Source organism: Aulonocara stuartgranti (assembly GCF_965226115.1).
Source record: "Aulonocara stuartgranti genome assembly, chromosome: 20".
Lineage (NCBI taxonomy): Eukaryota > Metazoa > Chordata > Actinopteri > Cichliformes > Cichlidae > Aulonocara > Aulonocara stuartgranti.
The window spans coordinates 28,708,607-28,766,183 of record NC_138956.1 but is presented as its reverse complement, the minus strand read 5'-3'; the positions used below and the strand labels follow the sequence as shown (position 1 = coordinate 28,766,183).

Sequence of the window (57,577 nt, the reverse complement as noted above, 5' to 3'; positions counted from 1 at the left end):
TACTATTTGGTGGCTCCATAATGTGTTTACAATCTGGTCGTTACAATCCTCAGAATCACCTCAGATCCAGTTCACATTAACCATTAACTTGTTGATCTTTGGTCACGTGATATTCTGAAGGCTGATGCGGGCCTGGACACGAGCTTCATTTGCACTCAACACAGGCCTCGGGTCTTCAGTGTCAGACGTAACATCACAAGGTGTAGTGCTTGTCTTTTGGTTTTTGTTTCACGCAGGGCTTAGGTAGCATTTCTTTGGAATACCTTCTTTTGTTTTGTTTTTTTTTTGTTTGTTTGTTTGTTTTTTCTTTACCTTTGCTCACCCTTGATTTTATGCTTTCAGTTTTGGTGGGGACACCCTTGCTTACCATTGTGTTGCCCTCCTTTGCCCCTAGACAAGGACATGTCATGGGGGAAAGAAATCATACTGATGACATCAAAGTCTCACAAACTCTCAAAAAACTGTACGTATCAAATATGATACACTCAGTGTTAAGGAGTTAAGCATTTTACATTGAGTCAAGCTAGTGATTTCTCATAGATGGTAATCTGAAAGCGCTGTCTGAGCCTGCACCTGGGTCTGGTCCTGTTTTCTTGAACCAGACATGGTCCGAGCCTCTCTGTCAGAGTTTGTATTACTAGAACCCTTTTCCAGACAAGTGAAAAAAAAAACAACACTTTTGTCCTACAGGATTAATAATAATGTTTAGTAATGTTTTGCCCACCAGGGTAGTGAGTTAGTCATGACTGCAGCCACGAGATGGCAGTAATGTAAAGAATGGAAACAGTCGAGGAGCTTTATGACAGCACTGACTGAGAAGAAAGGAGAGAGAACACTTTACTTTAAATGTTTGAATTTATCTCTATTATTAGATTTGATGAGACAAGCACTGCTTTCACTGTTCATCCTAACAGAATGCCACTGGATAAAGGTATGTTTCTATTAGTTTTCATACAGTCACGGACATTGACATTAAGCATTACCCTTCATTTCAGACAGTGGATGTTGTATATAAACCACAGGAATCTTTATGATGGGTAATCTGGTTAATATCCATGAGAACATACCCGGTCTTCCTGTTTGAATTACATTCCTAAATACTCGTGTTACATTACATTTCTCCGACTCCTTTTTCCTGTAATGAAACCAGATGCATCAGGTTCAGTTCAGTTTTAACTACGGGAAGATGCTGGTCACACACTGATGGGATACATTCAGCTTTGCCAGGTCTCATTTGTTTATGATTACCATTGTCTTATTATGAAACTGAATGTGTGTTTCCTACACTTGGCTTGGATAACAGCCTCACATTTTGCACACTATCATTTTTTTCTGCTCAACACAGTACAGCAGGAGGATTTTCAACAAAGGATCATTTCCCTACAAACCAGTGTGATATGGACACTGTGAGATATGTTGACATGTACATGCACCGCGAGGGAAAAAGGTGCACGAAAGTGGCAGGCAGATGAAGACAAAACACGGCACAATAATACTTTTACGTTTTGCAATCTACAAAGGTTTGCACTTTGAGAATCAACTTGTGAGAACTGTGACCAATGTTCATGTTTGTGGGGAAAAAAGTGTATAAAGTCCGTGGCGAGGGGCTAGTTATTCTGAGAACCCCTGCTGCAATAAATGAGGGACCACTGTCTACTCTATGATTATTATATTCAACCTGTTAACATTTACAGTTTTTTTCAGTCGCTAACAAGCGTTTGTCCAAACAGTTGTCACATTTGCAAAACTCTAAACACAATTAGCACAGCATCGGTCTGTTGTGGCCATACCATTCACACATTTCATGTCGTGTTCACCCAATATGCAGTCAGTGAACACATTTCCACAATGCTTACATTTTCTTAACAGACAAGCTATACCTCCCAACAAAATTATGGACTGTTTTTGTAGTATCTACGAATGTTAACACACAACATCCCACAATAGCAAAAACAATATTCCAAACCTTAGATACAGTATAAAAACCTCTGCTTCTGCAATGATATCAGTACAAAAACAATATCAATATCAAAAATATATCTCAGCTGATAATAAACAAACAACTGAATAATTGACACACAGCTGATTTATGTTGGGTAAATTGGGCCAACCACAGCTTCTTCCATTCTGGCTTAGACTCAGTGGGGTTTATAAGGCAAGACCTTGAGGAGTGATGTTTTTGGAAACAAAAAAAAGACAAACACTGTAATGTCTGGTCGAGGAAGAGTAAGAGCAAGGGGCCCAGGGAGAAGAGAAGGCCCAAGGAGAGGGCAAGGTAGAGGTGTAAGAATGCGTGGTGGTGGCATTCCAAGGGCTGCAAGAACAGTAGTCAGTGATGAAATTCGTGCCACTATCATTGACGATGTAATCAACCATGGTCTTTCACTAAGAGAGGCTGGTGAAAGAGTGCAGCCCAATTTGAGGCGGTCAATGGTTGCCTCCATTATACGCATTGTAACAGGGCGGCCCTTAGCGGCTGGAAACACAGTGAGATGGACCAAGGCAAGTGTAGTGGAACAAAGTATTTATTTGCTATACAGCTCTCCTTACAACAATTAATTTGTCGAGCTTCTTCACAGCACAAAAATCCACCTCTAATGACAACTGGCAGCCTTAAATATGTTCAGCTGTCACAGACTTAACCATTATTCCACTCTCAGGTCAATTCTTAAATCCCAACCTTCCACCACAGTACACAATATATCAATAAGAATAAATAAATACATAAATACATTTTCACATTTACATATTAATAAATATTTCACACTTAATGTTACACCAAACCCAATATTATAAAAACCCAGAAACCCAAGCACAACAAGATTCACCACACTCTCTTTACCAATGGTCTCTCCCGGAACCTTTAAATGGTGTCTGGACCCCCAGGGAAACATTTGCCCAAACACCTTGAAGAGGACACAGGCAAGAAAGGTGAGTAATCATTAACTTACAAACACTTATTTGCACCACTTTTATCCCTAGATTTCACACACACATTTGCCTTAGTTTTCCTTATTGGTAAACCTTAATCACAATCTCAATCACCATTCTTCTCTCCTGACAGACAACCACCACATTCCTTGATGAGGAACAGCTGTGCAGGATCTGAAACGAGGCCACCAACTGATTTTAAAATTCCCAATAAATAGTCAATAAATATTTAAACTTCTTGTGTGCAAATCCATGCTTAAAGTGCAATGCTAAATAAAGTGCTTGATAAGGTGCTTTTAATAAAGTGAAAGGTGTGCTCTAAAGTGCTATACATATAATATAAATAAATGCAGTAAGGGAGTCCTCTTCCTTACACGCATCTTTCAACAAACCAACAGGTAAGTATTGCATTTTACATGGATTGTTTCTATTCTCACTTGACATGTCAATATGGTCATACAGTAATGCATATGTTGAATTTTTTGTCTTTCTAAAGAATGCAACGTCTTCCACCCTCTGGGGGAAGAGGAAAGCTCCTCAGTAATGATCAGGACCTTGCCATTGTAGAAATGGTTACTGCAAATAATGCAATAAAACTGCGTGAAATTCAAACTAGAATTGTGGCGGACCATGAGATATTTGACAATATCGATAGAATCAGCCTCACAACCATTACGCGGACATTGTCCAAACACAGAGTGCGGATGAAGCAGCTCTACACTGTTCCCTTTGAGAGGAACAGTGAGAGGGTCAAGGAGCTACGACGACAATATGTCCAGGTATAGTGTATATTCAATCCAATGTCCAGTTCTATAAGCTTTGCACTTTGCAAGTAGGTAACCTACACAATACTAGGTTACAGTACAGTATGGTATACAGTAATAACATGACTTACATAAACTTTGTTTCAGAGAGTTATGGAATTGGAGGCCAACCAGGCCCCTCATGAATTCATATACATCGATGAGGCAGGATTCAATCTGGCCAAAAGGCGTCGACGTGGACGAAATGTAATTGGAAAAAGGGCCACAGTTGATGTGCCAGGACAGAGAGGGGCAAACATTACCATGTGTGCAGCAATTGCAAATGCAGGATTACTCCTTCACAGATGTCAGGTTGGACCCTATAATACAGAGCGCTTGCTTGCCTTTCTCAATGATCTCCACCAGCGCCTGGTTCCAGAGCAGGGTCAGGAGGGTGAAAACATGAGGACCTTTGTAATTACCTGGGACAATGTGGCTTTCCATCACTCGCAAGCAATAACAACATGGTTTGAAGTCCACCCAAGACTGGTAAGTCTCTTCCTTCCACCCTATTCACCTTTCCTCAACCCCATAGAGGAGTTCTTTTCTGCATGGAGGTGGAAGGTTTATGACCATCAGCCACATAACCAGATGTCCCTCCTTGAAGCCATGGATGCTGGCTCCAGGGACATCACAGTTGACGATTGCCAAGGGTGGATCCGACATACCAGGCGGTTTTATCCCAGGTGCATCGACTTGGATAACATCAGATGTGATGTTGATGAAAACATGTGGCCTAACCCTGAAGATCGCAGAGATTAGATGCAAATTTTTTGCCTTTTTTTAGCCCCCCTCCCCCCCTTTTTATCTTGGCTTTTTGCTGTTGTTTTTTTGTTCAGAATGCGCTTGTGTGTTTCATGGATATTTTGTTCACTGTAAGCAATACTGTAAAACTTTCTCTGTCCTATCATACCGTGTTTCTACTGTACCTCCTGTAGTAAACAGTGAAGAAACAAAAACTTGTTTGCTTTTTACTGGAATGCTTTTGAATGTGAACATTACTGTACATGTGGACATACAGTTACCAACCAAGACATTTCTGGTGTCAAAATGGTGGATTGCATGTTTCGCATGCAAATACCTGTAAAACTGAAACATAAAAGTCTATGCAGTTTTTGTAATGTCAATAATAGCCAGTATTTTGAAACCTGGTGTACTTTGATTGACTGCATGTACCTTGTGAAGTGAAAACAAGTGTTATTCTTTGACAGACTAATTTCATTTTGAGTCAGATTTATAGTGTTTTTGTACAGGTAGTGTGTGCAGAGAAAGATGTGTTCTAATTTGAAATGAAGAGTTAGTATATATTTAACAAAATGTATTTTTGAGAAGAAAATTATCAATTTGGCCAATTGTGTTTTGTAGGTGTGAGTCTGTGTTAAGAGTTTAGAAAAAGTATCTGAAGTATGGGTAGGCGCTTGTTAGCGATTGAAAAAAACTGTAATACAGTCTTGATAGAACCAACTGATTCTGCAGCAGAGCATCCCCTGTTGCTTCTCCTGGCTCCCCAGTCCCTGAGCTCCTGCTGCGCACCCACAGGTATGTACAGCAAGCACTGATAGCTTTTTACTCGGTGATCACCTTTACTAAATATCTACAACCAATCTGATTATATCCTGTTTTTTGTTTTTTTTTCGATGTTGAAATTAAAATCTAGTAGCAGTCTTCTCATTTCTTTGTGTTTTGTGCTGTTTTACAGGCCCACAGAGGAGGACAGCTCCAACACAGATGAGGGACGGGTCCCAGGACGGTCCATCGGTGGTGGAGCTGGCCATCCTGGTGTCCCTGAAGAGGCCACATCAGTCTCCAATGGAGCATTTCCTCCTCAGCCTTGTTCCTGCTCTGGAGAGCAGCTGGTCCTTTTTATTCCTGTCTCTCTGTAAATACTTATATTTCATATATTTATGTTTAATGTTTGTCTGTGTGAGAATTTTAATATTTTTTCAAATAAATTTTTATAATGACTAATGTCTCAGTTCTACTACACAGCAAATGTTGGCACATGACTTGACACATGTAGAATTTATTTCATATTATACTAATGACAAAACATACTAATACAGTGGGATGCAAAAGTTTGGGCAACATTGTTAATAGACATTATTTTCCTGTATAAATTGTTGTTACAATAAAAAATGTCAGTTAAATATCATACAGGAGACACACACAGTGATATTTGAGAAGTGAAAAGAAGTTTACTGGATTTACAAAAAGTGTGCAATAATTGTTTAAACAAAATGAAGCAGGTGCATCAATTTGGGCACCACAAAAAAGAAATGGAATAAATATTTAGTGTATATCAATGTGTGTGTCTCCTATATGATGCATGGGGTGCCTTTGTCTGGACGTGCTTCCCATCCAGAGCTCCACAGCAGAGAGGGAAGTTCCAGCGCTCCTGAAATCCCTCTGCGATGGACCGGCAGTCTCCAGGTGAAGGCACAGCCATGAAGTTGTCCACTAGACAGTCCCAGATGGCCGTCGCTACCTGGGGGGTGATCTGGCACACCGTGGACACACCGACTCTGTAACTGAACGCGATGGTCCTGCCAGCTTCGGTTAAAAGGCGGGGCCCACCAGTAACTGGTGGGTGGCACCTTTTCTTGGTCTCAGGTTCCCCGCATGCAGCTCTCCACTGTCTTGTCTAATAACACCAAGACCTACTCTATTCAAGCTCTTTTAGACTCCGAGGCTGAACAAAATTTGATTGGCAGCGGTCTGGTACGTCTCCTTGGTATTAAAACACGGCTTCTAAAGGTCCCTGTTTCAGTTGTTGCCCTCAATGGTCAGCCCTTGCCCTCGGTCACCCATGAAATGGAACCGGTCTCATTAATTCTCTCGGGCAATCATCGCGAATTTCTCCGGTTTCTTGTTTTCGCATCCCCTGATTTCTCAAAGTCTTGGGTTATCCTTGGTTCAAGCGCCACAATCCCCATATCAACTGGGCCACCCGTCGTATAGAGAGTTGGAGTAGCCGCTGTTTGTCACACTGTCACACTGTCTGCAGTCTGCTTTACCTCCTTCTCACACTCTTTCACAGTGAAGCTTCTGTATGCCAGCATTATTTTGGTAAAAAACCATCTTTAAAGGTGAGGAGTACTGGGGTAGACCCTCTACCATTCGCTCTCTTACCCATACAAACTTCAAAGGATTGGCAGAAGAGAACCTGCCACCTTCTTTTACGTTAACAAACACTTTAAATCCCTCCTCCTTGTTTTGAGGTAGATTCTCACTATCTGGAGAAGCATCTCCACACTCTTTCCTTTTACCTCTGCTCCACCCTCCCAAATTCCACTCACCAGCTGCAGGCATGAGGCTGGCTCTGATAGTACACAATGATGGCAGTGGTGGCTTCTTGTTTGCAGTTTCTTAATACTTCCTGAACGATAACCGAGGCCAAGAGGTAGGCCATGAGTTTGTGGTTTACCAGGCCTGTACAGGCCTTTGGCTGAAACCTGCCCGCCTCCTCTTGTCCTCCTGTACAGTTTATCAAATCTAATAACCATTATCCAAATCAAGTCCAATTTTTTATAGTTAATCAAACTGAAGAAACTTCACGCCACACACTCCCAACACCGTCAGCATCTCTCCTCCCACCAGTTTCAATCAACAAAGTTTAAGGTAAACTGTGGGCGTAAATACAGTTGGAATTCAGGGAGATGGGAAACACCAAGGTAACAAGACAGATCTGAAAGAGATCAAAGATGATGAGACAGAGGAAGCTAAATGTCATGTACACATGACACATGACAATATCCAACAGAGACAGTCTTAACCATGGAAACAGAGGGGAGAAAAGAAAACTTAAATTAAAGGAATACTATTGATAAAAATAATAAAACTACTGAAAACTGAGAAAACCAGAGAAGGATATCATCAAAAGAGACAAAAACTAAAACTGATGAGAGCAAAGATGTTCGATGTTCTATTACAGAAAGGATCAAAAGGCCTGTGATGATCTAAAATGGGAGTGCTGGGCTGCACTGTACAGAACGCTACCTACATAAACAAGAAGATCATTGTTTAGCGTATCCAGGAGAGTGTTACATTACAAACATTCAGAACCATTTTGTCTCCGACTTCTGTTTTATCTGTTGTTTAATCATCTCTGACACAATGTGTTTTTACATGTCACACAGCAAACAAAACAGATACTGGTTACAGCACCACCTTTGTGTTTTGCTGGACTGAAACCAGAAGACGGAGAGTAAATCGAAACCAGTTCATTTTACTGCTTTTCTGTGGCTGATTTTATTTTCTTCTCTTGTCAGTAGTGTATGCAGGCAGCAGCTTCAGTAGCTGAAAAATATAGCCCTGAGCAAAGTGCCAAAAACTGCACTTCAAACAGAGTCAGTGATTTCAGGTACATAAAAGGAAGACAAAGTGTGTGAAAGCAACAGCAGGTCAACATGAACTGTGGGATTTGTTTCAATGCAGTTTAAAAGATAGCAGGAAAAACAGCAGGTCCTGTGAGAAGCTATATTGTTAATCTGATATCGTGAGGTATACAGATAGATTAATTAAACATAACAATCAAATTACACAGATCTGTGTGATCAAACAGTCAGGGTGAAGTATGTGCACTGAGTCCAACTCCAGCGAACAAAAGCCTTCTGGATCCATCTTGGAATGATTAGCAAATAGTACATCTCAGAATCATCAGATCTGAAATAGAATAGAACAGGATGAGCTAATACGTATTGGTCACACATCAATTAGGGAGAAACAGAAGGACAAACGGAACAACATCGTCATTCCTTATCTCAGGTTTATCAGAGAATCTCAGGAAACTCTTCTCCAAGCAACGACATCTCAGTGTACTTCAGACACATGCTGGTTCATCCTAAACACAAAGTAAACAACACAGCGTAGCTGTGCAGTGTAGTGAAGAGTGCAAGACTCGGCTGTCAAGCTGCATTTAAAGATCAAAGGTCACTCTTTGAGGACGCCAATGTTCACATGTTGGACAGAAAAGACAGAATGTTTGAAAAAGAAGTGAAAGAAGCCATCTTAACCCAAAACCTTGGCTGATAGTCAGTGTGTGATAGGTGAGTGCAATTAAGGGCAAACTCCAAAGCCAATCAAAGGTGAGAAAAGGAAACAAGGTGAATCTGGTGAGGTGAGGGAGTGTGAGGAAGAAAGGGTACGAAAAAACAAGAATCTTTGCAACAGCTGTTGCACCTGTTTACACCTATGCTCATGTGATTAGGCACATGATCAATACTGGGTCGACAACCCTCTGGAGGAACACTCCCAATAGGACATAAAATCAGGGACTCTTCACCAGTTGTTGTTAGAACTGAAGAAGCTTCTTGGATGAAAAGTTTTCAAGACATTTAAAGAAGTCCAGACACTTTTCTTTTCAAGCTCCTTAGACATGTATACAGATGATTGAAGGAATAAATCCAGCAGATTGTGAGGAAAAAGATTGTTGCATAGTCAGGGGAAAGTGCCAGATTGAGCCACCAGGGGTCTCCATCTTATATTCACCTTCTGAAATTGGCTTAGCTCTCTAAGGTTATCAAAACTTTAACACTTTGCTTGGAGGATCAGTTGAATTTTTGAAATTAAAGGCTCTTCATAGAGCATCATAGCTTACAGCTTCATGTTGTTAAGTTATTAAGTGTCAAACAAAGTGAACAAATACCTAGCTTCTTTACATTCAACACTTCCTGCTATAAAGAAGCATGAAAAGACAAGCTGACAAAATGTGCAGCAGCAAGCTCTGATCAACATCTGAATCAGAATCTAATGATAGTTTGTGAGTTGCTGGTACACTTTTATGTCATTTTCTTTGTAAAAAGCATAGACTTTAAGTGTGTGTGTGTTTTGTCTTATATGTTTCATAGGGTTATGATTGGTGTTTTTCCCAATCATTGTGTATTGTGCGTGGGGCAAAATCCTTTATTCAGGCTACTAAATCATAGTTTCCTTCAGCGTGAAAAACTTTCTTACACAGTGACCATCTTTATAGCTTCTCTGGTACCCCAAACCCATAATGGATAGGGCAGCCTGAGACAAAGTCAAAGAAATGTACTGAGCTGTAGTTTCCCCCTACTACTGTAAAAGAAACATGTTTGAGATTTGAGGCTAATATTTAGGGGCTTTTTTTAAAGGTAGTTATCCCATGACTCTGCGGTGGTGCAGGGGTTAGCACTACTGTCTCACGCCAAGAAGTTCCTGAGTCTGACTCAACCATGTGGCGGGGGCCTTTCTGTGAGGAGGTTCTCACCATGTTTGAGGAGACGCTAATCTGGGATAAACAGCCAGCTAGGGTCAACAGGCACAGCCTATTCAGCTGGGGAGTCTTAAAAGATGTGGACATTTGAGTGTGATGGGCTGTGAACCTATGGTGAACAAAACAACTTGAAAGAGATTATTATTTTTCTAATCAGATGATTTTTTTTAAAATTAAACACTAACATGAGTATTTTCATCATGTGTCATTGAACCTCATAAGGCCTGAACTCTTTCATGGCATGCATATTTAATTTCTCTTTGCTATTTGGGCTGATTGGGACCTGATGAATATAAAAACAAAGAATTATCTTTTTACCTAATGTAGTTTCTGAAAAGTGGATATTAGGCCCTTGTAGAGCAAAATTTAGTATTGTGGTCTAGACCAGCGGTCCCCAACCCCCGGGCCTCGGACCGGTCCATGAGTCATTTGGTACTGGGCCGCGAGAGTTGAGACTCAGGTGTGAAATGCATGGTTTTCAGGGTTTTTAGCGTTTTTTTCGTTAACTCAGTTTTCCTGGGTCTTTTCACGTGTGTTATGAATAAATCTTCTTTTTTTCGGTACCGGTACTAGTTTTATTTTGTTGTATTTATCCGCGACACCGAAAAAAAAGAAGATTTATTCATAACACACGTGAAAAGACCCAGGAAAACTGAGTTAACAATAAAAACGATAACAAAATAACGTTGAAAACCGATAAAAATCCTGAAAACCATACATTTCACACCTGAGCCTCAACTCTCGCGGCCCGGTACCAAATGACTCACCGGTCCCCAACCCCCGGTCTGAGGCCCGGGGGTTGGGGACCGCTGTGCTATGTGATCGCTAGCTCTAGCATAACATAAACATAGTGAAGCTGGAGGATGAACGCTAACTTTTTTCTACTCGATAAAAGTTAACGTGAGGGTTCCCGATGGTTAGGGACAAATGCAATCGCATGGCAGGATGCTGTAAATGGACCAAACTTCAGTCAGCAGAACAACTGAGATAATCCATCCACAATACGAGGTTAGTCATTAATATACTACAACAACATGGGAATAGAGCAGTTGCCAGAGAATTCAACATTATTGAATCAATGAGGAATGAGTTGAGTAAAGTTTTACTTATCTGACTGTTTTGTTTTGCTTAATGTGCTTCATAATCTGGAGGGCCTTATGGTCCAAAAAATACGGTAATACAGGATTAATCACCAAATATTAAAAATCTGCTTTGTTATCACTGGCAATCAATATATTATGTAGGCTAAGCTGGGGGATGTTTTGTGAATTTTTTGAAGTTAATATTCTTACTAGACTGTGTACAACTAATAGAAACAAAAATTATAAGCTAACACAAATAATAAAGGTTTAGCTTATTAAACTTTTGAGGGGGTTTTCTGTTAATTAATAACTTACTTAAAAGCCTAATAACTGTTTTGTATCTGCTCTAGAATATTTGGATGGTAGGGTCAGAATTTTGTCGTAAAAAAACATGAAGGCATTGACCCATCCTGGCTTGTGTCAAAGGGTTTAGTTTGTATAATATGTGCATTGAAGGACATATCCTGGTCAAAAATGACTCCAAGGTTCATCACAGTGTTACTGGAGGCCAAGATAATGCCATCCAGAGTAAGAATCTGGTTAGATTCCATATCTGTAAGATATTTAGGGCCGAGTACAATAACCTCTGTTTGAGCTGAATCAAGAAGCAGAAAGTTAGCGGCCATCCAGGTCTTTATGTCTTTAAGACATTCCTGCAGTGTAACTAATTGATGTGTGTTATCTAGCTTCATGGTTGTATATACTATGGGAAGCATGTGTAATGTGAACAGAATTGGTCCTAGCACTGAAGCCTGTGGAACTCCATAATTAACCTCAGCATGTGAAGAGGACTCTCCATTTACATGTACATCATGTCACAAAACTCATAACATTTCAAGCTGGTCTCTAGAACATAACAGTGAGCTCACTGTACTCAGATCTCCATCTCAATCATGGACTAGTAAATATCACACAGACGTCACATAAAGTGGGACCTTATATTCCTTACCACTGAGAAAAAGCTTACTAAACTCTAGATCATTAGAGGATAAAACACTTTAGACTGAAACCAGTTGTTTTAAAAATCTTTCTACAAACAATGTGCTTGATATATTATCCACCATGTAAAACTTTAGAACAGCTCTACTCTCTGGCAGCACTCATCATGTTTGGTACAGGCTGAGCAATGACATTGTTTGCTGTAAAGTGTAGCAGCACAAAGTCTTTAAACCATCAGAGATGTGTAACATATAAACGCACACAGCACATACCCAGGCACACCCACCCATCTCATAGTTGCAACAACTCGTCATTTACATAACTTCCTGTATCATACCAACAGATCTGCTCCAAAGAAAATGCAAATTATGCATCATAATACATTTGCTACCCATCACCTTATTGGCACGCTATCATCTATTGTGGTTAGTTTAAAAGACAAAACGTCCAGTGTCAAAGTCAGAATGAAGAGAGAAACAGTTCCATCTTTCACAGGGTGAAGAGCTTTTATAAAGCCACAGTGCCAATAATGCAACACAGAACACAAGACTTTAAAATGCCTGATGAACAGGATGTGGTGGCAGATGTGATAAGTGTGTGACAAATTTAGAGAGGAAAGGGTAAGCTTTGCATTATTTAATAGTATTAAATATTGCATCAGACACACACTGTTTGGAGAAAGTAGCACATTTAAAATAAGCTACATGTAGTTTTTAACTCCATAAACAGATGTGTGTTTGCTGAGTGACAGAAAAGAACATGCTCTATCATTAGTCAACAGAAACACTTGGCCAAAGAAACAAGAGAATGTAGGGTTTAAGACACTATTATGTATTTACTCTGTATACAGTGGCTTGCAAAAGTATTCGGCCCCCTTGAACTTTTCCACATTTTGTCACATTACAGCCACAAACATGAATCAATTTTATTGGAATTCCTCGTGAAAGACCAACACAAAGTGGTGCACATGTGAGAAGTGGAACAAAAATCATACATGATTCCAAACATTTTTTACAAATAAATAATTGCAAAGTGGGGTGTGCGTAATTATTCAGCCCCCAGAGTCAATACTTTGTAGAACCACCTTTTGCTGCAATTCCAGCTGCCAGTCTTTTAGGGTATGTCTCTAGATTCCAAGAGGTTTTCTTCCAAGATTGCCCTGTATTTGGCTCCATCCATCTTCCCATCCACTCTGACCAGCTTCCCTGTCCCTGCTGAAGAGAAGCATGATGCTGCCACCACCATATTTGACAGTGGGGATGGTGTGTTCAGAGTGATGTGCAGTGTTAGTTTTCTGCCACACATAGCGTTTTGCATTTTGGCCAAAAAGTTCCATTTTGGTCTCATCTGACCAGAGCACCTTCTTCCACATGTTTGCTGTGTCCCCCACATGATTTGTGGCAAACTGCAAACTCTTCCACTCTTCCATAAAGGCCAACTTTGTGCAGTGCACGACTAATAGTTGTCCTATGGACAGATTCCCCCACCTGAGCTATAGATCTCTGCAGCTCGTCCAGAGTCACCATGGGCCTCTTGGCTGCATTTCTGATCAGCGCTCTCCTTGTTCGGCCTGTGAGTTTAGGTGGACGGCCTTGTCTTGGTAAGTTTACAGTTGTGCCATACTCCTTCCATTTCTGAATGATCGCTTGAACAGTGCTCCGTGGGATGTTCAAGGCTTGGGAAATCTTTTTGTAGCCTAAGCCTGCTTTAAATTTCTCAATAACTTTATCCCTGACCTGTCTGGTGTGTTCTTTGGACTTTATGGTGTTGTTGCTCCCAATATCCTCTTAGACAACCTCTGAGGCCGTCACAGAGCAGCTGTATTTGTACTGACATTAGATTACACACAGGTGCACTCTATTTAGTCATTAGCACTCATCAGGCAATGTCTATGGGCAACTGACTGCACTCAGACCAAAGGGGGCTGAATAATTACGCACACCCCACTTTGCAGTTATTTATTTGCAAAAAATGTTTGGAATCATGTATCTTTTTCGTTCCACTTCTCACATGTGCACCACTTTGTGTTGGTCTTTCACGTGGAATTCTGTTTCAAGGCTGTTCAAGGGGGCTGAATACTTTTGCAAGCCACTGTATATTTTATGGTCTGGACAATACTGATTGGTCAGTTCATGAACTTATTGGATGTTGCTACTCCCTAAAGTAACGTCCCAAATAATGAGATAGTGATAAAATTATAATACTAAAAACTAAATCTGCTGATTCACTGTTTTGTGCGGGATATATATCACCAGTATTTACAGTATTAGTGAAGAAATCCTGATGTAATGGAGATGTTCTGAGTAACTTAACTATGTGCTTGACTAAGTGTCTACATCCAGAATCCATACAGAATGAAGGTGACATGCAAAAACCATCTGTCATCCAGCTGCCATTCAGGCTGGTTCCAAAGCAACTCAGCTTTAAAAAAAAAAAAAAAAAAAAAAAAAAATATATATATATATATATATATATATATATATATATATACACACACACACACATATAACTCATTGCTCTGGATACTGGGGTTGATAAAAAATGCCTTGCTGTGATAGGTTCATGCTTCAGTTGCAGTGAATCAAATTCTGTGGTAGCTATCTGTGTATGGAGGAACCAGCTGTCCTTCATCTGTGTTTAATTTTCACCAGTTTTAAGGTATTTTTGCAAGACATGTTTGTGTTTGGAACATACCAAAAATATGAATCTAGCTAAAATAATTATATTAAAAACAAAATGAAATAAATGCTTAATTTGCACCCTTCTCTTTCATAGTGACATCTCAGCTGCCACAGAGTGAGAGGCAGACACAGACAATCATTTAAGCTCACATTAACGTTAGAACCATCACTTACCCTGCCATATTTTTGGACTCTGGGACTAAACTGGAGAGCACCACAAGGAGGCCATGAGAACATGTACCGCCTGGCCAGGATGTGCTAACCACGAATACCATATGAAGCACACCACAATAATCATTAATACTTGAAAGCATCACATCATCAGTAAAAAGTCCCTCTCTGTTAATCGTCTTAATGATCTGACTGAAGTGTGTTTGCAACTTCCACATTTTTCAGACTGCAACACAATCCAATAAATGATTAGAAGGAAATATAAGCTGACCCTATTCTTTTTTTATTTATCATGAATGTAAGAGAGAATTTCATGTATATTAGAAATGTATATATAGAAATTACATTCTTTTAGTTATAGTGTCACGCTAACCCCAGCGTGTGCAAACTAGTTTTTTGGGTTTTTAAAAAAAATATATATCATAATATATGTGTTACGGATTTGTACGAGGTCTCACTCAGTAGATAAAATACATTTTTGCCAAAGTTTTTTCAATTATTAATGGCTTAACAGCAGCACAAGTCACTTTATGGAGAACTTGTAATTTTGTATTCATGCACCAAAAAAGCCCTCAGCAAACATGTTTACCTGATAGAAGTCACTTTCAGCTGCAGCCATTGCATCCTGTGCTTATGTCACCGCCATTGGATTCTCGAGCCATGGTTCTCTGGACTGACGAATCCAGTGTGGGTTTGGTGGCTGCCAGGAGAACAGAACGTGTCTGACTGCACTGTGCCAACTGTCAAGTTTGGTAGAGGGGGACTTATGGTGTGGCGATGTTTTTCAGTATTGGCAGTGAATTTGGAGTGAAAGGAAATCCCGCCACAACGGTTGCTCGCCACCACAACCTCGTTTCACAGTCACTTGTACTTACACCTGCCGTTAAGGAAGGAAGCCTCTGTTGTCACCATTTAGATGCCACATAAGCAATGATATGGGAGGAGAGGAAGTTAAAACACAAACCAAGACTTTGTTACATTTTTTTTTTACAAACTCAAGTTTTCAAACTGTTCCAACGTCTCCCTCTGTATATCTGTATGTATCTACATTTCTGTACTGGAACATCATAAAATGCTGGGAAAAACTGACACGATCATACGCCCGTGTCTTCAACCCGGCCGCGGTGCAATGTGCCAGGTTACAAAAATCTAGAACTGCATGACCAACCACAAAGACACATGATCCATCCATCAATTTTCTTCTGCTTAGCCGGGGCGGGGTCGTGGGGGCAGCAGCCCAAGCAGAGAAGCCCAGACCTCTCTCTCCCCTGCCACCTCCTCCAGCTTGTCTGGAGAAACACCAAGGCATTCCCAGCCGAGAGATATAATCTCTCCAGCGTGTCCTGGGTCTGCCCCGGGGCCTCCTCCCGGTGGGACATGCCCGGAACACCTCACCCAGGAGGCATCCTTGTCAGATGCCCGAACCATCTCAACTGGCTCCGTTCGATGTGAAGGAGAACGGCTCTACTCTGAGCCCCTCCCGGATGGCCGAACTCCTCACCCTATCTCTAAGGGAGAGGCCAGCCACCCTTCAGAGGAAACCCATTTCTGCTGCTCGTATCCCCGATCTTGTTCTTTCGGTCACTACCCACAACTTGTGACCATAGGTGAGGGTCATGATCAGCGTCTGACACAGCGAGCAAAATGGTCGGTGCTTACCAGCATACCAAGATCAATGGTAAATGGACCTTATATAGCTCTTCTCTACTGTACCTGAGCAAGCAAGGCACCTTTCACTACTAGCCATTCATACCATGCCATATTTATACTCCAATGGATGCATCAGAGAGCAACCTGAGGTTAGTATCATGCCCTAAGATATTTGGCATACAAACTGAAGAGGCCAGGGATCGAACCACCATGGACAGTTTAGTGGGAATAATTTGGGGTTGGCCCCTTCCTGCACCAGCATAACTACGCACCAGTCCACAAAGCTGTCCAAAACAACATGAATGAGTGAGATTAGTGTGGAAGAACTGACGGAGCTGCACAGCCTCAATCCCGTAGAACACGATGGGGACGAGACTGCGAGCCAGGCCCTCTCATCCAACATCAGTGTCTGATGACACAAATGCGCTTCTGGCATAATGGCCAGAAATTCTCCTGAACATTGTGGAAAGCCTTTCCAGAACAGTTGGAGTTGTTATATCTGCAAAGCTTGGAACAAAATCTTATTAAACCCTGCAGATTAAGAACAGGATATCGTTCAAATTCATACGCATGTGAAGGCAGATGAGCAAATGCTTTTGTCACCATAGTGCATTTTGAGAAATTCATTTTAGAATATTTTGCTAATATCAAAAAATCTCAAATTGCAGTTGATCTTTACATCAACAGAAAAAGAGGGACAGAAAATGCACTTTTTGCAGGACTCATCATCAGCACCAGCCAGAGTGCTTACAGGTTCACAGAAATGTGACCATGTTACCTCAGCACTGAGTTCTCTTCTTTTGCCTCCAATGCCTTAAGAAATGCCTTTCAAATCTTTGTATAAATTCACAAAGCTCTGTGGTTTGAACCCTGTACATTTTGTCCCACCTAGTCCTAGAACTAGATCCAAGTTTGTTTGAAGCTGCCTTAAGTTACCTCGATTTGAACATAATGACATGTGCTGTACAAGTAAAATTCCTGTTGCACTTTTCGGCTCATTCAGAGAAGTCAAAGCACTTTTTACAACAAACAACATTCACCAGGCCCGTAAAGCTCGCCCACAGATTGTGCAGTATTAGATTACAACCCTGGCAGGTCTATACACGCTCTTAAAATAAATGTTCCAAGAAATACAACGCTTAACCAGTTATACAGTTAAAGAACAGGTTTGACTGCACGGCACACAACAGCATTGTGCTGCTTGCGTCACTGTACCGTGGTTTAACACTGAAAGAGGAAATCCCAGTCTGAGAGTGAAGTCCGTCAACCACACGTTTCAACAGCTGCACTTCCTCATGCATGTGCACTTGCTGTTTCATTACTGTTTGACACATATGCTGTCAAGAGGAGCATTTTCTTGTTTACCGGGGAAGAAATAAAATCAACCGTATGTCAGAGACCTAATATTAGCAGTGGATAAATCAGGAAAAATGGACGAGATATCCCAGCAAACGCAGGTGGTGAGTTTGTTACTTCCATTACGTCTTTGTGTCTAAAGTTCAAGGACTGCAACACTTGTGTGGCTGTTTTTGATTAACCTGACATTTTCAGGCTAATTTTGCACAAGATTAAATGTAGTCTGTTTCCGGCTGGGGGAAAAGACGGGTGATATATAAGGTTTAAATAAATAAATCAAATCTTGACCTTGACAATCATGAATTACATCACAATAACACACCAGTCGCCTGCAAGGTTTTTGACTGAGTGTCTGCGACTTTTGAAGCCACAAAATATTTATATTTAACTTCAGCTATCAGCTTTTACACTACAACTTTTTACTTGCTTTTTACTATAAAGCTGCTTGGTACAGCAATAATGTTATAGGTTTGACTTTTACCCTGCTTACACTGTCCTTTCACTGACTAAAAACCACCTTTGATGACTTTGTATTGTAACAACCTGCAGTATCACGACAGGTGCAGCCTGGAGAACTTATTAACCCTTATTTCTGCCACTTCCTGTATAATGTTTATGTATTAAATGGTGGTTAGTGTCTGAAAAAACGGAGCTGTTATACATTAAAGTACATGTACGCAGTGCATATATTTTACTACCTTGTTGTGGTAGAGATTTTCAACAGCCATACTTTATTAAAAAGGTTCAGGTCCAAGGGAAGAGGCAGGGCACACCTTGGACAGGTCACCAACCTGTTGCAGGGCCAACACAGACTGACAATCATTCACACCTATTTAATATCACTAGTTAACCTACTATTAACAAACTAAGTGCATGTCTTTGGACTGTGAGAGGAAGCCATTATACCCAGAGAGAACCCACACAGGCATATAGTGGATTTGTGCCCAGGACCTTCCTGCTGTGAGGCAAACAGGGCCACCATGCTGCACCAAGTTACATAGTTATAATTCAAAGTTTACCACCCGGGCGTGTTCTAATCTCTTATGAAATATTTCTATAAAATACTGTGGACATAAGCAGATCTTCACTAATGATTGACTAATACTTATCAGCCTGGCTACGGTGGCTGTATAAAATCTGTGAAAAAATTTTGTTACTTTTGCATTTATTTATTTATTTATTAACTAATCTTAGTTTTATCAGATTCTGCTGATGCAAATGAACAGATCTGACCAATTAAATCACAGCTTTTGGCAACAAGTGTGCTCTTAACTCCAGATATTAAGCATTAATACCCCAGACAGCCAGATCAGCTGGAGCTCAAACTGCCACACCGACATCCTGAAATATGTACAACAGTCGTCATACAGCTTCAGTTCCTGAGTCAAACCCTGAGATTCTCCCTGCTGCCGCCTTCTCGTGGGGACTGAATGGAGTCTTACATGTTTACAACCAACTCATTACGCCTTGATGTCAACTTCATTCTTTTTCAGTTTGTTTCTTGAGGACAAATTTAACCCCCTTCAGTGTACGTATTTTGTAGCAGAGATGAAAGTCATTTGTGATTATTACATATAATTTATGGTCGGATTTCTTTGCATATACTATATAAAATTAGTGACGTGCTCATTACTTGTTATTAAGAAATGATCAGACAAAAACAGAGTTTTTCAGGAATACTGTTCAGTTTCTGTCAGAATCCTGCTCCTCACATACACGGTCTTCACTAATCAGACCCATGTTATCGTAATAATCTTATAGCACCGCATCATCCCTGAGAACCCGTGGCTCTCAGACGGCGAGCTTGTTGTGGCTCCTAGTGTACGTAACAGGAGAAAGGGAGGCAGAGCCTTCGGTCCCTTATTCTATGGGGCCAGCTTCCGGTTTGGACTGGGGAGACAGACACCCTCTCTCCCTTTACGACTAGACTTACAACTGTCCTTTTTGAAAAAGTATATAGTTAGGGCTGGATCAGGTGTGTTTATTCAAAGCTTCTATGTGTTCTTTAAAGACATATGTTTAGTGGCATAATAAGGGTGTTAGCAGAGTTTGTTGTTACGGTGTTTTGTATACATACACTGGGAGGCCAAACAGTCTCAAAAGTTTCTGTATTTACAAAATAAAATGTACTTAGATGTGTTAAAACAATGAAATGATCCAATAATGTGGTCGAACACTGTCCTGGTATAATTACTCAGGCCTAAAATCACTGAAAGGTCCTCTTTAGTGGGGCTTATTATGTCATTCATGTTGTTTATTTCATAGTGATTGTAATAATATGATACAGCGCCTATGAAACTAAAATAAAAAAAATAGTAAAAATACTTTTATTAAACTAGTATCTACTGTTCATTACCGTTTATTGTATCAACTGTATAATGGTTTTTATGTATAGTCTGACATAAACATAATGGAATTATCATTTTTTAAATATCCATAAAATGTAATAGTAAACAATATACTGTTAATTATAGATGCACATACTGATGGATTTGAATATTGAGCTTAAGAGCTTAAGATAGAGCTGTAATAGAGCTTAATAAAACACTAGCTACACTTATAGTACCATAGTACTGCTGTAATACAACAACAACACAGTTCACTTTGCTATATTTCTCCTTAAAAACATCCATCCATCCATCCATTCGCTTCCGCTTATCCTTTTCAGGGTCGCGGGGGGCGCTGGAGCCTATCCCAGCTGTCATAGGGCGAAAGGCGGGGTACACCCTGGACAGGTCGCCAGTCTGTCGCAGGGCTACCCTTGTCCTTAAAAACATCTAAAAGAAAAAAAAATCGAAAAAAAAAGCACTTCCTGTGCTGCTACTTTTAATTCCGTTAGCCTAATTATTACCACTGGTGCTGTACAGGTGGCTGGAAAAACAACGAGCCCACTCTGATCTTAATTTCATGAGAGGGATGAGTTGGTTCAACAGTTTAATAAACGTTAGTTGACACCTTTGTTAAATTTGTGTAATATGACGGGTCACAACGATTTGGTGCCAAGCTGGCGTAAAGACACTGTGTTATGTTAGCATGCTATTGCTATTTAGCTTGAGTGTGTTACAGTTGGTTACAGATGCAACATGTACCGTGGTACCTGCTGCACACTGTGAGTGGTCTTCGTCCTCCCTCAAAATAATTGTTGGTGTTTTTGCAAGAACTTTATAGTGTTCAAGTGTCCGTGGTGCTTATATCACTGCTTAGTCTGGTCCCTTTCTCATTCTTCACCTGGTACAAACTATAAAGTTTTCCTCCTCTGAATTTTCTCTTGTTGCTGTTATTGAACAAAAGTCTTCAGCTTCTCTTTCAAAAGGTTGGAAATTCCACAGTGTATCCTTGTAGAATAACGTGCAATGTGTGTCTGTGCTGATTTGAAAGATAACTGCTGATAAAAACAGTGTTGAGTGCCCGCCCTGCACAAATGTAAAATTGGTTGCAGGAAGCTTTGTAATTTAACCCTTTGCCTTCTTACTAACATTTTTTATAGTACAAAAACTAAGTAATTAAAGTAAATAAAGTAATATAAACTAATACTGATTATATTTTGAATGAAGTAAGCCTGTAATTTCACAGGCATTTCTTTTTCACAGTCATCAAGTTTGTGGATATCTTAAGAATAATATAAATTATACATTTCTATTTTTTTCTGTCATTTTTTTTAGCAATTTTGGTCAAATAAAATACACTATCTGTGAAATTACCGCACAATACCTTGCAGATGTTATATATTCATAAAAAAACATTTAATCATTTTTAAAGCAGAGATTGTGTCTGTTTCCCAAATGCAAACTAGGAACCGATTCCCCAGAAGAGCTAAACGCTGAAGGCTCTGCCTCTGAGAGCCACAAGCTCTCACAGGGTGATACAGTACGGTGAGGTCATTAAGATAAGATGGGGCCTGATTATTTAAGACCTTGTATGTGAGGAGCAGGATTTTGAATTCTGGATTTAACAGGAAGCCAATGAAGGGAAGCCAATACAGGAGAAATATGCTCTCTTTCTAGTCCCTGTCAGCACTCTGGCTGCAGCATTTTGGATTAACTGAAGGCTTTTCAGGGAGATTTTAGGACTTCCTGATAATAATGAATTACAGTAGTCCAGCCTGGACGTAATGAATGCATGAACTAGTTTTTCAGCGTCACTCTGAGACAGGATGTTTCTAATTTTAGAGATATTTGCTTGATGTGTGCATTGACACGTTGGGCTGATAGTTGAAAGCCTGCCATATTGGACACACATGTGCACCTTCACTCTCACAGTAAAGTGTTCTGTCAGGATAATATGGTACCATGAGAACTAGATATGAAAGGAGTCGATCATTCGAGACTGTAAGGCTTTTAAATTGAACTTTAAACATAAAAAGCCAAAGAGAAACAGATGTGAAACTAACACTGGAGAAAGAGAGATATAGACATTTATGCTGGAGCTTGTGTACATATCAAACAAAATAGATTGTAAAGATAAAGGTAATTGTTAGCTTTACAGATGTTAGCAGGACTTGTTCTAGACTTTGAACAGACCTTTACTGCCTCCTACATAAAGTTATAAAATAAAGAGGAGACCATGTTTGGATTAATTGCACATATTTATACTGAAGAGGATCAGTGAGTCAGCTAAATGTGACAATTTGATTCAGAAGCTGTTTTTAAAAAGCAAAATTCCAACTTGTATTTCCACCTTTATGCATTAGCTCTAATTATTCATAATAAATAAGCACTGATTGCCTTTGTGTATCATCCCCAGTCTGAACAGCCTTCCTGGACATTCTGCTGCAGAGCTTAATAAGGGATCATTTCGACTACTGGCAAAAGAAGAAAAACACCTGTGTTTTACTGCTGCAACCTAATTTTTCAAATATTTTCCACCATGCTCCACTGATCCTACTGCGATGCATTCCTTTCTACACATGTGGTTTATATTGCCAGGGAGTTTTCCCATAGGGCCTAATCATGTCCTGTCATTTTGCTCTGTTATAAATAGTGGCTGTCTTTCCATGCAGCACCAATAATGTTCATGCAGTATGTGCAGCTCAGCTGAGTATGTTCAGTCGACAGTCAGAAAAACTCATCAACAACTGGGATTCAGTAGTGACAGTTTACTATTCACACGCGCACGCGCGCGCACACACGCACACACACGCACACACACACACGCACGCACACACACACACACGCACACACGCACAAGTGTTAAACATAAATACCACTTAAGGTGCTATTTTTGGAAACTTGCTACATAGAAGGACAAAACATGGCGGTCAGTCTACATCGAATACTGTACAAAGTTTATATTTTCACCTTAGTACCTGAAGAATTCCAAGTAATGTTCCAAATGGCAGCCAAAAATGGACAATCCATTCATCATCTTCTTCTTCAATAATTTTTTAAAACCTGGGGTGGGTTACTGTGTACTGCAGCCAGATGGCTATAATTCAGTCCAATTAGTTTTATTTATATAGCGCCAAATCACAACAACAGTTGCCTCAAGGCTCTTTATATTGTAAGGGAGACCCTACAATAATACATATGCAGAAAAACACAACAATAATATGACCCCCTATGAGCAAGCACTTTAGCGACAGTGGGAAGGAAAAACTCCCTTTTAACAGGAAGAAACCTCCAGCAGAACCAGGCTCAGGGAGGGGCGGGGCCATGTACTGCGACCAGTTGGGGTGAGAGAAGGAAGACAGGATAAAGACATGCTGTGGAAGAGAGACAGAGGTTAATAACAGATATGATTCAATGCAGAGAGGTCTGTTAATACATAGTGAGTGAGAAAGGTGACTGGAAAGGAAAAACTCAATGCATCATGGGAATCCCCCGGCAGCCTACGTCTATTGCAGCATAACTAAGGGAGGATTCAGGGTCACCTGGTCCAGCCCTAACTATATGCTTTAGCAAAAAGGGAAGTTTTAAGCCTAATCTTAAAAGTAGAGATAGTGTCTGTCTCCCGAATCCAAACTGGAAGCTGGTTCCACAGAAGAGGGGCCTGAAAACTGAAGGCTCTCCCTCCCATTCTACTTTTAAATACTCTAGGAACAACAAGTAGGCCTGCAGTGCAAGAGCGAAGTGCTCTAATAGGGTGATATGGTACTACAAGGTCATTAAGATAAGATGGGGCCTGATTATTTAAGACCTTGTATGTGAGGAGCAGGATTTTGAATTCTGGATTTAACAGGGAGCCAATGAATGGAAGCCAAAACAGGAGAAATCTGCTCTCTCTTTCTAGTCCCTGTCAGGACTCTTGCTGCAGCATTTTGGATTAACTGAAGGATGAATCTTAATATCCTATAAGCAAGCTTGTCTCTCAAAATGTATATCCCAATGAAGATACCCAGGATCTGTAGTAGGACTGGGCATCGTCACTGATTTCTAGAATCGATTCAAATCGAATCGATCGATTAGATTCGAGTGACGATCACAAGGTCCTGAATCGATTCGATCCACAATTCAATTCGGAGAAATTTTGCCTCAGACAGTCAGAAATATTATAATTCTGATCACGTATCAGTACATTTCCATATTATTATTATATCTATAAAAAGAAAGCTGACACTTGCGAGACTTTATCAAAAGTGAGCATCACAGCAGATGCCTTTGTGTCAAAGTAACTGAAGATAACAGACAGAAAAACATGAAGGAGATTTTCCTGGCCCGGTTTTTTATAGCAGGTAACCTTAAACATATTCTGCAATTTTACATAATTTTAAAAAGTTTACATTTCTTCAGTACTGAACAGCAGAAATTAGTCTCTCTTGTCCAAGGTCATTTAAGTTATATAAAAAAAAAAAAAAGACAGCGGCCGACAGCGCAGCGAATAATGCAGAAAACAGAGATTTGAGATGGGAAACTGTTCTTGAAGTACAGAGAGAGAGAGCTGTGCAGGAAGTGTGATTTTATCGTGGTGGAAGCAAAACAGCAAAAGTTAGAGGAAATTCATGACGATGTTTATGTGAAGCGAATTGTGATCCATAGTTTGGATCTTCTTTTGCTGCTGGTTCAGTCAATATTGTTTGGAGAGAGATAAAAACCTGCAGTTTCAGAAAGGGCGCAAACACAAAGCATGGAACCGCCGAAACATCAGAATCAGTGAGCTGTCGGCTTTCAGCCCCGACCGTGCCCGTGCTGTCGGGTGAGAAAGGCGACATCTCACTGATTCTGATGTTTCGTGGGGTCCGTGCTTTTACATCTTTGTGCAGAATCCGTGTAACTGCTCTCATTTACTGTTTTAGCTGTTTGGTGGTTGTTGAAATTTCGTGAGGTTTAACCTGAGATTCTGGCGTTTCGGGCAAAATACATTTATATTTAAAAATCAATTCAGGATTTTAATGAATCGATATCACGTTATCCAAGCTAGAATCGATTTTAATAGATAAATCGATAACCAAAACCCACCCCTAATCTGTAGTTTAAAACAGTTATCTACACACAGAAACAAACCAAACACATACACCCAGAGTTTCAGTGCTTGCAAAATAAAAAGTAAAAAGCAATGCAGAATGGCTGATTGCAGGTTGCAGCTTTCTCTAGAGCAAACCTGGGTTCGATCAAACCCTAGGGGTTTGGTGAGTTGGTCTCAGGGGTTCGGCAGAGCCTCTGCCATGACATGCACGGCTTATTTTGCGCACCAGTAAAAAAACATATCTGAATTTGAAAAAAAATCATATTTTATTTTTCACTAAAGAGGGGTTCAGTGACTGCGCATATGAAACTGGTGGGGTTCGGTACCTCTAACAAGGTTAAGAACCACTGCTCTAGAGTGAGGCAATTTATTTATAAATATATCTAAATATCTTTGTTTTCAATAATAATAGTGTTTGAAATATAAGAGTTGGAAGTTTTTAAATTTTTTACGCCCCTTAAAAGTCTTGTTTGAGTGTCGAGATTTGCTTCAGGTTAAATAAAGTCTTGGTAAGGAATGAGTTTGGCACTGAGCTGTTAGACTTATACTTAACAATGGCAGCAAATATCTCACAAAGATTGCCAAACACAGATAGCTGTGTGCATGTGTGTCATCCTCTCCCTCTACAGTAGTCATTGTAACTAAAACATGAGAAATACATTCATTAGTTAGATGACCCCAAAGTGACATGTTGTGCACTTACGTATACACAGATGTCTGCAGAGGACTTGCAGGAAGACAAAAGTGCCACAAACCTCATTCCTCAAGAGCGTACTGAAGATGTTTCAGCAACACACCACAAACTTATTACATGTTGACTTCTGTTACTGCACTATTACAGGTCATCACTGACAGCTCCTGCATTAATGTGAATGTACTGAACATTTACAAAGATGTCGTTTCTTCTTAGTTGTCATTTGATTTTTTTTTATAGAAGTTGGAGCAGCAACTGTCTACAAACACAAGGAGGAGCTTTGGTTTCTCGTCTCTCCGAGTCAAAAGTAGGACAGTGATGATACAAATTCATAGATGTGTTCATGTAATCAAGAATGTTCTGTTCAGCTTAGTAATAACTTTTTCATTGAGTCGGTTTGTATTGTGCCTCCAGAAAGGATCAACAGTGAAGACGGTGGATTTACACGGCGAAGGGGCCTCAGGTCTTTTTCATCGACGCGAGAGTCATCAAGAAAAGGTCAGAAACCTGTTGTGCTAGTCTGACTACCATCATGCAGCATTATGCAAACACAGGCACAGATATTCTCATAAATAAGGCCTTATATTTACAGTGTCACAGCACTAAAAGAAAACAGTGTTTTCTGAGCCCTTTCAAGTTGACAATTAAATCAATCCATGTTTGATAATGTACCAATTAACTGTAATAAATCAGTAATATCACTAATCTGTTGCCATCTGTTGTTGTGTACATCGGAGTTAGTGTTACTGATAGGCCCCAGCCTGAGGGGCCCACAGTGAACAAACAGTGTCTCTCAGCCAACATACTTACATCACTAAACTGGTCAAAGTGTACAATTTAGAAGTGTATAAACAAACAAAGATGAAGATTGTTCATTTAAACAATCACCAGCATTCTAGCAAGAGCAGTGTAACTCACAAATAAAGGTTTACACAGGTTTACCTTCTGGCAGTGGCAGTTCAGTCACACGAGGGGAGGCTAAGGAAGAATCTATCACACCTGCCCATCATACCTGTGTTAGTAAATCAGAGTTAAATAAACCAAGTGGCATACCACCTGCATATAAGAACAGTCACATTTCTCTAAATAAGGAAACACCTTTGCCTGGAGGTGAAGCAGTGACAATGCTGTAAAAGAGAAGCATGCGCCCTTAAGGCAAAAACAAAGAAAGAAACGTGACTGTAAAAACTTCAATAAGAGTGTTTTAGGTCCAACTACATAAAAGTGACATTTCCCCTCAGACATTCACTCATGAAGGGAAAACCAGAATCAATGCTGATGTTAAAAAAGATTAGATGAAAAAGAAAAAACAGTCAGCCCGAGACGAGAAACCAAGTCCAAATCAAACTGCAGCATCCATAGGATAGTGCCAAGACATTACATTGTAAAGAATGAAACTGAGTCAGGGTTGATTGATTGATTTTATGTTTTATAATAAATAATAATCTCCAAACTCATTTCCAATCCCAGAATCTGTTCCAGATGACGATGGGGACTCACAGCTCTCAGGTGGTGAGAAACACATGATGAAGACAGGTATGTGTTTAACATGAATGCTAATGTGGACTGGTACTAATATAACACCTTTCTACTCAAACATGCAAAGCTCCTTCTACTACAAGTTCTAGCTAATGTTCACACTGTGATGGACTCACTGGGGCAGCTCTGTGTTCAGTATTGTTCCCATGGATATTTCAACACCTGTGCATCTTCATGTGCCCAGAACTGGCTAATCACCATCAGCGGTTTATCACACTCCACAATAACCTCCTTCACTTACTACCAGAGATGGGTTACTGTAATCCAATTACTTTTTCAAGTAACAAGTAAAGTAATGGATTACTATTGCAAAATGGTAATTAGATTACCGTTACTTTCCCGTAGGAACGCTGCGTTACTAAAATCGTGATTTTTTTTTTTTGCGAGAATGTCTCACGACAGTGACGTAAGCAAGTGCGACGTTCGTGACAACAGCTGTGTGCAGATCAACAATGGATCATGTATTTAGTGCGGGAGAGAGTATGAGCGTGCAGCGTTTAAAGCGTGGAAGTACTGACCTTACTTTGAGTTTGATTCCATAAAAAGTGACAAAACATTAGTGTCCGTTGTGCGTGGGAAGAAAACTTCTTTTTACAGCGAAAAAAACCCCTGAACTTCCGAGCAAGCACCGAGTAGCTATGACGTAATGGGGAAACTCAGAGAAACTCGTGGATTCTTCCACTGACCACTGCGGCACACCTGCACCAGGGTAAACCTCCGCCTACCCTACTCCTGCTTTGCAGGTGCAAATAGAGCAAAAGGACCACTGAGTCTTTGACTTTATTTATTTTCTGCTGTGTTTTACTTGCATCTATTTGAAAGAGTGAGTGTAAACACACAAAAAAAGATATGTTTTATGTGCTGGAATGTGCAGAAAATCGGTTTAAATATTAAACAAATTTCTTCCAGTCAGAGAATGTTGCATATAATTAAATTTTTGCTTGATGCATAAAGTTAAAAGATTAAAACTAATAAAACAAGTTTTAAAAAGGGACTTTTCCATTTGATTACATTTTGTATGATGGATTATGTAGAAAAAGTAGAATTGGGCTGAAAGATCTATCACTTTATCACCTATTCAGGTTGTAAATCGTGTTTTTAAAAAGTAACTAAGTAATTAATTACTTTTGAAAATAAGTAATCAGTAAAGTAACGGGATTACTTTGAGGAAGTAATCAGTAATTAGTTAATGATTACTTTTTTCAAGTAACTTGACCAACACTGCTTACTACCAGCTGACTTAAAGAGTCGTCTGCAGATGCAGTGTGTGACAATTTTTTTTATTTACACTTTAAACTACTTCTACAATACAAAATTTTATTCACACACAGTAAATAGGGAATTTTAGATGAAATGTCATTGCTCACACTGAAGCAAGGTAAACATGCAGGTGTGAAGAAACACCAAAATCTTTACCAAGAAAGCCAAAGGTGGGGAAAGAAGGGACATAGCAACAACCCAAATACTTCCAGTTCATGTGTGAAATATGGAGGAGTCAAGTAGTCATGTGACTAGATGAGATCATGTAGTCACATGATTCCCCCATGCTTAGTTGACTGAGCATGCATGACTGCTTCTGGTACTTGTCATTCTTGTTGATGAAATTTAGCTAGGTATGACTGAGCTCAAACATACTGCTCACCGACAAAGGTGAGCAGTATTCCTAAATAGCCAATTTATTTGGGAATTTTGATCTAAGAGGTTCCCCATTAATATGCAGAGTCAGTAATGTAAACTCATGGCACTCAAACACTGTCTTTAAACAGCCTGGACTATATAAAGTATATAAAAATGGCCTTGCTTGTTACTTTTGGTTGTAATTCTTGTGGATAAAGACAATCCTCAAAAGTACTGCAGCTGTGTTGTCAGCATTTCTCTCCAGATGTGTTCAGACACAGTTAGACAAATAACACAAATACTGGTGGTTTGAATCTAAGAAAAAGCTTTCGGATACAGAATGAAAATGAAAGTCATTTTTAAAAAGAAGTGAAAACAATGTGAAAGGTCTTGTTTCATGAATCATCATAAAACAAGGTTGACCTATTTTCAACAAATCCACTCCCTCTAAGGAGGACGCTGTCAGGAAATGGCTGTGTGGTGAGCATACATGCAGAACTCAGGAAACCAGGTGTAAATGATAGAAATGTAGTTTTAATGCTGATTATTCACAAAGTTACAAAAAGTCCAAGACAAATGCAGGTCAACACCAGGGAACCGCAGGGTGGGAAAATAAACAACCTCGAGGACGGACATCACAAAGAAGAGGAGACAACACGGGGGGGAGGGGAAACCTGGCAGCACTGCTGAAACTAATGGAGAAAGTCAAATGACCAAAACTGAAACCAAAACACAAAATGAAAAACAGGTAACAGACGTATACAAAACCAAGGCAGAAAAAGAGTTCAGGTGATGGCTAGATAATCCATGACAAGAGTTGAGCAGCTCGACGGGTCGGCCAGGAGCCCAACGGAGGAGGTGTTCTGGGAGCCGCACAGGTGGCCAACTGGTGTAGATGAAAAAGACCTCCAGTGGTTTGGTTGGAGGCTGGCATCGGCAAAGGGGATAGGACCCCTTAGAAAACCATAAATGGAAGAAAGGCCAAGGAGGGCTACTTTTGTGGAAGTGACAGGACTCCTTAGGTGCCCGGGCTGGTGATGACAGAATAAAAGACAAACCCTCTGGCTAACAGGCTGGTGGTGACTGAGAAGACAGAGGTCTTCAGGAGGCCATACAGATGGAGTCCCTAAGGAGGGAGGCGGCTGGCAATTGCTGACTGGCAGACGAATGTTAAGCTTTTGGAAATCCTTCCATAGCTGTGACTTTAACACTAGTGAAAATTTGTGGACAATGCTTAAAAGCTAATTGGAACCAGACAGAGTGTCAGATTAGATTAAAATAAATACAAAGCTCGTGTTGCGACACTGTAAAATGTAGATCTAAACCAAATAAAGAATAGAATAATCCTTTAATTGTTCCACAAGGGGAAATTTGGTTGTATCAGCAGCAAACCCCCCCCCCCCAAAAAAAAACAAAAACAAAAACCCCACACACATATACAAACAGAACAGGACACAGAACAGAAACACAATTTTTACATATTTACATCGTGGACAATAGTTACCAAAGCAGAGTACTGTACAGTTATTAAAATTAGAGTGCAGATAAGTGGCAAACCCAGGTTGTAGTGTGCAAACAGAGCAGAGCAGGTTACTGAAAGATGTTTAAATAGCAAAGAATATTTAGAATAATTAGAAAAGTGAAGATTGTGTATTGTACCTGTGCATTAAAAATTATGAAGCCGTGCTGCTGTGAGAGATACAGTGTGCAGTTTAGCATTATCTTGCTGAAATCTGCCAGCCCTTCCTTCAAACAGACAAACTGAATGGGAGGATACGTTGCTCTGAAACATGTATATATCTTTCAGTGGACAATTCTACAGTCACTGATGCACTGATGCATACCCACACCAGAGATGCAGGTTTTTTAAGTGAGCGCTGAGAACGAGCCGGGTGGTCTCTCTCCTCTTTAATACAAACAGTAAAATTTCGCCTGTAGTCAGAAGAGTTTTCTACTTCAGCCCAGAGGAGACGCCGCATTCACACCGGGCTTCTTCTTTGCATGACAGGGCATTTGTAGATAAGTAAACCATCGTAAACCAGATCAAACTAATACGTGAAAGTTTACTGAATATCAATTTATTTAAACTTTTAAAATCACGTATTTTTGAATATGACAGGTAATCAGTGTTGGAAAGGTTACTTTTAAAATGTATTCCATTACTTTTAAACATATAACACTGTCAAAAGTGTTAATTTAACACTCAACAGTGTTGTATTTAACACTCAGAGGTGTGGACCCATATAGACACTCTCTAGTGTTAATTTAACACTGGAGATTTTGCTGTGAAACGGGACAGACATGACTGGGGGATAGGACAGGGAGAAAGAAAACCAAAGGGGAGAAGAGACGGTGAGAAAGGGGGGGAAGAGAGAGAAGAAAAAACAAACAAAAAAAACAAAAAAAACAAACAAAACACCTGGATCACCTGTATGGAGAAAAAAAACAGAAGAGAAAGCAAACAACAAAGAGCAACATAATAAAAAAAACAGCACCATCACAATAAACTAGCTAGCAGTAGATAACAGTAGATACTAAATAATAAACGATATTGTGCAGCACGCAAGATAGACAGCGCACGATGTGCTTTGAGGCAGCAGCCAAGAAAGCTGTAGTCCGCGTCTGTGAACACCCGTGTGTACACCTGTGTGGATCAGCATGCTTGTATTCCAAAGGTTTCTCCATGTAACGATCTGCTAGGGAGTGTGGGGAGCCATAGCCCTGTCCACCAGGGTATGAAGCAGGTATGGAGGAGATCCAGGCCCCAGATATCCAGAGGCCCCAGAGTACAAGGACCCGAGGAGGACCACCAAAGGGGGGGGAACCATGCCACCCTCCTGGGAATAGCTGAGTAGAGCCCCAAAGGAGAGGTCACCCCGCAGCTACAGAGGCCAGAGGGGGTTGCAGTGGCGTGCCCGCGGGCTCTGCCGGCAGCCAGCTGTGCCAGAGAGGACCGAGCTTCAGGCCCAGAGGCCAGAGGCCTGACGGCATCCCACCCCCCGGAAGGAGCCCAGCTGGGCCACAGGCGCCCGGCCCCACCAATCGGCCACCAGGAGTGAGCCGATACATACATGAGCGCCCAGCCCCAGACGACAAGGACCACCAACACACCAACGTCTGAGGGCATCAGCCACCGGCAGGGAGTGTGGTGAGGGGAGATAGGCCTCCGTACTTTAGAGGGCCTGAGATGTACCCAGAGAGGTTGAGTCTAAGACCCAACCTGACATATAGACACAGACGAACAGGCACACGCGGACACAGACGTGCATTCTCACCCCATATGCACAACCAAATACTCGGCACTCACCCAACGTGTAGACAGACACAAATAGACACTGCACAGACAGTCGCACTCCCCAAACATACTCTATATCCCAGGTCCAGGTACCCCCGCCCTCAGAGGGGCAAGCCGCACCTAGACCCAGGAGATGTAACCCTTCTCTCTGGGGTGGAGGCAAGCGAACCACCTCCTTATCTGCAGTAGCAGGGAGGCCCCACATCCCAGACCCCAGTCTGACGGCCAGCACCTCCTCCCAGCCCCCCAGCCCTGACGGCTAACAGAACCGGGGTGAGTGAAGACCTCAAACCTCCCTACGCCCGCTCATATGTAGTGTTGATGTGTGCTGTTCTAAAGTGCATTTAAAACTCAGGAGAGCATGGTTCCTGCTTCCTCTCAGAGAGCAGCACAGCTCTTCCCGAAAACCCTTAGTGTCTAAATGCATTTAAAATTGAGGGTAGGGCACCAGCGCCAGAGGTGGGTTGGAGTACACCGACCATCCTCTGGATGCTGTAAAACGTGTCCCTATATGTACAGTATGTGTTACGTGAGAGTGAGTAATGTGGATGTCTAGGTTGCAGAATAAAATTAAAATACAGTTACTCATATTTTGTATTTTAAATACGTAACGGCGGTACATGTATTCCGTTACTCCCCAACACTGCAGGTAATTGAGTAAAACATGTCCTAAAGTTTCTCATTTGTTGATGTACATTATATCCAGCTTTAACTCGTCCCAGGAGCCTGTAACATAATTTATCCTTATGCCTACAGTAATATTAAATATAACGAAGCGTACTAATGTTTATATTTTACGGTTGCATTGTTATTACACGGACTATACACAATCCTTCAGACAAATACGATAGTTCATACACGACATATTGGCATGAAGCTCAATGATTACAGTCAGAAGATAACATTCCCTGTGATTAAAACATTTATATTTTGTGTTTCACAACATCCCAGTTTTCCCACTTGTGTCAAGCCAGCCTTGACTTTGAAAAGGCTTTTATTTTGGAAAGCAAAATCAGAATGACTTGAAATTGACATGGTAACATTGTGAGGTTGTATCCTGTTGATTTAAAGTGAAATTATTCTGTGGAAACAGAAAATTTCCTTTTTAGAGCATTCTGAAATCACTGAAAGTTAGGTAAGTTATGGGCATTTTCAACAGGCCATTATTTTGGAAGGCAAAATCAGAATGACTTGAAATTGACATAGTACCATGGTGTGGTTGTACACTTTTGATCTAAAATGGATTCATCCTGTGGAAAGAGCAATTTTCAGTTTTAGAGCGTTCTGAATTCTTTAAAAGAGTAGGTCGTATTTAATTGTACCTGACCTGATCACTAATTCCCGTAGGCGCCCTCACTAACAAACAGTATTTCTCAGAGGTGTCATCCAGTCTCATCATGTCTCTGACAGAAAACCAATTAAGGAGGCCTGACTGTGCTTTGTGAGTTTGAGTTGGAGTTGAGTTGGCACGCTGCTGTTTCAAGTCACCGCCTGCTTGCTGCATACAGCTGGAAGAGCTAACCGCTTCCGTCGAAAAATAACTAAATGAAGCAATGTTTGAGGGCTCTAGTGCTGCGTTCATGAATATCGGGTTTGTTGCGACAACATGACTCCAACATCCGCTCATTAACTTTCTTCTACTTATTTTATGGTATTTTTGTTGGCTTTTTATTCTTGGCTCGGTAGTTTCTAGAAGCAAATCAGGTCCTCAAGAGTGGGACGATAAAACCGCGAAGAACCGAACGAAACACGCAACACTTCGTTTGTCCCACATAACGCGAACGCAGCACCTACAGCGGTAACCTACTTCAGCGTACATAGTAGTTGAGCGCGAGGTTAAAATGCTATGTGTGTAGCATGCAGCGGGATGACGATGGTAAAATACTGCCGTGCTGTTACTGAGTGTGCTGATAGGAACCCCCGACAGTAGAGCGGCAGCAATGAGTGAGACTGTGAAGAAGAGACGGAAAGGAGTCCGACTGACGAACCCTAAAAACAGATGGAGTGAGTACTGGATATTAGAGAAGTCTTACCGCTGGATAACCCGAGTCCACCTAAGTTATTATCATGATGTTACTGAGCGGTGTAGTTTCTCGACAAACACGGTACCTGCCGAAACTTGCTGAAGTAACTTATCTCGAACAGGTTGCGCCCATGTGTGTATCGGTGTTTTTCCACTTCATTGTAGGGAAACCTCTGCTGTTCATTTACAGCTGACATAAAGTGCAGCGTGGAGGTTACGACCTAAATACTTGACCTCTGTGATGTGTTTACAGTCCGTGACATGAAACTTGTTGAGCTTGTCGTGATGCTGTGTTCATGGTATGAGCCTAAAATGTTGTTTGGGGCTGTGTCAGGTGCACATATGATCATTTAGCTTGTGGTCAGCTTGAACTGTGATGGTCTGTAAGCTTGCCCTCACATCTGTTTTAGTTCATCTACTGTGCGCATGTTGTGGATGTTGCTGTAGATTGCCTTGTAGCCTCAGGAGGTGAAATGACAGCCAGTTTGAAAGGCTGCTTTTAGCTGCATTAGCTGCTGGAAGAACACCTTTTCAGCGCAGGCTTAGGTGGAAAACACATGGTGCTTATGAAGGGAAACAGTCTATATCATGGATAAAACTTTCCATTGGGTAAACAGATAAATTGGCAGATTTGTGATATAAAGGCTGCAGGAATGAACAAGAACATGGAAACAGGATATCAGGCAGCTTTAGTTAGTCTTGCTTTAATCACCTCCTTTGACTTGACAGCATCTTGTTATAACATGTTTAAGACCCTGTGGGCCCGAGGGAGGGCTGTTTTTTTTTTTTTTTTTTTTTTTTTTTTTTACACCCACATCACATCAGAGCTGAAAAGAAGTAGCTCAAAAACGCAGCAGTGTGTAGGGTCAAGAAAGAGTCAAACTGACACTAAAACACAACCTGAGACGTGTTTTTGTTCCGCAGGCTCATTCAGCACAGTTCTGCAAGTTACTGAGTAGGAAGGCACTGCCACTGGTGTTTACACAGGACAACAGATTGCAAATGCCAAAGTTGTGTACTGCAGACTCAGTAAACATTGTCAGGGACTTGGCCAGACTGAAGTGAAACCTGGACTGTGTCCTGCAGCTGCTTATTTAATCTGCTCTGGCTGCAATTTGTCTGTGTGTGGAGTGTGGTCGCTCAACATGTACATGCAGCAAAGAGTGGAGTGACAACCACAAACGAGTTAGCTCAAAATGATTTAGAAGAGCTGTGGTGTTCAAAGTGAACTTTGGTTTAACAGAGTTCAGCTCAGACGGATCGATTGAATCTAACCTAGAAACTGTCTTTGGTTTGTTTTTGTTTGTTTCTGTTTTTCCACCAACCACACAGTCAGCGTATACTTTAGCCTCCTGATATGATGTGATATGTTTTCAAAATGATTATTTAATTGCATTATGTGTATATCTATCGATCTATCGCTTCCACAGTTCATGGTGACTTGTGCAATTGGCTTAAAGTTGGCATGTAGTAATAATAATAATAATAATAATAATAATAATAATATGCGTGTGTGAGAGACTGGGAATTATAATGGATGTATTAATTTTAACTTTACTTTTACTTTTTTGCTTAAGATAGAAACTAGTTACTTCCTGAAGTCTTGAGTTCAGCTGGCAACTTGACTCTTGAAGCACCTGCTCCCTGCTGAGAGCCCCCCTCTTTATGTGACTTAGTGTTTTTGACTGACAGAAATGGTTCAGGGCTTGAACACTCTGATTGGCTGGGGGTTTCAGTTGGTAGTTTACACGATCGCCTTGTGCATGTGAGTTTTTTCCAGATACTATTCTAATTGTTGGCTGTGGATGTGAGGTAGATAAACTTGGATAACTTTAAGTTTCCGGGACAAAACTCAGTTTCACTGTATGGTCAAACAGTGGTTTGAAGTACTGTGAGTGGTTAGTGTGATTAGAAAAGAGCCAAATTCACCCTGTTTATCTGAGCTCAGGGACCCTTCAGTGAACACCATCTATTTAGAGGAAGTGATACTTTCATGGTTTCATAGGTGAGCCAGTAGACAGTCTGTCTACTTTTCTATTTTTTGACAAGCTGGCAGGTTCACATCTCGATCACTCGTCGTCGTATGGCTGCTGTGCTGGTCTCCCAAGGCAAGTGACCCTGCTGCAGCCAGGGCTTCTCTTTTTGGCCTTTGTCTTTAGTCTGCCAGTTGTGCATGGAAACAGGGTTGTATCTAGCCTGCTATGTTTGGGTTAGCAGCTTAAAAACACTAGATGGGAGCTTAGGAGCGACAAAGACTGGTGTTTAGAGCCGCTGACTACAAACCCACTGGGAACTAATTTAAGTCTTTGTTCGGATGCTGATGTCTCTGACTTACTTTAACTGTCTTCCATGCAATGATTATTTGTGTTTTAGACACAAAGATTTACTTATTTTATGGTAACTGCTTACTTGGTGATGGATCTATTTAATATAGAAAGAAAACCCCACAGAAATAACACTGGTATAGTTGACTTTCACTTTTATTTGGCTGTGGATGTGAGATAGATAAGCTTCCAAAGTTTGTAGGACAAAATGTTGTTTAACTATATATTTAAATGTATTTTGTTGTCCGAAGCACTTCTTTCCCTGCCTTTGATTGCCTCTTTAATACTTTTTGATTTTGAAACAAACTGATAAACTTGAGCTTTGTCTTTGTTTGTCTTGGTGATAGAAACCAGCCTATCACCAAGTTCTTAAGTGATGTACAGTTTAAATGGTATTTAACACATTGTTGTTGATGCTGTCTATTTACCAAAAAGGCTTGCTCTCCAGTGTTTTTGATTCTGAGATGATGTGAAGCACAAGTTGGGGGAAATTCCTTCCTCAGAGTGTAAAACAAACAGATGATTCAGCAGACTGTCAGCGCTGCAGTATAAACACGGGATTAATAAAGAGGACCTATGTAGCAAAAGCTTTGTTGCTAGGTAACAGAAACATGTTAGGGGCTGTTGTCTCAGTACATCGTAGCTGCTAATCATAAAGCTACGCTTGTTATTTACACAGGGCGACTTAAGGCGTGGGGTCTAAAGGGCTCAATTCCAGCTCATTGGTTTCTAACGTCTCACTGTTGTAGTGCACTGCATTCTTATACTTTAATTAATACAATCCAAATACCTGTAGCTGTCATTTTTTTGTGTACGTGCACAGAACATAGACAGAAGCTGACTCGGACATCTTCATTCACGTATTCTGTTGTGTTGTTTAGGTGAACAACCCATGAGTAACATCATCACGGATGTTTCTGAGAAGCATGGTAAGTGCAGATCATCTTTCCTTTGGGTACTCGAGTAATGGTTTCATAACTGAAAGTCAGTCTTAAAGAATGCTCAACTAAAACAACTGCCTTGTGAGTTTTATAGTCTACTCATAGGACATGTTAGTCACAGTTTCACATTTATTTCAGGCATAATGGTGTTAATGGACTTAACCTGAACAGAAATCTGATAAGCTAGAGTTCTGGAAAAGAGGACAGAGATTTATGAGGCTTTAAACGAGCAGAGGAGGTATGGGGAAGTGAGCACCGACGTATGTTTTCAGTACTGAGCAGCTGCTGGTTTCTCCAGGTGCCATTCCATCAGGCGAAGATGACGGACGACAAGGGCCCTTCAAGAGGATTAGTGCCATCTGGTCCTCCTTCCGCAAAGGCAAAAGGGACAGTGAGTATTATCCTGTTGAAAACTGATTTTTGAAGGTGCCGCTGGACATTTGGACACGTCGTGATTAGATGTCAACACAGTTTCCAAATGTGTGACTGTAGTCGTGGTTGACCTCACGTGCACCGCTGAGCTGATGTGAGCAGTGTTCTGTTGCAGATGCTAGGTCTTTTTTGGCCAGCGTTAAATCTCGTTTCCTCTCGCGCATTTGTTGTGACAACACAGGAAGTACTGGTTAAATAACCCAGTGCATCAAGGGCAGAGATTTTAATATTGTGCAGTACAGTCTCCACCAGACATCAGGGCAGTGAAATGTTTCTATATTTATTATAATATTTAAGTATAATTGAATAATTAATAATAGAATGATTATAATTTTAAAGCCATTATTAATTGTACATACAAGGCTATTGTTTAAAAATGAGACATTTAAAGGTTTTCAGCATCAGAGCAGCTGTTTTATGTTTGAGCCTGAACACTGTCATTACAGCCAGGTGGTTCAACCTCTGGCTCCCTCAGTCTGCAGCCAGAGACTGAATCCAGTTTTGAAGGTTGTTTCCTGATGTGTTCAGTATGTGTAAATCTTAGATAGAAAGCACTTAAGTGTTGTATGAATGGGTGAATGTAGCGTGTTGTTTAAAGTGCTTGGAGTGCTGAAGCAGAGTAGAAAAGCACTACATAAGAACCAAAGAACCAGTCCATTTAGCATTTCCCTTTTTTGAACAGCAGTGGAGACACTACTCACAAATGCATGCAGAGGTGCCCTGCTGGCGCCATTCCCGCTGTCGGCACTGGGTCGCCACATTATGCTGACAGATCGGTCTCCAAATGAGTCGTCACACCCCCACGATCAGGCAGCAGGTCCCTCTTTTCCACGCTGGCCTTCTGGGGCCTCTCTCCCCCCAGTGCTCACCTAGCTTCCTTTTAATAGGTCTTTTAAACAGCTGATAGGCCACATCTGGACACACCCATGCCTCAGCAGGTGATCACTATCAGCTAATTGTCCCATACCCAGCAGGTCCACAGTGGAACATCATAAAATCATGCAAATAAAAACTACACTCAGAAGTAAACACTAAAATCAGGTCCAATATAAAAGATAGATACAAATTTCCACTGTGTGACATACCCCAGCTGGGATAAGCTCCGGTGCCCCCCGTGAACCTGAAAAGGATAAGCTGAAGCGAATGGATGGATGGACTAAAAGTAGTTGCAAAGTGAGGATGTGAATAAAATGTTATAGAAAGGAGCTTCTATTTTTTCCAATGTAAGTTTGAGAAGATGGAAACAGTGACAATGATTAAAAATGAATTAAATTAAATTTGATTTATATGGCGCCAGATCACAACAACAGACGCCTCGAAGTGCTTAAGTCCAGTTCAGCTACCAGCCAGTAGAATACAATACATTTATTGTCATTGCATGTGTTGCATACAACAGAATCACAATGTCTAAAAAATCTATACTGATGGAGAGAGTTGTTTTTGGTGTCACAGGGTGATGGGCAGAGTTCAGTTTAGTGATGGCTGTTGGATAAAAACTGTTCCTCATGAACCTGGCAGTTCGTGGATTTGCTAAGCTATACTGTTTGTCAGAGGGGAGCTGGGTGAAAAGATTGTGACAGTGTGATGTCCTTCACAATGCTCCATCTCTGCTACTTCAAAGCAATGATGATTTAGGGAGAAGTTGTTATGGGAGCACCCCTCAGACTGTGCACCTCACCTTATTCCTATTTGAGATGAGTACCACCAGTGGGGTGTGGGGCACAAGTCTTGCCATCTGTGGACTGTCACTGAGAAAATCCAGTATCCACTGATATAACTGACTGCTGAAGACAAGGTCAAGCATTTTACTTATCAACTACTTCTGGTAGATAGAAAAGTCACTTTAGACTTTTAGACCAGACTGACCAACTGTGCACAACCTAGATTAACTACAAGAAAGCTTATGACTCTGTGTCACAAACATAAATCCTGGAATGACTAGAACTATACATGATCTAAGAGCTTTCATCAGACTGGGATGGGGCGAACAACACTACAGGCCAACTTCAATAGCACAACTCTGCATGAAGTGCAGGATTTAGTAAGGAGGAGCTGCTCTGTCCCCACTGCTTTTCTGTACAGGCCTGAACCCCTCAGTCAGGTCAGTCCAGACACTTTTTTTTCCAAGCTCTTTAGACTGTAGTTCTAGACATTCCAGGTACCATGTGTGAGGCATCAAGTCATAGGTTGAATAGGGTCGTCAGTCTACTCTTATAGTCTCAAGGAACTGCTCTGTCTAACAGTAGCTGGTGTTTCGCATTTCTCTCTCTTATATCTCTCATTAGTGTGTTTGTGTGTATCATATATGGTCTTTAATGTTGTAACTTCTCCAATTTCTAACTGGTGTGTTGTATTCATACAAATAAGAACTATTGGGAAATGCATGATCAAGCACACTAAATGTGTTTGTGTTTTCTTTTTTATCTTCACATAGGAGTCAAAGAGCCTGAGCTTACAGAGCCACCTGGTCTGGAGGCAGCAGAGAACACAACCAGGCAGCACCGCTATGCCAGTGGTCAGTACTTCTTTGAGTATCTGGTGGTGGTCAGCCTCAAGAAGGCCAAGGACAGCAATACCTACGAACCTCAGATTACCTACCAGTTTCCCAAGGTCAGTATGATCGTGAAGGCCAAATATGCTTGTACACCACTATGTCTGGTTGGTTAGCCACCACCATTTTGTCCGTCTGTATCTGGAAGTCCCACAGGATCTTAGCTCAGTCATTCTCCACCACCCTTGGGGGCGTCTCCCATTTTGACATCGGGACTTCCAGGTTATACTCGACACAGATGTTCCTGTACACTATGCCGGCCACTTGGTTATGGCGTTCCATGTATGCCTTGCCTGCTAGCATCTTGCAACCTGCTGTTATGTGCTGGATTGTCTCTGGGGCATCTTTACACAGCCTGCACCTGGGGTCTTGCCTGGTGTGATAGACCCCAGCCTCTATGGATCTTGTGCTCAGAGCTTGTTCCTGTGCTGCCATGATTAGTGCCTCTGTGCTGTCTTTCAGTCCAGCTTTGTCCAGCCACTGGTAGGATTTCTGAATATCAGCCACTTCCTCTATCTGCCGCTGGTGCATACCGTGCAGGGGCCTGTCCTTCCACGATGGTTCCTCCTCTTCCTCCTCTTTCTTGGGTTTCTGCTGCCTGAGGTATTCACTGAGCATGCGGTCAGTTGGGGCCATCTTACTGATGTACTTGTGGATGTTTGTTGTCTCATCCTGGACTGTGGTGCTGACACTCACAGTCCCCGGCCTCCGAATGACATTCTAATGTCATTGCTGTGTATATTTTGAAGATACTCAGAAAGGATTTGAGAGAAGGGACAGCACTGCCTCTAACATCATGCGGCAAAACTAACTGCACTCCATGAACATCTGACAGCCCAAATGAGCATGAACCCACTGTCTAACTGAAAGCCCGGACAGTCCTGATCCCCACAGAGGGGTCCCGTCTTTTCCAACTACCGGCTAAAATCTGTCTCAGCACAACATGGAAGCTAACATCAGCCATTATAGCAGATAAGATGAACAGGTATATGGAATGGCAATACATGAGAAGGACCCAGAAAAGAATTGGCACCAACACCAGAGGGGCAAAACTATCCACTGGTAGATAGAGCAGTCATTCAAAATATATTTGTCTCTCACTGGAGTTATTTTGGATTTGGTTAAGGAGAGCACCAAAGCAGGGTTCTGACAGTGGATCCATGGATTTCATTCTGATACCTAATAGTAGTCAGGGGTGGCGCTGCCTAGCCTCTGGCGGTCTGTGTGTCCCTCCATGAATATGCGTGCCAGACCATCACTTGGTCATTTTACTGGCAGCATAATATTCTCTCTGACATGCTAACAGTGCTGACACTGACCCTGGCTAAATGCAAAACTAGTGAAAAAAAACTATGTCTGTTCTGGGAATTGTTGCATTAATTTAATGAACACCAAAGCAGCTGAAACGACCTGCTCTGCTACTTAACTGTCCAAATCTATATCAGAGAGGTTCAGTTAACGTAATGATATACTCTGATTAAAAAGTATTCCTTTAATTTTGTTTTGTACAATTGTACAGTTATAATCAGTTGTACATATGATGTATGTATCTATTTGGAAACAGTGATTTAAACTTTTATATTTACTTGCAGAGAGATGGAATGGCGAGATCTCAGAAGGAGGAGGAGGAGAAGACTTTAAAGGCAATCACACTTTTTTGTTTCCCAGAAGGCATCAACTGGGCTCCTTTGACAGAGTACCACAGGTAATGCATGTCAATCAGGTGGTCTTTAACCTTTGAGCAGTATTCAGGGTTCTGTTCTGTGTAAACCAGCCTACAGCCCCTGTTTTCAGTTGTTGTTGTCCATTTTCAGTGAGACCTTCTCCTTTGTTCTGACTGAGATCGATGGCAGCAGAAGAAATGGATACTGCAGGAGATTATTGGTCAGTGTTCAGAAGCTGTCCTTTGCAGAGTGTCCTCATTTGGAAACTGCTGTTTGATATTTGTTTCACTCTCTGATCCACAGCCAGGAGGGAGAGGAGCGCGACCACCTGAGGCTTACTGCATCATTAGTACACTGGCTTGTTTTGGGCTCTTCTCCAAGGTGAGTTCAGCACAACAGCTCTGGAAGAAAAATTGGCTGAATTTTAGGAAACTTGTTGCAGAGGTTGTGCGTAGTCAGATTACTTTGGTAGCAGTTAATAGTACTTGGTTTAGTTGGCACCAAGCCCTGTAAGCAGGTTAAACACACCCAGGGCATCATCCTAACATCCGCAGTCAGAATACACGGTCACACAATGCTGGTTATCATTATGGATTTCCCTGTGTATTCACATGAAAGGGGTAGTGTTGGGGTTGGGGTTTAGGGCCTTGAGGTGGCTGTTGTTGTGATTTGGTGCGATTATAAATTAAATTGGTCAAATTCAGTTCAATTCAATCACAGTTATGTGTACTTATGTGGCTACAACTGTAGCTGCCTCCACCAGTGTGTGAATGTGAGAGTGAATGAATAGTGGAATTGTAAAGCACTTTGAGTGCCTTGAAAAGTGCTATATAAATCCAATCCATTATTATTATTATTATTATTATTATTATTACTTTCAGTAAAGCAACTGCTTATATGAAGCAAGATAAAACTATACTGTTGGAAATACATGAGGAAGTTAAACCCATAGTCTGAAAGCAACATGCTTTGGTTAAAAAGGCCGGTGCTGTTTTAATAAATGTTAGCTATTTGAAGCCAAGAAAGAAAGCTGACTAATCAATATCACAACTCTGTATTTATACATATGTGTGAATCTGAAATTTTTCATTGAAACTGATTTTAAACAGTCGTTTTAGTTTGTATTCTTTGAGCTGCAGCTGCAGTAGAAATAAAAATCTAAAAGCAGCTTATTCAACATGCAAATGTGATATTAGGTCATCCACAAACAGATGTTTTATAATCACAGAACATCAGATGAGCTGATGTTCTGTGTTTTATTGCTTTATTGTCCTTTTATTATAGAACAATAGTTTGTACCCAGCTGGAAAAAAATCAATAAAGTTGTGCTTAAGAATTTATATTTTTTTACAGATCACCTGGGAAACAACAAAATATTAAGAGACTATAAAGACTTTAGACTCTCTTACTATCCTACTATATACTATATATTATACTACAGTACTGTCTTATAGGATTGCTGATACTAGTTTCCAGAGAAATTACTGGTCAGTAGTCAGTGATTTCATACCTGTTGACCTCTAATCTGGAACATAATCTGCTCCGCAATAGGTTATGGTTGCAGCATGAGTTACCATGGCGATATACCCGGTAGTGAGGAAGAAGAGAAACGTGTTCGGTACAGAAAAACCCAGAATGAACCCTGAATTTGAAGATGAAATCCTGCTTCGTAATTATGGCATTCCTATAAAAGACAAAGGTTGGGATGAGATGGGATTTCATGTGTACCAGTATCAACACAGCGAGGATACAAGGTAGCAAGTTACAGTATCTTGGGAAGGTGTTGCTGATAAATCATCTAAACTGGAAAGTTAGCTTTGTTTTTACATTTCATTCTCCATCAACGACAGAAGATGCCAACAGTGTTAATGGGAAGTAGATGACAGACCTCGCCGACCGTACATACAATACACAAACTTCACATTGGGGAGACAGGTCAGGATAGGGCGCAAAAGGAAAAAACAACAAAATATGTAACACAAAAGGGCAGATCAGGAGAGAAAAAGAATGTCTGCTCATACTGATCCCCAAAGGAGTCGGCATGAGGAGAAGACAAAAACTCTAGCACATGAAAAACAGAAATATCACCGCACCATAAAAACACAAGACAAGCAACATGGGGGAGTATGCCAGTGTGCACAGCTGCATCTGGGACGCTGCAATCTCGCGATCGTGCCTCCGGCTGAGCCACTGTCCACATCGGATGGGGGGAGGGTAGCTGCATGAAAGATGATGGATATGTTGTTTTAGAACGAACAGACAGTTGTTCTTAGTGTCCATCACTGGTCTCCAGGTGTATCTCCCGTTTAAGAGCTGTGAGCTCCTCCCAGATCTTTTCCATCGTGTATCCTGCAGGGAATGTCCCTCCAGGACACTCAGGCTCTCCCGAACCCAGGCTTCTCGTCGAGAATAGAGTGTCAATTGCATTCAGGGACCAGTTGATCAAATCCATAGTTCTTCTTCTTTAGTTTTTAGAGAACAAGAGCGAGAATGAGAGGCTCTCTCGGGGTTAGAGTCAGACGAGACCAGACAAGGACATAGAGGCAGCAGCAGGGAAAATAAGGGAAGGAGGGGGTGAAAGACGCGTCCACCTCCTCCGAGAGCCAAAGCAGAAGTATGTCATATGTTCAAGTGTGAAGGTAGAAACTAAATGATTAACTAATTGTGTTACTGACTGTGAGGATTTGAGACAGCTTGTCCATAAAACGGAACAAATTGAAATTAGATATTTAAGTCAATAACAACACAAGTAAAATAAAATAATCTTGCTTTAGCATATGTCGTACTTTGAGTTTGTGACTATTCTCTCCCATGTGTGCAGATATTCGACGAGGTGGAGAAGCGCCGGCAGATCTCCATGGCCATGATCTATCCATTCATGCAGAAACTTAGAGAAGCTCAATTCCCAGCACCAGGGAACACAGTGGAGATTAAGAGCTTCATTCCTGAGTCGGGCACTGAGGTCAGAGTGAGCGCCTCTTTGATGTCTATTAAGAAAAGACTCTCATTTATCTCATCTTCTAACTCCATTAGTCCCTGGGTTACTGCTCCATGTCGAGCAGTAACCCAGGGACTATAAGAGATCCCTCAGGCTGGCATGTTTCTGAGGACTTGTCTGAACATGTTTTGCATTACCCAGCCTCTGTCTCAGAGCAGAAACCTGACACCCGTCATAGACCATGTTTCAACAGCTCACAGTCATCTCAGGTATTCACTGATGGTGGTCATTTTTTGTGACCAGACCTCAGGGTGGGGGACAACATGGTTCTCTGGCTTTGTAAAGACATTTTTATGGGCAGTTTTTTAAAGTGGAAGAAGAATAAATATAAAGAAACGGTGATATAGAAAGAGCTGAAAAGCAGAGCCCTGTCAGTTGAGTGATGACATGCTGGCACCACTGTTGACATATTTGTGACAGTGGTGACTTTCCACCAGATCATCAGTCTGACCCGGCCGCTGGATTCCTGGCTGGAACACGTCAACTTTGCCACGCTCTTTAGCTGCCTGACGGACCAGCAAGTGCTGCTGGTGTTTGCAGCGGCTGTCTTGGAGAGACGGATCATTTTCATCGCAGATGAACTTGGGTAGATCACATCGTCTATACACTCAGACACATACTTTAATCATACCAAGGTATACTTTTATGTCATTTACTGCACAGCGTAGCCCCGGTCGTACCACTCTATAAACAGGGGAAGTCAGTGTAAGGCCTGCAGCTGCAAAAACGACTGGATTAGAAAGATTTGTGGGTAATTTACCAACAGTGTAATAGTAGTAACAGTTCAGGATGTGCAGAAGAAGATCCTGGGCCATGTTATGTGAGACTAAAGTCAAAGGAATGAATTTTATAGTTTCTCCAAAATCTGAAACGACCGTAGTCCGAACATTTAGATATTAACCACAGACACAAAGATCTCTCTGGGTGATAGATTCTTGTTGACAAATGTTATGTTTGTGTTCACTACCGAATGCTCTTTGTAGATTTTATAATTAACTGATCTGTGCTCAGTTTGATTACACAACACGAAACACTGCCAACTGCTCAGTTTAGTGTCTCTGGTATCTATGCACCTCTGATGCACCACTTTACATCCCACTCTTACATTAGATTCTAGCATTGCTGTGTGAAAACACTGGGACTGGACAGAGCCAATCACAGCTTTAACCCATCCCTGACATCTTAGTTCTTGTTGCATCGGATACAAAATTTCAAATAATAATACATGTTTATTGTTTGAAAAGAAAACTCGTATAAATACATGAAGCAGTGTGTTTTTGTATCTACACCTTTCAGTCAGTATTACTGCTTAACATATTAAAACATTGAGTGAGGCGCAGCTACGTGTACTTAAGCTATAAAAGAAGAAGAGAAAAATTGTTTTTTTAATCACAAACATGTGTTACCATCGCGATACCACCTCTGATGTCGACTCTGTCTGTCTGCAGCACATTGTCTCAGGTCATTCATGCAGTAGCAGCCCTGCTCTACCCTTTCACCTGGCAGCATACCTTCATCTCCATTGTTCCAGAAATCCTCATCGATGTAGTGATGGCACCTACCCCCTATCTACTGGGAGTCCAGAAGCACCTGCTGGACCAAGTCACTGACCAGACTGATGTGAGTTAACATGGAGACCATAAAAACAACCAAAAAGATGGTGTTAATATTACGGTGTTAATATTGGCACTCTGTCCTTACTCTGGTCCTTTTTTGTGTATAACACAGCTGCTGGTGGTTGATTTGTCTGAGGATAAAAAGGACCCATTCATTGTTTCAGTAAGAGTTGTCAAATGATGAAAAACCTAAAATGTTAAAGTCCTTAGGTCAGGATTTGTAGCTAACAAAAGGGCTTCTGTCACAATTGCAGATTGGTGATGAAGGCACTATCCTGCCTCCAAAGCTCCAGGCTGAAATATTAGTGGCTCTAAGTACAAGACAAAATGCATCAGGTGGGTGAACAGCAGCACATGAACACATGTAGCACAGTGTTTCTTCAGTCATTCTTAAATGCTTTCTGTCCTCTCCTTCAGTGGGGGAGGAGCTAAACCGAGTGGTTTCTGAAGCCTTCCTGCAATTCTTCGTGAAAACAGTTGGCCATTATGCCTCATATGTAAAATACGCACGAGCTGGAGAAGGTGGGGTGTTTGATAAGAGAAGCTTCTACAAGGCAATCGAGCCCAAGGTCACTCGACACTTTGTCAAGAAGTTCATTCAGACGCAGATGTTTGACTTGTTTATCCAGGAGGTGGAGCAGCAGCAGCCTGGACCACAGCAAGGTTAGTACTCAACTACAGCTCGTAAATAAAGGAAGTAATCCCAATCCCAGGGACTCACACTCTACACTTTTCACTGTGCATGTTTTGTTAAATATATGAGCTGTGATTGTATAATTTCAGTCTACAGTCTTTAATGCCCACTTATTCGTGCAGTTCTTTCAGTGTGTGAGACATGAACGACGTGCTCTCAGTATTTCTTTCGGGATACCCGGGAGACGACCTAAAACAGTGCCTGCATGACTTCAGGGTGCACCAGGGTGCACTCAGCCTTTGACCAAGTGACAATATCTGTCACTTGGTCAAAGGCTGAGCGTAGCAGCACAAGACTTCTCTAGTGGAACATTTAATCCCTTAGGCTTACTTCTTTTTTTCCAGATTATCACATTTGTGGTGCCCTTGTGGCTTCCTCCACTGCACACTGCTCTCTCACCAGTGTGTGAATGTGTGCGTGAATGGGTGGATGACTGGATATGTAAAGCGCTTTGGGGTCCTTAGGGACTAGTAAAGCGCTATATAAATACAGGCCATTTACCAGGCCATTTACTATAAAAGGGTAGAGAGTCATTAGTCCCATCGTAATCACCTGTCCCTCTGTCATCCCGGCACCGCCCGATGAGCTCACTGCAGCGGGTCAGAGACCACACCCCTGCCACAGCTACCTTTGACCCCACTGACTACATGGGCCTGGCTACCACAGGATATTCCAGGGTGCTAAGCCGGGTCAAGTCACTAATCCTGGCCTCCAGAGCTGCAAATAGGCTTCAACTTTTTGTTATTAGTAAATGAGGCCGAGGAGTAGCTAAACATCTGACACAATGAGCATAAAAGTGAGGGAGGGACACGTCTGCAAACACACAGTGTGTGTTTGCTGATGTTTGTTGAGCTTTTTGTGAAACTTTGCTTTGAAATTTAAAAAACCCCTGACTCTTTTCATGCTTGTTTCTCTTCAGTAGCACTAGCTTGATGCTGAACTACCACAAATGTAACATGGACACCTGAACTGTTCTGCCCAGTTTAACCCTGGAGTATAAATGATACAGTGATAACAAGGAAGTGATACAATACCCAAGTGAGAGCACCGCCACCAGAATCCAGTCAACAATTCAAGAACAAATGACAGGAGGAGAGGGAAAGGCCTGTGTGCTTCACTGAACCAGTCATTTGATTGGAATAGAGTAAGAGCCACATGAGGTTGGGTGCAACACCCACAACCATGTACACCAGTGTGTTAGAAGTCTGAGCAAAATAAAGGACGAAATGATGACATGATAGAGCGTCTCATTGGTAGATCCCACACTTGATGGTGACTTGCGCTATGGGCTTGAAGTTGGCCTCTAGTGTTGTACGCCACATCCCCACTGAGTTCCTGACATGTAGATATATAATCTGTGTGTGTGTGTACAGGATTGCTCTCTGATCATTAGGCTCCGTCACTCTCCTTCTGGTTAAGCATATAATTCATTTAAAGTTTGTAGCTCTTTATTTGAAATGGTGGAAAGTTAAAGTCTGTCTGATGCCCAAATATTCCAATCCAATCCAACTTTATTTATATAGCACTTTTAAAAACAACAAAGTTGACCAAAGTGCTTTCCAATAATAAAACAGAGAAATATTGTGCTATGAATACAAAGTCAAGTCTTTATTTAAGATTAGTCAAGCAAGTCCTCACATTTGTGACTTATGTTAAGTCATGCACTTGACTTCTTTGGTAATTGTGCTGCAGTAAAAGTCCAACCTGATTTGCATTTCCTTTGTCCTGCAGGAATATTTCACAAAAAGATCCTTGAATATCAAGAGAAGAAGAAAAAGGAGAAGACAAAGAAACACTAGCTGTCTGCATAGAAATATGGCTGTATAAAGGGGTATATAGATGTGAATATTGCACTGTGTTTTCTGTGTTGTGTAGTTTGGAGTATATTAATTATGTTCTCATGTGTGAATTACTGTATGTCTGTGTGACTGCTCCTCACAATGTGAAACACTGGCAGAATGCAGGACTTAAATTCTCTGTGGTGGTTTTTAGCATTTCTGATAATCAGGAACTCATTTCAAATAAAGACGAGCTTTTTAAGTTCATGAACCTGCAGTTTGTTTTTAAGGCTACTGATAGAAGATGTATATTTGGGTGGAGCAGCAGTTTGTATCCAACACTGTGGCTGTCTCTGCATAATGTTCAAAGTAGACATGTACTCCCAACGCATGCACAGGAAAAAGAGTACATATGTCTTTATGCATAGTGTATATATGTCTGTTTTTAGGGATGTGCTGTTGGCGGGGACTGCTCTACCTGTTTGTAGTCAGATCCATTTGACCCAACCTTTATTTTATTTTTACAGAGACAGTCAGAAACCATCAGCCAGTGTTGTACAGAATAAATTATCAAATGATTAATAATTAGCTGCTTTGTGATTTTACATCTGTTTAGTAATGGCCTCTTCACAAAACACACAATGTCACTGTGAAGTGGATCTTTGATTTTTGTCAGTTTGGAGAAATTGCTTCCATTCCTTGTTAAGATATTACATTCATTACATTTATTAAATTAAAGTTTTCAGATTCACACAGACTCTCACTTTATTGTGCAGACTAACGCGGGGCAGTGGGTACACCGTATCCAAAAGTGGGGAAATCGATTTCCCCACTTTTCCATTGTATTCCAGCTGTGTTTGGAGTGCAGTGAATCCTGTTAATGGCTACTGATCATATCCATGGATGCTTCTATGTAGATTGTTCACTGTGCAGTGAAGCATCCATGAAATGCATGTTCAAATTATTTTGTGATTTTTTTTTTTTTTTTTTTTTTTTACATTTTTTGTTCAACATTTATTTTTCCACCTCAGTGTGTCTCCTGTCTCTCCTTCGTCCTTGTTTCATCTTTGCACTGCCACAAACGCACAAACACTGCAGTTATAATGCTAAACCTAGCTTAGCATTATAACTGCAGTGTTCACTTTGACTATGTGCCAACTCTCACCTCTTACCGCTCTCCTCCCTGCTCGCTCTCTGTCTTTGTAAAAGGTGAAACATCATTGACAGTAAAGTTTAGAACAGATTATAACTGAATATGGGCTCCTTGGCTAGTGCTGGAACTCGGGCTGTACCACACTAGCAGTTCTGAAAGCTAAAATTAGCTAATGATAGCTAGTGATCCAGCCGGTGTTAGGAATCATTTTAACTCTATTTAGTGTAGTGATGGGCTTTCCGGCTCTTTTTAGAGAACCGGCTCTTTCGGCTCGGCTCACTAAAAAGACAACTCTTTTGGCTCCGAACCAGCTCCAAAAACTCCAAAAAGCATGTACAAACTCCAAAACACATTTCTAGCGTTAACTGAACTTCCAAAACAGAGCTACCTAGATCACTTAAATTACACAATTGAAAGCATATGTGTATTGTTTGTGTATTTATACACAAGCACTCATATATATTCAAATAATTTAAAAAAAAAAAGTTCATTTACCTGTTACTACCACACTAGGTAACAAAAGCTCAACACTGCCCCTAGCATCCTTGAGCACTTCTGTTGTCCTTTGTACGTGTTTTGGTGTTTTTACGTGCTTCGGAGTTTTTACGTGTTTTGGAGTTTGTACGTGCTTTGTCTCTAGGGGCCACCGTAAATATACTTTTATTTATTCACTCCACATAAAATGTAATAAATAAATCATATAATACAAAAACAAAATATTCACATTTTAACTTTTAACTATTTAAATTTTCAGCTTTTTCCTTTTAAACAAATTTAAAATGAAACAACACAAAACACAGCAAACCACAACACAATTAAGTAAATTAAAATATAAAACAAAAAGAAGATGCACATTCTCTGTCATATGGGCCTGCATGAATAAACTTTCTAAATCCTTTATCAGCTGCAACTGAAAATAGTTGTGGATGATTACTATACCTGTCTCTCCCTCCTGCTCTGTATGTTCCTGTGCTACTGAGAGTGTAACTCCCGCCCCTCCCCCCTCTTCCCAGCGCAAAGCACAAGGCTGGTATGAGGAGTAAAGCAGAAAAAAGTGTGAGAGAAAGAAAAAAACAAAAACCCTCGGCTTGCGATAAGGAGCTGGCTCGCGTCGTTCACATCAAAGACCCGGCTCTAAGCCGTTTCGTTCGCGACCGACACATCACTAATTTAGTGGGCAAACGTACACGAGCAGGCAGTTTGTAAGTCATGTTAACTGTAGTATCAGTATTGTGGTTGCTAACGTTTTAGGTAACGTGTTTTGAATCAGCTCCACTGATTTGCCTCATGCTTCCCAGAAACGTAAATAAAAAATTAAGACTAAATCAAGACTCCTGTGCAATATCACAATTAGATATAAAATGATTCCGATTTTTAGTGAATAACTGAAATTTAACATAAAAAATCCATGTATGTACATATATGAACGTTTATATATTTTTATATACACTCCCACAGTGCTCTCAGCAGCTCAGTCAGTTCCAGCGTGGTACCATGATAGGATGCCACCTGTGCAACAAGTCCAGTTATCATTGCTGCTAAATATTCCAAAGGCAGCTGTTCGTAGTATTTTAACAAAGTGGAAGTGACTGAGAATGACAGCAGGGTCAGCGGATGCTGAGGGATATGCAGAGGTCACAAACTGTCTGCAGTCAATCCCTACAGGCCTCCAAACTTCATGTAACCTCCAGATTGGCTCAAGAACAATGTTTAGAAAGTTTCATGGAATGGGTTTCCATGGACGAGCAGCTGCATACAAGCCTAACATCATCAAATGCAAAGTGTCGGATGCAGCACACCAAGACATTTGGGACAATTTCATGCTCCCAACTTTATGGTTTAGGGATGGCCCCATCCTGTTTACACATGATTGTGCACTAATGCAAAAAAGCAAGGTCAATGAAGACGGGTGGGTTTGGTGTGCGGCCTGAGTCCTGGCCTCAACCTGCCAGGACACCTTTGGGATGAATTAGAGCTTAAACTGCAAACGAGGCCTTCTCATCCAAAATTAGTGTCTGACCTCACAAATACGCTTCTGGCAGATGCTCAAAGATTATCTAAACACTCTCCAACCTTGTGGAAAGCCTTCCCAAAAGACTTGAAGCTGTTATACATGAAAAAGGGTGAGCCAGCATCTTATTAAACCCTATAGAGCAGGGGTAGGCAACTCCAGGCCTCGAGGGCCAGTGTCCTGCAGGTTTTAGATGAGTCCTTGATCCAACACAGCTGATTTAAATGGCTAAATGACCTCCTCAACGGCTGTGTCCTAATTAAGAGACTGCACGCTTGAAGTACGCGCACTACGCGTACTACGTACGGTGCGTACTATAAGTACGAGAAGTGCGGAAGTGAGAGGCTTGTGAAATGGGACGGTATACGCATCGTCGCGCTGTTCAGGTTGCCTAGCAACCATGATACTAACCGCGAGACACGTTACATACAGCATTGTTTGACAGAAATGAAGGAGAAAAATGTTTTGTTGGTCATTCAGTTTTGTCATTACATCACTTTGATTAGTTGAGTATCTGAGGCTGAGACCACAGGACTGTAAAACATGATTGTTGGGCTTCATTTCTGTGCTGAACAGTCATTTAAGATTAGTTAGTAAATAACAATTAGTTAATGTTGTTCATGAGACTAAAGTCATCTCACTGTGGCAATGTAAATATAATATGGCCAATATTATAGTATTGTCAGATTATTATGATTGATATATATATATATATATACATATACACTGAACAAAAATATAAACGCAACACCTTTGTTACTGCTCCCATTCCCCATGGGATGGACGTAGAGACCTAAAATTCATTCCAGATACACAATATAACCATCCCTCCCAAACAGTGGTCACAAATCAGTCCAAATGTGTGGTAGTGGGCACATCTGCTATATTGAGATAATCCATCCCACCTCACAGGTGTGCCACATCAGGATGCTGATCTGACACCATGAGTAGTCCACAGGTGTACCTCAGACTGCCCACAACAAAAGGCCACCCTGGAAGTTTACAGTTTTTTGTTCTATTGGGGGTCTGGGGACCCAGAACCGGTCAGTATCTGGTGTGACCACCATTTGCCTCATGCAGTGCAACACATCGTCGCATGGAGTCTATCAGATTGTCAATTGTGGCCTGTGGAATGTTGGTCCACTCCACTTCAATGGCTGTGCGAGGTTGTTGGATATTCGTGGGAACTGGTACACGCTGTCGTATACGCCGGTCAGGCACATCCCGAACATGCTCAATGGGTGACATGTCCGGTGAGTATGCTGGCCATGCAAGAACTGGGACATTCTCAGCTGCCATCTGCCCTGAACAATGTGAACCATGATTCATCCGTGAAGCGCACACCTCTCCAACATGCCAGACGCCATCGAATGTGAGCATTTGCCCACACAAGTCTGTTACGGCGACGAGCTGGAGTCAGGTCAAGACCCCGATGAGGACGACGGGCATGCAGTTGAGCGTCCCTGAGACGGTTTCTGACAGTTTGTGCAGAAATTGTTTGGTTGTGCAAACCAATTGTTCCAGCAGCTGTCTGGGTGGCTGGTCTCAGACGATCTTGGAGGTGAACCTGCTGGATGTGGAGGTCCTGGGCTGGTGTGGTTACACGAGGTCTGCGGTTGTGAGGCCGGTTGGATGTGCTGCCATATTCTCTGAAACGCCTGTGGAGACGGCTTATGGTTGAGAAATGAACATTCAATGCACGGGTGACAGATCTGGTTGACATTCCTGCTGTCAGCATGCCAATTGCACGCTCCCTCATTGCTTGTGGCATCTGTGGCATTTTGCTGTGAGACAAAACTGCACATTCCAGGGTGGCCTTTTGTTGTGGGCAGTCTGAGGTACACCTGTGCACTACTCATGATGTCAGATCAGCATCCTGATGTGGCACACCTGTGAGGTGGGATGGATTATCTCAATATAGCAGATGTGCCCACTACCACACATTTGGACTGATTTGTGACCACTGTTTGGGAGGGATGGTTATATTGTGTATCTGGAATGAATTTTAGGTCTCTAAGTCCATCCCATGGGGAATGGGAGCAAAAACAAAAGTGTTGCGTTTATATTTTTGTTGAGTGTATATATATATATATATATATATATATATATATATATATATATATATATCACTGACTTTCAGCTTGTTGTGTTTGTGGATATATGACTGACTTTAATTATTACACATTCGCACATAAATAAGTGACGTCATATTCAGTACTTTTGACAGTTCACTCTTCGGCCGCTCCATCTTATTAGGGAAATTCCATATACATAAATGTAAATTTCAAAACTCAACCCCATCATTTAATTTGTTTTTGATTGAAACTGAATAGTACTTTAACTCTCTTAAATTAACTTCCAATAAAAAAGGTTTGTCATTGATTGAAATTCATTCAGAAATGTTTAACGAATGAGCTGTCACAACTTTCAAATACAAAGTTGTTATGAAGTCTGTCACATTCCCCTCTTTCTTCTTTTTTTTATCCTTTATTTATTTATCCTTCTTATTTCATTGTACTGTATATTGTTACTCTTATTTGCCGTGTATGTCTACTGTACAAACTGAACTGGAATGACTGACTGTTCGCTTTATGGTTTCAATAAAGTTTGGGGAAAAAAAACAACCTCTTCAGCCGCTCCCGTCTGCCGTATTTTGCGGCAAAATTATCCACACCCACCGCCGCGTTATGAATTGTGGGATATATGGGACCACGAAGCGTGCACCGGACCATGCTTGATATTTGGGGAAATCGACGGCGCATTTGGAGCATGCATTTGAAGCACTTAAAATGCGTACTTCAAGCGTGCAGTCTCTTAATTGGGACACAGCCAACATGTCCTGAAGTTCTCCAGAGGCCTGGTAATGAACTAATCCTTTGATTCAGGTGTGTTGACACAGGGTGAGATCTAAAACCTGCAGGACACTGGCCCTCGAGGCCTAGAGTTGCCCACCCCTGCTATAGATTAAGAATGAAATGTCTTTCAAGCTCATTTGTCCCTAAGCAGGTCCAGGATTTGCGGGTCTGTACAGGAAAAGCAGTTCTAGTATATTTTTGAAACCAAGACATGAAGAACTTGAAAGGTTCATGACATGAAAGGTTCTAAAATGTTAAAATCAATTCCTCAAAGTTTTTTTTGTTTGCTGAAAAAGAAGAAAAAAACATTTGGAACAGATTTACAGCAAATATCATGACATCACAATAAACAATTAAAAATCAAATATGGATTATTTACATTTCAATCAATGCAGCACACAGTACATGAGGAGGGTGTACAGCGACCTCTGCTGGTATAATAAATGTATGCTGCAGAGCAATGTGAAGAAACATTATAAGAATATACTTGTGTGTATTGTGATGCATGTCCCTGTCAGAGGTTTTCACTGGTAAGAGACAAAGATAAAAAAGAAGACAAGCACCAGTCCCAGGTTTGAGCAGTTCTGTATTAGAGGAGAGGAAATAAGCAGACACTAGAGCTTGGAGGATGATTGACCTGGGTCAGTCGTCACATTGCTTGTTACTGCCACATTAGAGAGTACTGTGTAATTCTGTGATATCACATATTTGCCCTAACAGTCTGTCTGGTAGAAACAAGAGTAGGGAAAAAAAAATGAATCTGAAACTCAAGAGATAACAAATGCAACCAAAACACCTCTGTGTGAGCGCACTGTAACACTATGACACCAACAACACGGGATCGTTAAACCTGTTTTCTTTCTATCCTGTAGGTGAACACAAAGCCAGAAATTAATACTATACATTACTGTTACTACTGATAGTTATTTTTAGGTGTGCTGTGATACAATTTGGGGGCACTTCAGCACCCAAAGAAGGGTCTAAACTAGGGGTGGGTTTTTAAAATCGATTCATCGATTAAAATCGATTCTGGCTTGGATAACGTAAAATCGATTCATTAAAATCCTGAATCGATTTTTTTTAATATAAATTTATTTTACCCGAAATGCCAGAATCTCTGGTGAAACCTCACAAAATTTCAAGAACCACCAAACAGTTAAGACAGTAAATGAGAGCAGGTACACGGATTCTGCACATAGACTTAAACACAGCGCGACCCGAATTCGATCAGAATCAGTGAGATGTCGCCTTTCTCACGGTCGGGGCTGAAAGCCTACAGCTCGCTGATCCGGGTCCGCGCTTTGTGTGCACGCCCTTTATGCGCTGATTCTAAAGCTGTTAGTTTGATCTCTCTCCAAACAATATTGAATAAACATCGTCATGAATTCACTCTGACTTTTACTGTTTTGCTTCCACCACGATGCACAGCTCTCTCTCTCTCTCCCTCCCCCTCTCTCTCTTTCTCTCTCTCTCTCCCTCTCTCTCTCTCTCTCTCTCTCTCTCTGTACTTCAAGAACAGTTTCCCTTTCTTCATTATTCGCTTACTTGTTATGCACAAGTCTACCGTTGTTTACAGCGCTGTCAGCCGCTGTTTTTTTCCCTTTTACATTCTTCCGAAAAGAAAACCTCATTTCTGCTGTTCAATACTGAACAAATTTAAACTTTTTAAAATTATTCAAAATGCAAAACGCTTAGCCGTGTCTCTAATAAAACCGCTGTAACTTCAGAGGTAATGTTCATATGTTGATTAATGGTTTTCTTTCGTTTTTGATGTACTGCAGAATATTTTTATAAAATCCCAGGCCAGGAAAATCTCCTTCATGTTTTTCTGTGTTTTATCTTCAGCTACTTTGACACAAAGGCCTCTGCTGTGACGCTTACACCTGTGATAAAGTCTTGCGTGTGTCAGCTTCCTTTTTATTGATACAAAAATATGTAAATGTACTGATCTGAATTATAATATTTCTGACTGTCAAAATTTCCCAGATTTAAATCGAATCGAATCGAATTAAATCGAATCGTGGATCGAATCGATTCGGGACCTTGTGAATCGGAATTGAATCGATTCTAGAAATCAGTGACGATACCCAGGCCTAGTCTAAACTGGCCTATGCAGGACACCGACACTGTGGGGTAGAGTTGG

The 57,577-nt window shown here is 41.1% G+C and overlaps 1 protein-coding gene across 1 annotated transcript; it reads left to right on the top strand.

The window, feature by feature from the left end:
* The first annotated feature begins 17,739 nt into the window (after positions 1-17,739).
* dennd2da (DENN/MADD domain containing 2Da) lies at positions 17,740-50,166 on the top strand. Its single transcript, XM_082518498.1, has 17 exons — positions 17,740-17,952; positions 26,184-26,250; positions 26,358-26,441; positions 27,414-27,479; positions 37,623-37,670; positions 37,981-38,073; positions 40,549-40,724; positions 42,258-42,370; positions 42,480-42,549; positions 42,633-42,710; positions 45,151-45,291; positions 45,765-45,913; positions 46,776-46,947; positions 47,056-47,106; positions 47,198-47,279; positions 47,361-47,606; positions 49,369-50,166. Exons 1-17 carry the CDS (start codon positions 17,923-17,925, stop codon positions 49,434-49,436), a joined length of 1,734 nt encoding a protein of 577 aa, XP_082374624.1. The 5' UTR covers positions 17,740-17,922; the 3' UTR covers positions 49,437-50,166.
* The last annotated feature ends 7,411 nt before the right edge of the window (positions 50,167-57,577 follow it).

Bases quoted from the DNA above. Each gene is read 5' to 3' on its own strand.
- dennd2da (XM_082518498.1), top strand. From the start codon at position 17,923: ATGGACGAGATATCCCAGCAAACGCAGGTG. The intron at 38,074-40,548 runs GTGAGTATTATC...ATCTTCACATAG, and splicing joins CCGCAAAGGCAAAAGGGACA to GAGTCAAAGAGCCTGAGCTT. The intron at 40,725-42,257 runs GTCAGTATGATC...ATTTACTTGCAG, and splicing joins TTACCTACCAGTTTCCCAAG to AGAGATGGAATGGCGAGATC.